Below are 53,107 nucleotides of genomic sequence, written 5' to 3' on the forward strand. Positions count from 1 at the left end.
AGTGGTAGTCTTAGGTGAAGGATAGCCAACTTTTTCCACTCGTGAGAAGTGTCAGAAGAGAAATGAGGTTTCAAGGGAAATATTAGGATAAACTATGTACACTAAAATTAGCCAAAACCCTTTTAATATCACACTTTGGTGCTGTCAGCTTTGTTTTTTGTCATCATCATCACTACCATCCTTACCAAAGGCAGGTATTAAGTGTTTAAACAATCATTAGTACTTACTGAGTGCTTACTTTGTGCTTGCCCTTAAAATCCTGCCCTAAGGCCCTGCTTTTGTTCACCCTCTTTTAAAAAAGGCATCCAGAGCTAGAGAGAGATGCTTGATTTTTTACCTGTTTGGTTTAATCATTTAATGCTCTTTCTGGTTTTATAAACTTGCAGCATTGTCTCTTTTTTAAAAAGTTGCATTCTGTAACATTTACCAAAATACAGTCTGTTTCCATCCTTGAGGACAGGGATCATTATCTACCAACTTTATTGTGTTTGGTTTGGGGTGCTGCACGGAAAAACACTCAGTACTGTTGATTGAACTATAATGTCTTGTTCTTAAAGAATATACATAAATTGTAAGAAATAGTACCGTGTCAAATCTCTAATTAGGGAATGGAGCTGCTTTGATTACACCCCCCCTTCAAAATAATATTAAAATGCAAGCTTGGACTGTCAACATGAAAGATGTTGAAACTTCAAAAGTGATCTACTAAAAATAGCTTTTATCTAATTTTTTTTTAAATCTGTTAATGGCAATCCTTTAAAGTATCTGATCAGTTCATTAGTTCAGTAGACCTGTATTCACAACTGCAAGTTTCAAATTGCTGAGGGCAAAAAAAGGGGTGTCATTGTTTGTTTTCAAAAATGACTTATTCTATACAAGGTCTAGTCAGTTTATCAAGTTTTCATAGACCCTTACCAAGTTTATCAGTGCCTTTCTTCCCTTCTCCGTGTCCTCCTACCATTCTCTATTACTAGGCTGACAAAATACCAGTTACTGTTTGCAGCAAATACTCAGTTCCTCCCTCCTCCCCTAATAGAGTCCCATGGCAACTAAGAAAACAGAAGCATGTCCTTTAAAAACTCACTTCCTATGATTTATTTGTGCCCCAGTTGGATTTCCATTAGCTTGCCCTGATTTCAGTTAGTCCATGGGCATTGTACAGAAACGCTCTGGGCATGTCACTCCCCTCCTCAAAAATCTCCGGTGGTTGCCCATCAACCTATGAATCGAGCAAAAACTCCTCACTCTTGGCTTCAAGGCTGTTCATCACCTCGGCCCCTCCTACCTCACCTCCCTTTTTTCTCCTTCTCCAGCCAAGCCCGCACCCTCCGCTCCTCTGCCGCTGACTTCCTCACTGGGCCTCGTTCTCGCCTGTCCCACCGTCGACCCCCGGCCCACCTCCTTCGCCTGGTCCATACTGCTCTCCCTCCACACATCCACCAAACTGGCTCTCTTCCTCCCTTCAAAGCCCTACTGAGAGCTCACCTCCTCCAGGAGGCCTTCCCAGACTGAGCCCCCTTTTTCCTCTCCTCCTCCCCATCTCCCCCGCTCTGCCCTACCTCCTTCCCCTCCCCAAAGCACTTGTATATATTTGTACAGGTTTATTACTCTATTTTACTTGCACATATGCACATGCACCAAACTAGCTCTCTTCCTCCCTTCAAGGCCCTGCTGAGAGCTCACCTCCTCCAGGAGGCCTTCCCAGACTGAACCCCTTCCTTCCTCTCCACCTCGTCCCCCTCTCCATCCCCCCATCTTACCTCCTTCCCTTCCCCACAGCACCTGTATATATGTATATATGTTTGTACATATTTTTTTTACTCTATTTATTTAATTATTTTATTTGTACATATCTATTCTATTTATTTTATTTTGTCTTTTAGACTGTGAGCCCACTGTTGGGTAGGGACTGTCTCTATGTGATGCCAATTTGTACTTCCCAAGCGCTTAATACAGTGCTCTGCACATAGTAAGCGCTCAATAAATACGATTGATTGATTGATTGATTGATTTTGTTAGTATGTTTGGTTTTGTTCTCTGTCTCCCCCTTTTCGACTGTGAGCCCACTGTTGGGTAGGGACTGTCTCTCTATGTTGCCAATTTGTACTTCCCAAGCGCTTAGTACAGTGCTCTGCACATAGTAAGCGCTCAATAAATACGATTGATGATGATAATGATGATGATGATTTACTACTCTATTTTGTTAATGTTGTGCATATAGCTCTAATTCTATTCTCACGGTTTTGACACCCATCTACATGTTTTGTTTTGTTGTCTGTCTCCCCCTTCTAGACTGTGAGCCCGTTGTCGGGTAGGGACCGTCTCTGTATGTTGCCGACTTGTACTTCCCAAGCACTTAGTCCAGTGCTCTGCACACAGTAAGCGTTCAATAAATGCGATTGAATGAATGAATGAAATGTGGGCTATAATGTTCATTTTTGGTGTCTCCATCATTGTTTACACCATATTTCATATTTAAATAATCGGCTAATGGTCATCCTCTATCCTAGACACCCGCTCCACAGCCAGTATCCATGTTCTGCCTAATCCATGTTTCTTCACAGCCAAAAGACAGAATAGAAAAAGAGTCTTTATTGCTATTCAGCTCTTGCTCCCCGCATTTGTTTTGTGGGAATTAGCTATCGAAGGGAGAAAAGCACACGCCAAGCTGTGGCACTATTAGAGTGACCCAAGCCACAGCTCTCGATGCAGCGTTTATGGTCCCTATTCATCATCATCATCATCAATCGTATTTATTGAGCGCTTACTATGTGCAGAGCACTGTACTAAGCGCTTGGGCAGTACAAATTGGCAACATATAGAGACAGCCCCTACCCAACAGTGGGCTCACAGTCTAAAAGTCCATTCAGTCGTATTTATTGAGCGTTTAAGATGCGCAGAGCACTGTACTAAGCGCTTAGGAAACTACAGTATGACAATAAACAGTGACATTCCCTGCCCACAATGAGCTCTAGAGCTGGGGAGACAGATATCAATACTCTGGAAGGCATTTCTAGCCCATTGAACGGATGGTAAAGTCGAGACAAAGTAGAGTTAAGTAAGCATTAGGAGCATTGTGGATAGAACAAGGGCCTGGGTTCTAATCCCAACTCTGCGACATGTCTGCTGTGTGACTTTGGACAAGTCACTTTACTTCTGTATCTGTTACCTCAGCTGAAAATGGGGATCAGTACTGTGAGCCCCAGATGGTGCGTGGTCTGTGTCCAACTTGATTAGCTTGTATCTGCCCTAGCGCTTAGTACAGTGTCTGGAACATAGTAAGCACTGAACAAATACCATTAAAAAAAAAAGTAACTTGCCCACTGTCGTGAAAAGCGAGCAAAATCCAAGAAGTTCTTGGAAAGCCTATGTATATCTTTTCACAGGTGGAATGAGGTATCATCTACTTTCTCCTGAAGACCGGGAAGAGTTGGTAGAAGGCACCCGACCGCGAAGAAAAAAGCACGATTATCGCATTGCCCTGTTCGGAGGATCCCAGCCTCAGTCCTGTAGATACTTTAATCCAAAGGTAAACCCCATTCCCGGAACGTGCTCGTTATATCTTTGCAACTGTTTCGCATATTAGCATTTTTTTGGAACCAGATTTGATTGTAATTGTGTAGGGGGTTTTTCCTCACTTCTTTAATTGATATAACCAAACTTGTGTGCAATAATAATAATAATAATAATAATGGCATTTATTAAGCGCTTGCTATGCGTAAAGCGCTGTTCTAAGCGCTGGGGAGGCTACAAGGTGATCAGGTTGTCACACGGGGGCTCACAATCTTAATCCCCATTTTACAGATGAGGTAACTGAGGCACAGAGAAGTGGACTTGCCCAAAGTCACACAGCTGACAATTGGAGGAGCTGGGATTCGAACCCATGAACTCTGACTCCAAAACGTGTGCTCTTTCCACTGAGCCATGCTACTTCCCACTGGTGTAGTATTCACCAGTGCTCTTATCTGTATTTAAGAAAATGAAGGTGTGAAAATTTTATTGAAGCAATGATGAGTGAGGAGAGTTGTAGCGATGGCTACCTACTGAAGAAGACTTTATATGACAGTGCTCCGCACACAGTAAGCGGTCAATAAATACGATTGAATGAATGAATGAATATATGTTACCAACTTGTACCTCCCAAGGGCTTAGTACAGTGTTCTGCACACAGTAAGCACTCAATAAATACTATTGAATGAATGAATAAACCTAAGACCAGTGTCTTTGAAGGGCTTTTTTTCATGTCTGTAGCAAATCATGCCTCATTCCCAGCCAATAAATTGACCATCGATTGTGAAATTTCTCCATGCATGAAACCAATTTTTAATTCAGACCACTTCGTGGATTAATAAACAAATAATAAACAACTATTCCCAAAATATACCCTTTCTGTTAGATACCACTCTCCTTGATTTTTGGAATAAAGACTTATCATCTGTATTTCAGCAGAATTCCAGCAGCCCTTTTTAAGGCTAGCAGAAATTCATTTTAAAGCAGATTCGTTTGGTTAGCAGTCCCCAGTTAGGCACTACCAAATTATTCTAATATTTGAATATAAACATCACCTTCTACAAATGTCAGATTGACTTTTTTCAATTTTCTTGTAACCAAGTTTTTTTGTTATTTTTCATGATATTTATTAAATACTAAGCGCTGTGTTCATTTTGGATGCTACAAATGGGAGCGGTGAGATATATATGTCAGTCCACAACATTTATGAAGAGCTTATTATTTATAGGACATTTTATTTTGGGAAGTTGTAAAAAAAAATAGTCCCCATTCTCAAAGAATTTAAAATCTCTTAGGGGATATGGGAAAAATAAATATTGGTTTGTAAGCATGTCACAGAAATACATAACAGCTGAACAACAAATATTGGGGATGTGGAAGAATGAGAAATGAATTAGGGCCAACTGGAGAAACTGGAAATAAAAAGAAACTGAATTGTCTTTGTCAGCATTCCAGAATACTCCTTCAATCCATAATAAACAATAGTTTTGATTCTCCAGCATCTTTTTCTAGTCCTTCCAAATAAATTGTTGAAATTTGTTGTTGATTCTGAGTTAAATTATGTGACTTCCAGAGTATGACGGTGAAGTCTTTTACTCTTTTTATGAAATCCATCCAGAGTTCCAAAGGGAGCAAAGTTTTTTTTTTTATTCAATGTTGAAACTCATAGTGCCATATTTACTTGCGTAATTGTGCCACTTTTGGCATAATTTTTGCAACCTAAAAACAGAGAGGGGCTACCGCCAGGGGAATTAAATATAACAGTAAAGGAGTTTAGTAATGAGGGAAGCAGATGGAAAAAGGGAAGGGAGAATGAAGCAAAAATTGAGCGAGTATTTGAAAATCCACTGCGGCACTCAGTTAATTCACTTCTCTTCCTTCCCCAAGTGGGCATGTCTTAATAAAGAAACTCCCCATCTGGAGCACCGTTCATGTGTTCTGACCCTTCGCTTCCTCACACATTATGTGGTGGAGACATTTGTGTGAGTAAATCTGGTATTTTAATGTACTTTGGCGTAACCGGGGTGGGAAAAGGCAGGTGAAGCCTAGAAAAATGGCAGTTAAAGAGTCTGGGGAAACATTTCCTTTTCCCTCCTTCCAACTTTGCTTAAAGACTGACACATTCCTGCCCACAACGAGCTCAGTCACTTGTCTACTGTGTGACCTTCGGCCGGGAATGTTTCTGCTAATTTTCTTGTACTCTCCCAAGAGGTAAGAACAGTACCCAGTGAATACCATTGATTAAGGAAAGCTCACATTATGGTACTTCTGCTTCGATGCCCCATCCCACTCAAGGTTTTCTCTAAACAGAATTTTGTTCTTCCCACACAGATAAGCCACTGTTGGAAGAACAATCCATAATCCTTTCAGTTGCCCAATCAGTCATTTCCCTTGTACCCCTACTGTGTGCAAAGTCCTGTGTTAAATGCTTCAGTAAGTACAAAAGTTAGAAGACAAGGCTTCTGCCAACAAGAAGCTTTCAGTCTAGCAAGAGACAGACCCAAAAGTAAGTCGCATTTTATCCCAAACTCAGAATGAAATCTTGTTTTGGAAGAACCGACTGTACTTGCTTTGTACCTTTGGACATTTGGTAATCTCCCCAGCCCCACAGGACTTTTTTTTTAATTTTATGGCATTTGTTAAGCGCTTACTATGTGCAGAGCACTGTCCTAAGCGCTGGGGGGGATACATGGTGATCAAATTGTCCCACGTGGGGCTCACAGTCTTAATCCCCATTTTACGGATGAGGTAACTGAGGCTCGGAGAAGTTAAGTGACTTGCCCGAGGTCACCCAGCAGACTTGTGGCGGAGTCGGGATTCGAACCCATGACCTCTGACTCCAAAGCCCGTGCTCTTTCCACTGAGCCACGCTGCTTCTCTAAGCAGCTTAGGACTTACGTACATATCTTTAAATTATATATTATAAATTATATCAGTGTCTCTTCACGCCCCCCGACTGTAGGCTCGTTGTGGTCAGGGGATGTGGCTGTAAATTCTGCTGTATTGTGCTCTCCCAGGCTCTTAGTAATAATAATAATAATAATAATAATAATGGCATTTGTTAAGCGCTTACTATGTGCAAAGCACTGTTCTAAGCGCTGGGGGGGTTACAGTGTGATCAAGTTGTCCCACATGGGGTTCACAGTCTTAACCCCCATTTTTACAGATGAGGTAACTGAGGCTCAGAGAAGTTAAGTGACTTGCCCAAGGTCACACAGCAGACTTGTGGTGGAGCCGGGATTCGAACCCATGACCTCCGACTCCAAAGCCCGTGCTCTTTCCACTGAGCCACGCTGCTTCTCTAGTACAGTGCTCTGCACGCATTAAGCGCTCAATATGTACCCGTGACTGACGAGGCGCTCAATAAGTACCGCTGATTGATGGATTGAAAGCATTCCAGCTACGAGACAATTTCATCAACACCTCCTCCTTAATTGGACGCCCCTCGTTGTGTTTTCTAGGATTACAGCTGGACAGACATCCGCTGCCCTTTTGAAAAACGTAGAGATGCTGCTTGTGTCTTTTGGGACAACGTCGTCTACATATTGGGTGGTTCTCAGCTGTTCCCTATAAAGCGAATGGACTGCTACAATGTAGTGAAGGATAGCTGGTATTCCAAACTCGGACCCCCAACGCCTCGAGACAGTCTCGCGGCCTGTGCCGCGGAAGGCAAAATTTATACATCTGGAGGTTCGGAAGTGGGTAAGTGATGGATTTGCAGGCTCGGTCTTCATGGTGTGGGGAACGTTTTCCAGTGAGGTGCAAAACCTTGCAGGAGAAACTTGGCTGATGACATTGGCACGGAAAACAATTCCCAAGTTTAGAATAAACGTTTCCACGGAAGTAAACGTTTTGACGCGACTGCCGCTTAAATGAGCTTCATTCGTTGTCGTATTTATTGAGCGCTTCCTGTGCACAGAGCACTGTACTCAGCGCTGGGAAAAAACAGTTTGGCAACAAATAGAGACGATCCCTATCCAACAATGGGCTCACTTCACCATCCTTACCAGGAAGCTTTCATTAGCCAAGTGTTACTAGGAAGCAGTGTAGACTCGGTCTTTGTAGAGAAGCAGTGTGGCTCGGTGGAAAGAACACGAGCTTGGGAGTCAGAGGTCATGGGTTGTAATCCCGACCCCCCTACATGTCTGCTGTGTGACCCTGGGCAAGTCACTTAACTTCTCTGAGCCTGTTACCTCATCTGTAAAATGGGGATTGAGACTTTGAGCCCCACATGGGCTCACCTTGTAACCCCCCCGAACGCTTAGAACAGTGCTTTGCACCTAGTAAGCGCTTAACATTGCCTCACTGTTTAATTTTTGGAAGATAATGTCGTTTGTACTACTTCTGAAAGGAAATGATTTTTGCGTTCCTAAAGAAAACCATCCCCCAATTAGAACACTTGTTTTTCCTCTAAACTGCAAGTTCGTTACGAGCAGGCCACGTGTCTGCTAATCCTGTTGTACTAATGGCATTTATTAAGCGCTTACTATGTGCAAAGCACTGTTCTAAGCACTGGGGAGGTTACAAGGTGATCAGGTCGTCCCATGTGGGGCTCACAGTCTTCATCCCCATTTTACAGATGAGGTAACTGAGGCCCAGAGAAGTGAAGCGACTTGCCCAAAGTCACCAGCTAAGTGGCGGAGCCGGGATTTGAACCCATAACCTCTGACTCCAAAACCCGGGCTCCTTCCACTGAGCCCCGCTGCTTCCGAGAGTCTCCCAAGCACTAATTACAGTGCTCTGCACATAATCAGCGCTCGGTAAATACCTTTGATTGAAAGGAATTTGTGTTCAGAAGCAGCTAAAAGCAACCAGAGTTACAGTTACATTCTAAGATTTACACAGGCAACCTTTTTCTCTTAGTGCTTTTGCAGTTGTGATACAGATCCAAAAAAAAAAAAAAAGCACAATATATTTGGCCAGAATGGCTTCCTGGGAATAGGACAGGTTTAAGTGGGTCACTTAGTCCTGCCAGCAGCAAGTAGAAGCAAACAGAAGAACAGATCAAAATTGCTATTATCCGAAGAATTCCTTCTTTGATAGGTTGTTGTGACCTGCAAGTGCCTGTTTTACTAGGCACTTTATTAAAGCAGGCTTTCCGTGGCCGATACTAAGTAGATGGCAGATACTGTCACCCGGTGTTACAGATATAAAAATTGATTCCACCGTTGCCTAATAAATCACAAATTAACTTCCATGTCTAATTTAAATGCTGGCTTTTAATTTTTTTTTCTTCAAATTAATAGTAATAATAATAATGTTGGTATTTAAGCGCTTACTATGTGCCAAGCACTGTTCTAGGCGCTGGGGTAGATACAAGGTAATCAAATTGTCCCACGTGGGGCTTACAGTCTTCATCCCCATTTTCCAGATGAGGTAACTGAGGCCCAGAGAAGTGAAGTGACTTGCCCAAGGTCACACAGCGGGCATGTGGTGGAGCCGGGATTCGAACCCATGACCTCTGACTCCAAAGCTCTTTCCACTGAGCCACACTGCCACCCTATAGTCAACATTCATTCATTCATTCATATTTATTGAGCACTTACTGTGCGCAGGGCACTACTAATCAATCAATCGTATTTATTGAGCGCTTACTGTGTGCAGAGCACTGTACTAAGCACTCGGGAAGTAAAATCGGCAACATATAGAGACGGTGCCTACCCAACAACGGGCTCAACCTCTCCTTTAGTTTCAGTCAAGTGAATTTACCCCCTTAAAATGCTTTTGACAGATAAGGAGAGGATAAACACACCCTTCCATGGGGGTGTTTAAGAGCTTCCTTCTTTAAGGAAGAAAACAGCAAGATTTTTTTAGGTATTTTCCTCCATATAATAATAATAATAATAATGGCATTTATTAAGTGCTTACTATGTGCAAAGCACTGTTCTAAGCGCTGAGGGGGATACAGGGTGATCAGGTTGTACCATGTGGGGCTCACAGTCTTCATCCCCATTTTACAGATGAGGGAACTGAGGCCCAGAGAGGTGAGTGAAGTGACTTGCCCAAGGTCACACAGCAGACAAGTGGCGGAGCCGGGATTTGAACCCACGACCTCGGACTCCCAAGCCCGGGCTCTCTTCCACTGAGTCACACTGCTCCTCTTTGAGTCCCTACCCAACAGTGGGCTCAGATAATCGGGTTGTCCCACGTGGGGCTCACAGTCGTCATCCCCATTTTCCAGATGAGGGAGCTGAGGCCCAGAGAAGTGAAGTGACTTGCCCAAGGTCACACAGCAGACAAGTGGCGGAGCCGGGATTTGACCCCACGACCTCTGACTCCAAAGCCTGGGCTCTTTTCCACTGAGTCACACTGCTTCTCTTTGAGTCCCTACCCAACAGTGGGCTCAGATAATCAGGTTGTCCCACGTGGGGCTCACAGTCTTCATCCCCATTTTCCAGATGAGGGAACTGAGGCCCAGAGAAGTGAAGTGACTTGTCCAAGGTCACACAGCTGACAAGTGGCGGAGCCGGGATTTGAACCCACGACCTCTGACTCCAAAGCCCGGGCTCTTTTCCACTGAGTCACACTGCTCCGCTTTGAGTCCCTACCCAACAGTGGGCTCAAATAATCGGGTTGTCCCACGTGGGGCTCACAGTCTTCATCCCCATTTTCCAGATGAGGGAACTGAGGCCCAGAGAAGTGAAGTGACTTGCCCAAGGTCACACAGCAGACAAGTGGCGGAGCTGGGATTTGAACCCACAACCTCTGACTCCCAAGCCCGGGCTCTTTTCCACTGAGTCACACTGCTTCTCTTTGAGTCCCTACCCAACAATGGGCTCAAATAATCAGGTTGTCCCACGTGGGGCTCACAGTCTTCATCCCCATTTTCCAGATGAGGGAACTGAGGCCCAGAGAAGTGAAGTGACTTGCCCAAGGTCACACAGCAGACAAGTGGCGGAGCCGGGATTTGAACCCACAACCTCTGACTCCAAAGCCCGGGCTCTTTTCCACTGAGTCACACTGCTTCTCTTTGAGTCCCTACCCAACAGTGGGCTCAGATAATCAGGTTGTCCCACGTGGGGCTCACAGTCTTCATCCCCATTTTCCAGATGAGGGAACTGAGGCCCAGAGAAGTGAAGTGACTTGCCCAAGGTCACTCAGCTGACAAGTGGCGGAGCCGGGATTTGACCCCACGACCTCGGACTCCCAAGCCCGGGCTCCTTTCCACTGAGTCGCACTGCTCCTCTTTGAGTCCCTACCCAACTGTGGGCTCAGATAATCAGGTTGTCCCATGTGGGGCTCACAGTCTTCATCCCCATTTTCCAGATGAGGGAACTGAGGCCCAGAGAAGTGAAGTGACTTGCCCAAGGTCACTCAGCTGACAAGTGGCGGAGCCGGGATTTGAACCCACAACCTCTGACTCCCAAGCCCGGGCTCTTTTCCACTGAGTCACACTGCTCCTCTTTGAGTCCCTACCCAACAGTGGGCTCAGATAATCGGGTTGTCCCACGTGGGGCTCACAGTCTTCATCCCCATTTTCCAGATGAGGGAACTGAGGCCCAGAGAAGTGAAGTGACTTGCCCAAGGTCACACAGCAGACAAGTGGCGGAGCCGGGATTTGACCCCACGACCTCTGACTCCAAAGCTCGGGCTCTTTTCCACTGAGTCACGCTGCTTCTCTTTGAGTCCCTACCCAACAGTGGGCTCAAATAATCAGGTTGTCCCACGTGGGGCTCACAGTCTTCATCCCCATTTTCCAGATGAGGGAACTGAGGCCCAGAGAAGTGAAGTGACTTGCCCAAGGTCACTCAGCTGACAAGTGGCGGAGCCAGGATTTGAACCCACGACCTCGGACTCCAAAGCCCGGGCTCTTTTCCACTGAGTCACGCTGCTCCTCTTTGAGTCCCTACCCAACAGTGGGCTCAGATAATCAGGTTGTCCCACGTGGGGCTCACAGTCTTCATCCCCGTATTCCAGATGAGGGAACTGAGGCCAAGAGAAGTGAAGTGACTTGCTCAGGGTCACACAGCTGACAAGTGGCGGAGCCGGGATTTGAACCCACGACCTCGGACTCCAAAGCCGGGGCTCTTTCCACTGAGCCATGCTGCTCCATATATTATCTTGTTTCCTTCCACTCTTCCTAGACATTCAACAGGTAGATTTAGTGAGGAGAGAGAAATAGGGTGAAGCTGCAGCCCTTTTTTTTTTGGCCAGGAAGAATCCAGCAACAGTTTGAGGCCATCTCAACTTTGACAACTTTCAGGAGGCTGCAGCTGTTGCTGTAACTGTTGTGACCCTTCCATCAATCAGTGGTTTCTATTGAGGACCTACTGTGTGCAGAGCACTGTACTAAGCGCTTGAGAGAATTCAGTAAAAGATGATGAATCCCTGCCCAAGTGGAGCCTGAATCAGTCAATCACTCAATCGTATTTATTGAGCGCTTACTGTGTGCAGAGCACTGGACTAAGCGCTTGGGAAGTACAAGTCGGGAACACATAGAGACAGTCCCTACCCAACAGCGGGCTCACAGTCTAGAAGGGGGAGACAGAGAACCAAACCAAACATACTAACAAAATAAAATAAATAGAATAGATAGGTACAAGTAAGATAAATAAATAGAGTAATAAATATGTACATACATATATACAGGTGCTGTGGGGAAGGGAAGGAGGTAAGATGGGGCGGATGGAGAGGGGGACGAGGGGGAGAGGAAGGAAGGGGAATCTAAAGCAGCATGGCATAGTGAATAGAAAATGGGCTTGGGAGTCGGGAGGTCATGAGTTCTAATCCCGGGGTCGCCCCTTGTTTGCTGTGTGACCTTGGGCAAGTCACTTCACTTCTCTGGGGCTCAGTTCCTTCATCTGTGAAATGGGGATTAGAGACCGTGAGCCCCACATGGGACGGGGACTGTGTCCAACCCTATTTACTTGTATCCACCTCAGCTCTTGGTTCAGTGCCTGGCACGTAGTTAAGCACTTAACAAATACCACTGTTATTATTAAAGAGAAGGAAGAAATACTCATGTAGATTGTGAAACTGCATACAGAAAGGCAGTGTAGGGAGGGAAAAATTGCTGAGATAGTAATAATTCATTCAATTGTTTACTTGTATCCACCTCAGCTCTTAGTTCAGTGCCTGGCACACAGTTAAGCACTTAACAAATACCACTGTTATTATTCAAGAGAAGGAAGAAATACTCATGTAGATTGTGAAACTGTGTGTACAGAAAGGCAGTGTAGGGGGTGAAAAATTGCTGAGATAGTAATAATTCATTCAATTGTTTACTTGTATCCACCTCAGCTCTTAGTTCAGTGCCTGGCACATAGTTAAGCACTTAACAAATACCACTGTTATTATTAAAGAGAAGGAAGAAATACTCATGTAGATTGTGAAACAGTGCGTACAGAAAGGCAGTGTAGGGGGTGAAAAATTGCTGAGATTGTAATAATTCATTCAATTGTTTACTTGTATCCACCTCAGCTCTTAGTTCAGTGCCTGGCACATAGTTAAGCACTTAACAAATACCACTGTTATTATTAAAGAGAAGGAAGAAATACTCATGCAGATTGTGAAACAGTGCATACAGAAAGGCAGTGTAGGGAGTGAAAAATTGCTGAGAGTAATAATTAATTCACTTGTGTACTTGTATCCACCTCAGCTCTTAGTTCAGTGCCTGGCACATAGTTAAGCACTTAACAAATACCACTGTTATTATTAAAGAGAAGGAAGAAATACTCATGTAGATTGTGAAACAGTGCATACAAAAAGGCAGTGTAGGGAGTGAAAAATTGTTGAGATAGTAATAATTCATTCACTTATTTACTTGTATCCACCTCAGCTCTTAGTTCAGTGCCTGGCACATAGTTAAGCACTTAACAAATGCCACTGTTATTATTCAAGAGAAGGAAGAAATACTCATGTAGATTGTGAAACAGTGCGTACAGAAAGGCAGTGTAGGGAGTGAAAAATTGCTGAGATAGTAATAATTCCTTCAATTGTTTACTTGTATCCACCTCAGCTCTTAGTTCAGTGCCTGGCACATAGTTAAGCACTTAACAAATACCACTGTTATTATTAAATAGAAGGAATAAATTCTCATGTAGATTGTGAAACAGTGCGTACAGAAAGGCAGTGTAGGGAGTGAAAAATTGCTGAGATAGTAATAATTCAGTCAATTGTATTTATTTAGCGCTTACTGTGTGCAGAGCACTGTACTAAGCGCTTGATGATAATAGCATTTGTTGAATGCTTACCACATGTCAGGCACTGTATTAAAGGGCTTGGATGGATACAAGCAAATTGGGTTGGACACAGTCCCTGTCCCACGTGAGGCTCACAGCCTCAATCCCCATTTTACAGATGAGGTAGCTAAGGCACAGAGAAATAAAGTGACTTGCCCAAGGGCACACAGCAAATGGTGTGACCTAAGGATCAATCCATCAATCAATCGTATTTATTGAGCGCTTACTGTGTGCAGAGCACTGTACTAAGCTCTTGGGAAGTACAAGTCGGCAGCACATAGAGACAGTCACTACCCAACAGCGGGCTCACAGTCTAGAAGGGGGAGACAGAGAACAAAACCAAACATACTAACAAAATAAAATAGACTAGATATGTATAATCAAGATAAATAAATAAATAGAGTAATAAATATGTACAAACATATATACAGGTGCTGTGGGGAAGGGAAGGAGGAAAGACGGGGGAGATGGAGAGGGGGACGATCATGAAAGCTTAGTGGGGAAAGACCTTAAGAGGTGGGATTTTAGAAGGGTTTTGAGGATGTGGTGAATTGTGGCCTGACAGAGTTGAAGTGGGGGTGAGTTCCCAACAGAAGGAAGATCATCTGTCCGGAATTATAGGTACAGTGAGAAAATGAGCTTGGGAAGAACCCAGAGTGAAAACGGCTTTTAAAAGCCCATCATCCGTCTCCAGGAGGTTTGTATTTATATATAGCCTTAGCATTTTTGTATATGTGTTCCGTGTGAATTGAACCGACCAATCTCTCCATTAAACTGGAAGTTCATTTTTTTTGTTCCATACCTGATGATGATTATGGTGTTTAAACATTAACTATGTGTCAAGCCCTGATCTAAGCACTGGGGTAAGTGCTTAGATAAGAAAATCAGTTAATAAGTAAGAAGTTAAATTGGGTCAGATGCAGTTCCTCTCCCAAGCTCTTAATACATTCATTGCATTACACCCAGTGGTTGCTCAACAAGTACTGATTGTGACTTTCAAGTCCTTTAAAACTGATAGTGTCTTTAGAGATGTTTGATGTAAAGATGAGTGGGTAAACAGTGGAAGTTTTTGAGGAGTGGAAAGACATGTACTCCTCACAGGATTTCATGACTCTGAGGCAGGCAGAAGAGTAGGCCTTATTGCCTCTTACAGGTGGAGACACTGCCAGCAATATGTGGTCATACAATTAATGACAGATCTAAAACTCAAACATACATCTCCTGCTCAAAAAATATCCCCTTAGTGATTTTTCTGCTGCATCCTTGGGTAGATTAATGGATCTGCAGCCTCCATAGAAAGGCCATGGGATGTGTAAGCCAACCTCAGATTCATCCAAAAGAGAGAAATCCATAGGTTTTCCAAAAGTCCAAAGGACTGTTTTGCCCATAGATGCCCATTCATTCATTCATTCGTTATTGAGCACTTACGGTGTGCAGAGCACTGTACTAAGCGCTTGGGAAGTACAAGTTGGCAACATATAGAGACGGTCCCTACCCAACAGCGGGCCCACTCGACAGGAGCTTTGGGGGCAGTCACCCCAACGGTTTTTTGAACTGAATAATAATGGTAACTGTTGAGCGCTTACTATATACCAAACATTTTTCTAAGCACTGGGATAGACACAAGGTAATCAGGTTGTCCCACATGGAGCTCACAGTCTTAATCCCCAGTTTACAGATGAGGTAACTGTCAGGTTGTCCCACATGGAGCTCACAGTCTTAATCCCCATTTTACAGATGAGGTAACTGAGGCACAGAGAAGTTAAGTGACTTGCCCAAGATCACACAGCAAAGTGGTGCAGCCGGGATTAGAACCCACGACCGCTGACTCGCAAGCCCGGGCTGTCGCCACAAAGCCACACTGAATCCCGTGGACTTCCTTCCCCCAAGTCTCTGACAAAACTTGAGCATTTCGGTCAAAACAAAAACATTTCGGTCAAGGCGCAATAGACCCCCCAAATGGGTGACTTTCTGACCATTTGTGCATTTTGAAGCCTGTCCCCTCCCAGTTCTCATTCCCCCACCACCCTCGCAATCCCTACCCTGCTTTTTGACCCATGATCAGAATGAAAAATAGGTACTTCTGCTGTAGCCACAGTTAGAATATTAAAATGAAGTGCCTGCAACAGGTACATTCTGCTATAACAAGTGCCTTCAGAGTGTGTTTGGGCCAGAATTTCATTTGAAAACATTTGTTAAACAACATGAACCTGTTTGGATACAGTGCACCGTGGTGTCAGAAAAAAGTATGTAGGTACACAAGCATTCAGCATTAGAGTAGGTAAATGCTACCACACAAGTATTCCTTAATGGGGTTTTTGTTTTGTTTTCAAGAATGCAACCTCCACTTCAGAGGAGAACTGGGTGTCAGAATTTTTTATTTCCACCGAAATAAAATTTCCCAAATTTTTCTTATATTTTTGATTGAGAGGGTGCTCTGCACACAGTAAGTGCTCAATAAATATGATTGATTGATTGATTGATGGGAAGATAACTAAAAAAATCCTTCCCCCTACAAATATTAAATCGGTGGCATTTAAAACCCACTGCAAACACACAGATAATTGCATGAGATCAATCCGATGGGCTCTTTCTTTTAAAGGAAACTCAGCTTTGTATTTGTTCGAATGTTACGATACAAGAACAGAAAGTTGGCACACGAAACCCTGCATGCTGACTCAGCGGTGCAGTCACGGGATGGTAGAAGCCAACGGCCTCATCTACGTCTGTGGTGGAAGTTTGGGCAACAACGTTTCCGGACGAGTCTTGAATTCCTGTGAAGTATATGATCCGGCAACGGAGACGTATGTATATATATATAGAAAAAAAAATTATGCGGTTAGCATTATTAAAGCCCACTGACAAAGTGAGCTCTTCCTCTTTCTCCCCTAGCTCATTTTAAATTGCTCCAAGAGGGATTGAAACAGGCTTGGAGTCCGTCATGAAGTTAGGGGAGCAAACATTTCTCAGGTGGCAAATGATTGAAAAACCAAATGACTATGGGTGAGTTGACAGATCAAGCAGTAGTTAGTAGAGAAGCAGTGTGGCCTAGTGGCAAGAGCCCGGGCTTGGTAATCAGAGGATGTGGGTTCTAATCCCGACTCCACCACTTGTCTGCTGTGTGACCTTGGGCAAGTTGCGTAACTTCTCTGTGCCTGTTACCTTATCCGTAAAGTGGGGATTAAGAACTGTCAGCCCCATGTGGGACAACCTGATTACCTTGTATTCACCCCAGAACAGTGCTTGGCACATAGTAAGTGCTCAACAAATACCATCACTACTGTTATTATTATTAGTCCAGTTATTGACAAATCAGCATTCATTCATTCAATATTTGAGTGCTTACTGTGTGCAGAGCACTGTACTAAGCGCTTGGGAAGTACAAACATCTAACTGTAGCCTTGGCCTGTCTATCTTTACCCTTAAACTCTACCTCAAACCTATTGCACTAATGATAATGGCATTTCTTGTTTGTTTCTTTATGGTATTTATTCAGCGCTATGTGCCAGGCATTGTACTAAGCGCTGGGGTAGATACAGGGTAATCCGGTTGGACACAGATGATATCCCACATGGGACTCACAGTCATAATCCCCATTTTACAGATGAGGTCACTGAGGGACGGGTTCAGAAGTCGGCATGGTGAGAGTGAGTTATTGGGGTCAGAAAGGCAAGAGAAGTTAAGTGACTTGTCCAAGATCACCCAGCAGACAAGTGGTAGAGTCAGGATTAGAACCCAGGTCCTTTGACTCCCAAGTCCTGTTCTTTCCATTTGGGCATTCTAGTTTAGATACATGGTAACCAGATCAGACACTGTCCCCGTCCCACACAGAACTCACAATGGAAATTCCTATCTCTATGCCCTAATAATGATGTTTTTCCACAATTGAGATTTTGATGGGAATATACCCAATCTGAATTTGTTGGTAATTGAATTTAAGTTATTTTGCATTGGCCACTTGGCAGCTCTTCAGTTAGCAGCTTGGCAGGTAGAGCAGAGGGTTTTTTATTAGTTATTAGATTTATTTATTATTTATTAGGTTGATTGATAGTTATAAACTAATTATAAGCACATAATATGGTATTATAACGAATTAAATACTTATTATGACACCTTTATATGCCAGAAAGGGACTTCCTTTTTTTCCCCTCCTGTATCCCTGTACGTAAAAAAAAGCATTCCAAATGAACTCTGAAGCGTTTGTTTTTTCGTATCAGGTGGACTGAGCTGTGTCCAATGATTGAAGCCAGGAAAAACCATGGACTCGTGTTTGTAAAGGACAAGATATTTGCTGTGGGTGGCCAGAATGGTTTAGGTATATGACTTTTATTACTTTTTTAGCTTGCCGAGGAATTTTGTTCCTACCAGTGTCTTTCTCTGTCTTCCAATTACTGAAATGTCGTGTTTGTTCAAGTGAATGAAACACATATGACATTAACTACTTCAGCTGCTATTGCCATTTCTGGGAACTGCAAGTACAAATATTAGTAGTTCTGCCCTACTCACCTCACTAAAGCAATTGCACTCCATTTTAGAGATCAAAGCGTCAGGGAGGGCTCAAGTCCTATTCAGCTGTATACAATTGGCTCTGGGTTTTATAGCTAAACTGAAAGCAGCAAAGGAGGTGCAAGAGTGGAAAAACTTGGAAAAGAGCTATATTTTAATCCCTTGTTCTGCACTTTTATACAATTTAATAAAAATTGAATGATTGGCATTGTACCGACCAGAAAATCCTAAAGCCCACTGTCTCTGAAAGCCTCCAAACTTCAGCAAACTGGGACGATTGATCCTCTAGACTGGGAGCTTCTTGTGGGCAGGAAGGGTGTCTTTCAGCTCTGTATTGTACTCTCTCAAGTGCTCAGTACAGTTTTCTGCCCCCAGAAGGTGCTCAATAAGTACCACTGAGTGATTGATACCTTGTGCAGAAAGAGTTTACAATGCTCAAATCCTCCCCAGCGAGTATGTGGCCTCCGCGGGGCATTCGAAGCAGCGTGGCTCAGCGGAAAGAGCCCGGGCTTTGGAGTCAGAGGCCATGGGTTCAAATCCTGGCTCTGCCACTTGTCAGCTGTGTGACTTTGGGCAAGTCACTTCACTTCTCTGGGCCTCGGTTACCTCCTCTGTAAAATGGGGATGAAGACTGTGAGCCCCACGTGGGACAACCTGGTCACCTTGTAAATTCCCCAGCGCTTAGAACAGTGCTTTGCACATAGTAAGCGCTTAATAAATGCCATCATTATTATTATTCACAAAAAATTCTGTTTACCTGATTAGATTCAGATCACCTTGAGCTCCTTCTACCTTCTTGTGTCCCTCCATCTTCAAGATATTTGCACATCTGTCAAGAGCTTAACAAGCAGCACTTTCTTCCCATGCAGCCTGTTTTGTAAACAAATCAATCAGCCGGCCTACTCTAATTCCCGAATGTCCGCGTGGATGTGGGTCAGTTTGGCTGCTCCTTGCAGACTTCCGTGGGTCTTCAGAGGGGATTTTCTTGGGCCCGTGTGGGAAATATGCAAAATATCCTAGCATTTTGCTCTTCTGTTTACCTGATTAGCAAACTGTCCTTTCCCTCTCCGCAGACTGTCCTGGTCTCTGCTTGGAGCCGTATGTATAATTATGCACATTCCCTTGCTGACTCCCGGATGACCAGCACATTTGTCTAACTGGAACTTCCCATTCCCCAAGCCTGCCAAATAACAAAGTTTTTCTGTAGACTCTGGGCTAAAAAATTGGATGAAAAATTCCCGAAGCTTAATCTGGTGTTCAAGGTCTAGCATCAGAGTGGATGTGATGCTTTTTTTTTTATTTATTCGTTCCTCTAAATCTAGAAACCCTGTTGGGATCATCATTTTTTTTTCATCCATGATGGGATTGAGACCATATTTGGCTGGCTACCTTCCCCACTCAGGCCCTAACCACCACTGTGCCATCCGAGATAACCTCTGCCTGATCATTGTCCATCTCCAGTCTAGGACAGAAGACCCTAAATACTGAGGCCAAAGTGGTCCGGGACATTTGTGAATGGAATTTCACCCCATCTTGATGATTCTCAATAAAGATCTCCAGTTGTAGGTCAATTTGGGTAATCGCATCTATGCTGGTAAATTCTGCTGTGGACTCATTCATTCAGTCAGTCGTACTTATAGGGCGCTTACTGTTCGCAAAGCACCGTACTTAGCGCTTGGGAGAGAGTTCAATATAACAATGAACAGACACATCCCCTGCCCACAACGAGCTTACAGTCCAACTCCACTTAATTCTCTTCCTTTCCCCAGCCCAGGTCCGATCCACTGATGGGCAGATTGGCCACTTATACTTCCCTACACATTGCTTCTCCCTTGAAGACCAAATCCTCTTTGAAATCCCCTGGTAGAAAGACCTGCATTTTCACAATTTGCCCTCCGATCCATAGGATCCCCTGGCAGGTTGGGTCAGGTTATTACTGTTTCTGTATGGATGTGGGTCAGATGCAAAAATACAGTACCCCTGCAGCTCTTAAGTGAGTCCTGTTAAAAATCTGGGGGGTTCCAGCTTGTTGATTGTGTTGACTGTCAACTCATGATTGGTTTCCTTCCTTTAAAGGTGGACTGGACAATGTGGAATATTACGATATTAAACTGAACGAATGGAAGATGGTGTCCCCAATGCCGTGGAAGGGGGTCACGGTGAAATGCGCAGCCGTTGGATCCACGGTCTACGTCCTGGCTGGTTTTCAGGGTGTGGGCCGCTTAGGGCACATCCTTGAGTACAATACTGAAACGGACAAGTGGGTGGCCAACTCCAAAGTTCGGGCCTTCCCAGTCACAAGCTGTTTGATTTGTGTCGTCGATACTTGCGGAGCAAACGAAGAGACCCTAGAAACATGAGAAGATGGAGGAAACCCCGAGATCCTCTCCAGAGACTCAGAAAAATATGCCCACCAGTGCTCTGCTCCAACAGTTTTGTTACGAAGTCTTTTCGCACACAATTTTTAAAATGATGCGGAATCCCTATAAAATATGTGTATTTAATGTGGGTTTTCTTATGTCTGCTTGATAGTTTTAAAAGACAGTATTTCATCAGACCACTAGTATCCAGAAACATAGGCGTCATTTACCCAAAAGAAACACACAAAACAAGAATCTTCCAAAATTGTAAATATTGGGTCAAAGCATGAACAAAATGCTGAAAAATTCTGTATTCACTTTCAACAGTACAGCTGTAGAACAGTAAAAGAGGTGGAATATTGGGTTACTGGCAAAGTTGTGTTAACTCTAGTTCCCATCTTTAAATGTCATGGAACCACTGCAAATATTGATCAGATTTTTCAGTTCTGCTCCTGTAAGATCTGAGATGGAAAGAGCCCAAGTTTTTCAGGTTAGTGTTTAAGGTGCATTTGAATTTTTCCATTATTCTAGTTCTGTGATTAGTACACTTCGTAGCACTGCAAAATTTGCTTCATCTTCAAATTTATTGAATTACATAAAGCCCAAACCTGGACACAAAAAAAGTCTTACAAACAAAATTCTGGAACAGTGTGTTTACACTTAGTACATTCAGAGCCACTTAATTCCTTTCTACTCTCCTTTTATCCATTATCAATTTCCACTATAATGAATATGCCTCATGTAACAAAGAACAGTGCTCCTCCCATTCTTTTCATTTTTCAGACTAGTCTCGTCTTTCCTTTTTACTTTTTTTTTTAACCAAATCCTTCTACATAATCTTTAAATATCTTTCTTGGCCATCCTCTGGGCCTCCGTCTTTTGTATGCTTATTTACTTTTCCTTTCTAATCCCTTCTACCTGCTCTATTCAGCATTGAGAATTTTCAACCTTTCTCTCCTATTACTGTGAAAACACAATGCGCTTAAACTCAGTGCTTAACTCATTGATTTAAGTGGACTTCTGCATCTCTGATATTTTGATCCAGTGAAAACATTTCATGAAGACTAAAATATTGATATTATAAAATATTATAATCTAAAGAGTATAAAATTAGCCCTAATTTTTGAAACATTGTCAGTGTCGAGCGTCAAAAGCAGTTAAACTAAATTTTCTTCAGATGGAAAACATCTGAGATTTACCCTATCCAAAGGTCAACTTCGAAGAGTTTCTACCTTCTTATGGATGTTATTTTTATTGTCCCCTGGGTGACAAAACTAAAAATTTTAACTGCCTTGTTAATTTTTCTCTCAATATTTTTTTCCAGGAAGAATTAGTGGGAAAAGTGTTCTACCTGCTTCACCCTTTACACTTTACTACTAAATGGGACACAAAACCTTTTGCTTATCCATATTCTAATCTGATATAGGAATATCTCCCATAGGAGTATTGGAGATCTGAAATATTTTAATGTGAAAAGCCCGGGTTCAACTTTGCCTTTTCTGGGATGGCAATATTGAATTGGTTTTATAGTTCCACTGTTGTTTTTACATTTGTGAAGCAATATTTTTCTGTTTTGTTCATGGTATTTGCTAATCTGAAATCTTTTAGAAATAAAAAAGCAGAATATTATCATCAAGTTAGTATACCAATACTTAGGGTTTTGAATTGTACATCACTGAGATGTTTTTTCAACTGCTTGATTTTTCTTAACCAGAATATCAGTTAATTTATATTGAATGTATTCGTATGACTATCACCCAATTTAGAACAATGTTCTATGTAAAATTATTCAACTGCTAGGGCTCTTGACATTCTCTCTATACTTGTTTTGCAGACGGATGAAATATGCTATCTCATATTTGCCTGGTTTTTTTTATAGCAAGTGTTCTATGGAGGCTGTTTTGCTGTAATTTGCAGTGCGCTTTCTCCTCCCTTCATTTTACGCGGTCAATAAGTGTATGGTGGCAAATCTTAAATGTATACAAACTTGTGTTTATATTCAGTATCTGAACTATTCTGAGTTGTTAATGGCAAGTGGTCAAAATACCTCAGTGGGGCTTGGGGCCAGTTTTTGTTTTTGTTAGAACAACTTGATTTTGCAGGACAGCAAAATGTCATTGATCTGTAACCTCTCTAATCCGGAATTTTGGATCATTTTGACAGTGTGCTTAGCCGCTGCTTCCTCCTTTTATCTGCTCTACTGCTGCCAGAGAAGGAAGGTTTTGGGGAAAAGTGTAACCTTTTGATGTTTTCTGATTAAGAAACCCCAACTAACCAACCGCAAGATGATCCGCAGGGGGTAGGGGGAAGTGGGAGAGGAAGAGACCGAAGATCCTTATCCACCCAGCTGCCCTGTAAACATTCAAAGAGCCAGAACAGTAGAGACAGAGGTACCCACACAATACTGAAATAAAATTGCGTCGTGAAACTTCCAAAATTTGGACCCTCCGCTACTTTGTACGGGCCTCGGTCTCCGTTAGACTGAAGTGGTGAGGTTTTTCCTGCAGTACCAAACCGTTATCATTTGTCTTACACATGAACGGATCACCAGAGTTGGACTAACTGAAAATGGTATGGGAAAATCCCCAGTGGGAGGGGATTTGTGCCTTGGGTGAGGAGGGGAGTCAGGAAAGGGGATAGAGGAGTGGAAGCTCTTCTTTCTAGCTGTTCTAGCTAGAACATTCTAGCTGTTCCGTGGCTCAGTGGAAAGAGCCCGGGCTTTGGAGTCAGAGGTCATGGGTTCGAATCCCGCCTCTGCCACATGTCTGCTGTGCGATCTTGGGCAAGTCACTTAACTTCTCTGGGCCTCAGTGACCTCATCTGTAAAATGGGGATGAAGAGTGTGAGCCCCATGTGGGACAACCTGATCAGCCTGTATCCTCCCCAGCGCTTAGAACAGTGCTTTGCACATAGTAAGCGCTTAACAAATGCCAATTATTATTATTATTATTATTCTACCCCTTAGAGGCTCTAGAGTGGTCCAGAGCCTGAACGACCAGGCTCTGGAGAATCAGTGTGGCTTAGTGGATAGAGCGCAGGCCTGGGAGAAAGCTGTGGGTTCTAATTCCGGCTCCGCCACATCTGCCGTGTGGCCTTGGGCAGATAACTTCACTTCTCTGGGCCTCAGTTACCTCATCTGTAAGAGTGTGAGCCCTAAGTGGGACAGGGACTGTGTCCAAACCTGCCCAACATTTATCTACTGGGCCTCAGTTACCTCACCTGTAAGAGTGTGAGCCCTAAGTGGGACAGGGACTGTGTCCAACCTGCCCAACATTTATCTCCCCCAGCACCTGGAACCCTGCCTGGCACATAGGAAGCGCTTAAAAAGTACCATGATTAAATTACCAGCTCTGTTTCTCAAGGCCAGCGATGTAGCCATTTTGGCCCACATGGGCACAGCTCACCAAGTTAATAATAATAATAATGATGGCATTTGTTAAGCGCTTACTATGTGCAAAGCACTGGGGGGATACAAGGTGATCAGGTTGTCCCACGTGGGGCTCACAGTCTTAATCCCCATTTTACAGATGAGGTAACTGAGGCTCAGAGAAGTTAAGTGACTTGCCCAAGGTCACTAAGGTTATCTCTGTTTCCCAGCAGGACAGTCCAGATGTATTGGTCATATTGTTTTTAAGTGCCCGGGGACTCTCCACTCAAAATCGGGGACGAAATTGCCTTCAGGAACACTTGAGAGCCCGGTTCCCTGTAGACTCCACTGAGTTCTTCCTTCCTAGGTTGGGCCAAATTGGGTCTCCCTGCTTAGCAAACCCCATTCCTGAACCCCGTCTGCCATTGCCACCATGTCTTTTCTCTCAGTCTAGCACGCTGAACAGGGAGGAGATCATTTGGGCACTACCATCCTTCCCGTCTCACAAGCCCGCGACCTTGGTGTCGTCCTCGACTCCGCTCGCTCATTCACCCCTCACATCCAAGCCGTCACCAAAACCCGCCGGTCTCAGCTCCGCAGCGTTGCCAAGATGCGCCCTTTCCTCTCCATCCAAACCACTACCCTGCTCGTTCAAGCTCTCATCCTATCCCGTCTGGACTACTGCATCAGCCTTCTCTCTGATCTCCCATCCTCGTGTCTCTCCCCACTTCAATCCATACTTCATGCTGCTGCCCGGATCGTCTTTGTCCAGACATGCTCTGGGCATGTTACTCCCCGCTCAAAAATCTCCCGTGGCTACCAATCAATCTGCGCATCAGGCAGAAACTCCTCACCCTGGGCTTCAAGGCTGTCCGTCCATCCCCTCGCCCCCTCCTACCTCACCTCCCTTCTCTCCTTCTCCAGCCCAGCCCGCACCCTCCGCTCCTCCGCCGCTAATCTCCTCACCGTACCTCGTTCTCGCCTGTCCCGCCATCGACCCCCGGCCCACGTCCTCCCCCGGGCCTGGAATGCCCCCAATCCCTCTGCCCATCCGCCGCGCTCGCTCTCTTCCTCCCTTCAAGGCCCTGCTGAGAGCTCACCTCCTCCAGGAGGCCTTCCCAGACTGAGCCCCTTCCTTCCTCTCCCCCTCGTCCCCCTCTCCATCCCCCCCATCTTACCTCCTTCCCTTCCCCACAGCACCTGTATATATGTATATATGGTTGTACATATTTATTACTCTTTATTCATTTTATTTGTACATATCTATTCTATTTATTTTATTTTGTTAGTATGTTTGGTTTTGTTCTCTGTCTCCCCCTTTTACACTGTGAGCCCACTGTCGGGTAGGGACTGTCTCTATTTGTTGCCAATTCGTGCTTCCCAAGCGCTTAGTCCAGTGCTCTGCACAGAGTAAGCGCTCAATAAATACGATTGATGATGACGATGATGTCAGCTGTGTGACTTTGGGCGAATCAATCCACTTCTCTGTGCCTCAGTTCCCTCATCTGTAAAACGGGGATGAAGGCTGTGAGCCCCCCGTGGGACCACCTGATCACCTTGTCACCTCCCCAGCGCTTAGAACAGTGCTTTGCACATAGTAAGCGCTTAATAAATACCATCGTTATTATTAGTATTATGAATGAATGATGACGTCAGGAGCGGCCCCGCCTCCTCTCTCCTTATTGGACGAGGCTGGGCGTCGCTACGGCGAGGGGGGCGCGGGGAGATGACGTACACGGGGAGGGGTCCTGCGGCGCGAGGTGATGACGTACAAGGCGTGGGGGGTGGCGTGACGGCGTCCGGCGGCGCGAGGTGATGACGCACGCGGCGTGAGGGATGACGTAGAGGGGGTCCCGCGGCGCGGGGTGGTGACGTAGGCGGGTGCCGTTGTCGTCGTCGTCGTCGTCGTCCCTGAGGCGGTTGGAGGCCCCGGCGCCGCCATGACGGCCTGCCGGTTTTTCCTGCAGGGCCGCTGCCGTTACGGGGAACGCTGTTGGAATGAGCATCCCCGAGGAGGAGGAGGAGGAGGAGGAGGAGGAGGAGGAAGAGGGCGGGCCCTGCCCCCAGCCTATCCGCAGCCGCCGCCCCACAAGCAGCAGCCCATCTCCTCAGGTAGCTTCATTCATTCAGTCATTCAGTCATTCATTCAGTCAGTCAGTCAATAATAATAATAACAATAATTGTCATTTGTTAAGCGCCTACTATGTGCCAAGCACTGTTCTAAGCGCTGGGGAGGTGACAGGGTGATCAGGTTGTCCCCCGTGGGGCTCCCAGTCTTCATCCCCATTTTCCAGATGAGGGAACTGAGGCCCAGAGAAGTTAAATAATAATAATAATTGGCATTTGTTAAGCGCTTACGATGTGCAAAGCATTGTTCTAAGCGCTGGGGAGCACACAGGGTGATCAGGTGGTCCCCCGTGGGGCTCCCAGTCTTCATCCCCATTTTCCAGAGGAGGTCACTGAGGCCCAGAGAAGTTAAATAATAATAATTGGCATTTGTTAAGCGCTTACGATGTGCAAAGCACTGGTCTGAGCGCTGGGGAGCATACAGGGTGATCAGGTTGTCCCACGGGGGGCTCCCAGTCTTCATCCCCATTTTCCGGATGAGGTAACTGAGGCCCAGAGAAGTTAAAGAATAATAATAATTGGCATTTGTTAAGCGCTTACTATGTGCAAAGCACTGTTCTAAGCGCTGGGGAGCATGCAGGGTGATCAGGTGGTCCCACGGGGGGCTCCCAGTCTTCATCCCCATTTTCCGGATGAGGTAACTGAGGCCCAGAGAAGTTAAATAATAATAATAATTGGCATTTGTTAAGCGCTTACTATGTGCAAAGCACTGTTCTAAGCGCTGGGGAGCATACAGGGTGATCAGGTTGTCCCACGTGGGGCTCACAGTCTTCATCCCCATTTTCCGGATGAGGTAACTGAGGCCCAGAGAAGTTAAATAATAATAATAAATGGCATTTTTTAAGCGCTTACGATGTGCAAAGCACTGTTCTGAGCGCTGGGGAGCTTACAGTGTGATCAGGTTGTCCCACGGGGGGCTCCCAGTCTTCATCCCCATTTTCCGGATGAGGTAACTGAGGCCCAGAGAAGTTAAATAATAATAATAATAATAATAATTGGCATTTGGTAAGTGCTTACGATGTGCAAAGCACTGTTCTAAGCGCTGGGGAGCATACAGGGTGATCAGGTTGTCCCACGGGGGGCTCACAGCCTTCATCCCCATTTTACAGATGAGGGAACTGAGGCCCAGAGACGTTAAATAATAATAATAATAATAATTGGCATTTGTTAAGCGCCTACTATGTGCCAAGCACTGTTCTAAGCGCTGGGGAGCATACAGGGTGGTCAGGTGGTCCCACGTGGGGCTCCCAGTCTTCATCCCCATTTTCCGGATGAGGTAACTGAGGCCCAGAGAAGTTAAATAATAATAATAATAATAGTAATAATAATAATAATGGCATTTGTTAAGCGCTTACTATGTGCCAAGCACTGTTCTGAGCGCTGGGGAGCATACAGGGTGATCAGGTTGTCCCACGTGGGGCTCCCAGTCTTCATCCCCATTTTCCGGATGAGGTAACTGAGGCCCAGAGAAGTTAAATAATAATAATAATAATAATGGCATTTGTTAAGCGCTTACTATGTGCCAAGCACTGTTCTGAGCGCTGGGGAGCATACAGGGTGATCAGGTTGTCCCACGGGGGGCTCCCAGTCTTCATCCCCGTTTTCCAGATGAGGGAACTGAGGCCCAGAGAAGTTAAATAATAATAATAATAATAATAATGATGGCATTTGTTAAGCGCTTACTATGTGCAAAGCACCGTTCTAAGCGCTGGGGAGGTGACAGGGTGATCAGGTTGTCCCCCGTGGGGCTCCCAGTCTTCATCCCCGTTTTCCAGATGAGGTAACTGAGGCCTAGAGAAGTTAAATAGTAATAATAATAATAATAATGATTGGCATTTGTTAAGCGCTTACTATGTGCAAAGCACCGTTCTAAGCGCTGGGGAGGTGACAGGGTGATCAGGTTGTCCCACGGGGGGCTCCCAGTCTTCATCCCCATTTTCCAGATGAGGGAACTGAGGCCCAGAGAAGTTAAATAATAATAATAATTGGTATTTGTTAAGTGCTTACTATGTGCAAAGCACTGTTCTAAGCGCTGGGGAGCATACAGGGTGATCAGGTGGTCCCCCGTGGGGCTCCCAGTCTTCATCCCCATTTTCCAGAGGAGGGAACTGAGGCCCAGAGAAGTTAAATAATAATAGTAATAATAATAATTGGCATTTGTTAAGCGCTTACGATGTGCAAAGCACTATTCTAAGCGCTGGGGAGCATACAGGGTGATCAGGTGGTCCCCCGTGGGGCTCCCAGTCTTCATCCCCATTTTCCAGAGGAGGGAACTGAGGCCCAGAGAAGTTAAATAATAATAGTAATAATAATAATTGGCATTTGTTAAGCGCTTACGATGTGCAAAGCACTGTTCTAAGCGCTGGGGAGCATACAGGGTGATCAGGTTGTCCCACGGGGGGCTCACAGTCTTCATCCCCGTCTTCCAGATGAGGGAACTGAGGCCCAGAGAAGTTAAATAATAATAATAATAATTTGCATTTGTTAAGCGCCTACTATGTGCAAAACACTGTTCTAAGCGCTGGGGAGCATACAGGGTGATCAGGTTGTCCCCCGTGGGGCTCACAGTCTTCATCCCCGTTTTCCAGATGAGGGAACTGAGGCCCAGAGAAGTTAAGTGACTTGCCAAAGATCACACAGCACACAGCAGACATGTGGTGGAGTCGCGATTCGAACCCATGACCTCTGACTCCAAAGCCCGGGCTCTTTCAATCAATCGTATTCATTCATTCAGTCGTATTTAGTCATTCATTCATTCATTCAATCGTATTTATTGAGCGCTTACTGTGTGGAGAGCACTGGACTAAGCGCTTGGGAAGGACGAGTGGGCATCATAGATAATAATAATAATGGTATTTATTAAGCGCTTACTGTGTGCAAAGCACTGTTCTAAGCGCTGAGGGGGAAACAAGGTAATCAAGTTTTTTGTGTTTGTTTTTTTATGGCATTTATTAAGCGCTTACTATGTGCAAAGCACTCTTCTAAGCGCTGAGGGGGAAACAAGGTAATCAAGTTTTTTGTGTTTGTTTTTTTATGGCATTTATTAAGCGCTTTCTATGTGCAAAGCACTGTTCTAAGCGCTGAGGGGGAAACAAGGTAATCAAGTTTTTTGTGTTTTTTTTATGACATTTATTAAGCGCTTACTATGTGCAAAGCACTGTTCTAAGCGCTGAGGGGGAAACAAGGTTATCAAGTTTTTTGTGTTTGTTTTTTTATGGCATTTATTAAGCGCTTACTATGTGCAAAGCACTGTTCTAAGCGCTGGGGTAGATACAAGGTAATCAAGTTTTTTTATGGCATTCGTTTAGAACAGTGCTTTGCACATAGTAAGCGCTTAACAAATGCCATCATGATGATGATTTGTTAAGCGCTTACTATGTGCAAAGCATGTGGGGCTCACAGACTTCACCCCCATTTTCCAGATGAGGGAACTGAGGCCCGGAGAAGGGAAGTGACTCGCCCAAAGCCACCCAGCTGACAAGTGGCGGAGGCGGTATTCGAACCCAGGACCTCTGACTCCAAATCAATCGGTCGTATTTATTGAGCGCTTACTGTGTGCAGAGCACTGGACTAAGCGCTTGGGAAGTCCAAGTAGGCATCATAGATAATGATAATAATAATAATGGCATTTATTAAGCGCTTACTATGTGCAAAGCACTGTTCTAAGCGCTGAGGGGGAAACAAGGTAATCAGGGTTTTTTTGTTTGTTTTTTTATGTCATTTATTAAGCGTTTACTATGTGCAAAGCACTGTTCTAAGCACTGGGGTAGATACAAGGTAATCAAGTTTTTTTATGGCATTTGTTAAGCGCTTACTATGTGCAAAGCACGTGGGGCTCACAGACTTAATCCCCATTTTCCAGATGAGGGAACTGAGGCCCGGAGAAGTGAAGTGACTCGCCCAAAGTCACCCAGCTGACAAGTGGCGGAGTCGGGATTCGAACCCCTGACCTCTGACTCCGAAGCCCGGGCTCTTTCCACTGAGCCACGCTGCTTCGTGACTTGCCCAAAGTCACACAGCTGACAGTTGGCAGAGCCGGGATTTGAACCCATGACCTAAGGGTTCAATAAGCAGAGAAGCAGCGTGGCTCAGTGGAAAGGGCACGGGCTTTGGAGTCAGAGGTCATGGGTTCAAATCCCGGCTCCGCCCCTTGTCAGCTGTGTGACTTCAGGCAAGTCACTTAACTTCTCTGTGCCTCAGTTACCTCATCTGTAAAATGGGGATGAAGACTGTGAGCCCCCCGTGGGACAACCTGATCACCCTAGTAACCTCCCCAGCGCTTAAAACAGTGCTTTGCACATAGTGAGTGCTTAGTAAATGCCGTTATTGTTGTTATTATCAATCCCAGCCCCGCCGCTTGTCAGCTGGGTGACTTTGGGCAAGTCACTTCACTTCTCTGGGCCTCAGTGACCTCATATGTAAAACGGGGATGAAGACTGTGAGCCCCATGTGGGACAACCTGATCACCTGTGGCTCAGTGGGAAAGAGCATGGGCTTTGGAGTCAGAGGTCATGGGTTCAAATCCTGCCTCTGCCAAGTGTCAGCTGTGTGACTTTGGGTCAGTCACTTAACTTCTCTGTGCCTCAGTTCCCTCATCTGTAAAATAGGGATTGAGCCTGTGAGCCCCCCGTGGGACAACCTGATCACCTTGTAACCTCCCCAGAGCTTAGAACAGTGCTTTGCACATAGTAAGCGCTTAATAAATGCCATTATTATTTCCCAGACTGAGCTCTCTCAATCAATCAGTCGTATTTATTGAGCGCTCACTGTGTGCAGAGCACTGTTCTAAGCGCTTGGGAAGTACAAGTTGGCAACATATAGAGACAGTCCCTACCCAACAGCGGGCTCACAGTCTAAAAGGGGGAGACAGAGAACAAAACCAAACATACTAACAAAATAAAATAAATAGAATAGATATGTACAAGTAAAATAAATAAATAAATAGAGTAACAAATATGTACAAACATATATACAGGTGCAGTGGGGAAGGGAAGGAGGTAAGATGGGGGGGATGGAGAGGGGGACGAGGGGGAGAGGAAGGAGGGGGCTCAGTCTGGGAGTCATAAGCTCTATTCCCAGTTTCTGCCACTTCTTTGCTGTGTGACCTGGGACAAGTAACTTAACTTCTCTGCCTCAGTTTCATCATCCGTAAAATGGAGATTAAACACCTAATTTTCCCTCCTCTTTAGACTGTGAGTCCGACTTGAGTACCTTGTATCTACCCCAGCACTTAGGACATTGCTTGCTACACAATAAGCACTCAACAAATCCCTTAACAGAGTTCCTTAACTTTCCCTCCCAAACCCTGTCCTCCCTCCGACTTTCCCGTCGCCGTAGGTAGCGCTACCATCCTCCCTGCCTCACAAGCCCGTTAACCTTGACATTATCCTCAACTCATCTCACTCATTCAACCCGTATATTCAATCTGTCACCAAATTCTGTCGGTTCAGGCTTCACAACATCACTAAAATCCGCCTTTTCCTCTCTATCCAAACTGCTGCCACGTTAATGCAGTCACTCATCTTATCCCACCTGGATTACTGCAGCAGCCTCTTTGCTGACCTCCTAGCCTCCAGCTTCTCCCCACTCCAGTCCGTATTTCACTCTGCTGCCCGGATCGTTTTTCTACAAAAACGTTCAGGATGTGTCATCCCACTCCTCAAAAAACTCCAGTGGTTGCCCATCCACCTCAGCATCAAATAAAAACTCCTCACCATTGGCTTTCAAGCTCTCCATCACCTTACTCCCTCCTGCCACACCTCACTACTCTCCTTTAGTGCTAACCTTCTCACTGTGCCTCGATGTCACCTGTCTTGCCATTGACCCCTGGCCCACGTCCTACCTCTGGCCTGGAACGCCCTCCCTCCTCAAATCCCCCCTTCAAAACCTTATTGAAGGACATCTCCTTCAAGAGGCCTTCTTTTCCTCTTTCTCCCACTCCCTTCTGCGTCATCCTGACTTGCTCCCTTTGTTCTTCCCCTGTCCCAGCCCCACAGCATGTGCCTATCAGTAATTTATTTATAATAATGTCTGTCTCCCCCCTCAAGACCGTAAGCTTTATTGTGGGCAGGGAATGTTTCAGTTTATTGTTGTATTATACTCTCCCAAGCACTCAGTACAGCGCTCTGCACACGGTAAGCGCTCAATAAATACCGCTGATGGACTGATTTCAGTGTTAAAGTGTGAGCGAAAGATAAGTGAAAAGAGATTTGGGTTGCTTTTTCCGTGTCAGGTGGTAACAGAGGAGGGTGGAATGCCCCAAACCAGAGGTACACGAGCGTCATCCAGCCATCCAACTTCTCCAGATCCTCAACATGGTGGGGCGGCAGAGGCCAAGAGAAGCCCTCCTTTGGCTCTTACCAAGATTCTGGATCATCACATAGCGGAAACAGGAATTTTGGATTCTCTCAGAACAGATTCTCTGCCCTTAGCGGTAATCAGAGTGGTGCCCAAAATGATGAAGACGACAAACTTCTGTAAGTGAATTCCTTTAGAAACGAACAGCTTGCTAATCGTATGCATATTTTGGGATGCGTTTCTCTTATTTAGCTGGGAACATCGGTTTCTGATGTGCTCCAGATGTCTTGGAGCGGGCATCTACTCAAGTTACACCTTGCTTGGTAAAAATGTTACTATCCGTGGTGTTTTGTCATCCTTAGGTAACAGTTGATAACATTTCCCTCCCCTCAATGCTGTAAACTCGTTATCAGCAGGGAACGTATCTACTAAGTCCTATCGGTCCCACGTTCAGAACATGGCTAAAATCCTCCCTTTCCTTCCATCCAAACTGCTACCACCATAATGCAGTCACTTATCCTATCCCGGCTGGATTACTGCATCAGCCTGCTTGCTGACCTCCAGTCTCCTGTCTCTCCCCACTCCAGTCCATACTTCACTCTGCTGCCCAGATTATTTTTCTTTAAAAACGTTCAGGACCTGTCACTCCATTCCTCAGGAAACTCCAGTGGTTGCCCATCCACCTCGGCATCAAACAAAAACTCCTCACCATTGGCTTTAAAGCAGTCCACCACCTCGCCCCCTCCAACTACCTTCCTGCTCTCCTTCTACAACCGAGCCTTCACACTTGGCTCCTCTAATGCTAACCTTTTCACTGTGCCTCCATCTCGCCTGTCTAGCCACCAACCTCCGGCCCTCCCTCCTCAAATCTGCCAGTTACTCTCCCCGCCCTTCAAAGCCTTACTGAAGGCACACCTCCTCCAAGAGGCCCTCCCAGATTAGGTCCCCCCTGCCTTTCCCCTTCTCCATCTCCTTTCTGCATTGCCCTGACTTGCTCCCTTTGTTTTTCCCCCGCTCCCAGCCCACGGCACTTGTGAACATACCTGTAATTTATTTACTTGTATTGATGTCTGTCTCCCTCCTCTAGACTGTAAGATCATTGTGGGCAGGGAATGTGTCTGTTTATTGTATTTTCCCAAGCACTTAGTACAGTATTCTGCACACAGTAAGCGCTCAATACTTATGATTGAAGGCATACTAATTCTGCTGTACTGTACTCATCCAAGCGCTTAATACGGTGCCCGGCACATAGTAGCGCTCAACAAATACCATCGATTCATTGACAAAAGGAGACTCTGAAAACCAAAAACTACTTCTTCACCGTAAAACCAGGGCTAGCCGGAACCCCCAGCCCAAGCTGCACCGTGCCTCACTTGGGGCTCTGCCAGGGTGAACCGGCCTGACGGCGGTCACGCTTTCCTCCAAGGTTGGTGATTCCCAGCCCGATCCGGCCGACGGTCCAGTCGCGACCTTGGCTCCGAGCCGGGAGGGACAGGGACAAGACCCCCGATGGGAAAGTGTGGAGGAGAAACAGCGTGTCTGGAGGTGGTTCAAGATGTAACTCCAGCAGGATTAGTAGCCGGCTTTGCCCCCTGCCACCTCCCACCCGGTCCCGCCCGCCTACCCATTGCATTCACTCCCTGGGGTGCAGCAGGGACGGTCGCGATGCCCCGGGCATGGAGTCGGAGCCTTCCCAGCAAAGCCCAGCTCCTCCAGCCTCACCCCTGGTGCAGCCCACCCGTTGCTGATCTTGTAGAATTGGGTGGGGAGGAGGGAGCAGCCACCACGCTCCAAGAACCCCCGGGCCGCTCTTCCTCCTTCCTCTCCTGCACCCAGCCAGGAGGCAACCCAAGACCCTCCTCTGATCCCCACCAGGAAATGCTGCTTGGCCATGGCCGAGGGGTCGGGGCAGTGCCCAAGTCTTTTTCATTTTCAGCATGAAGGGATCCTCCTCTGGGGTCTGCTTCCCTCATAAAATAATAATGCTCACACACCGCGAGTTGATGTCATCACACTGCACCTTGCGCAGCCTGACGTAACAGCGCCAGACGTCACGTGGAAGTCCCACAGCCCCACAGAATCGCGTGGTTTGGCCTTCAATCAATCAATCAATCGTATTTATTGAGCGCTTACTATGTGCAGAGCACTGTACTAAGCGCTTGGGAAGTACAAATTGGCAACACATAGAGACAGTCCCTACCCAACAGTGGGCTCACAGTCTAAAAGGGGGAGACAGAGAACAGAACCAAACATACCAACAAAATAAAATAAATAGGATAGAAATGTATAAGTAAAATAAATAAATAAATAGAGTAATAAATATGTCCTTCACAGGACACTTAGTCAGGTCCTGCCCCTTCTACCGCCCAAGCCTGCGCCATGCCCATGGGAACGTCGCCCCTCGTATTGGTGAACTCGATCCTCAACTTTGTTTTCTCTTTTTTTCCAGTGAAGGAATAGTGAGGGACATGGACATTTGGGAATCTTCAGGGCAGTGGATGTTCTCCGTTTATTCACCGGTGAAAGACAATCCTAACGTCTCAGGTAACATATAGGACCCTTCTTAAAAAGTCATTCAAGTGTAACAGTTACTGAAGCTCTGTAGGACCGGACAGTTCACCCTCAATAAAGAAGGACACTGCTACCAGGGCTCCCGTAGGAGACGTCTCCGCTGACTCCGTTGCATCGTACGCTCCCAAATGCTTCGTCAGGTGCTCTGCATATAGTAAGTGCTCAATCCGTACCATTGGAAATTTGGGAATCTGACCACCCACAAGTTCCCACATTTTTCACTTTTGCCACCGGCCAACCTACCAAATGTTTCCAGCCCATCATCATCATCATCAGTCGTATTTATTGAGCGCTTACTATGTGCAGAGCACTGTACTAAGCGCTTGGGAAGTACAAATCGGCAACATATATAGCCCATCTATGCCGGCAGAAGGTCGGGCCGCTGGGGATTCGAAAGGCTTCACCAGGAGGCTGAGACTTCTTCTTCCAGCTCTGCTGGAATCAGAAGTAAGGAGGTGGATTGGCTTGGTTTGGCAGTATGACACGTTAGAGCCCGGGAGGAAGATTCAGTCAGTCAATCGATTGTATTTATTGAGCACTTACTGTGTTCAGAGCACTGTACTAAGCACCCGGGAGAGTACAGTGTTGCAGAGTTGGGAGATACGTTTCCTGCCCACAACGCCATCGTAGATATTGAGCACTTACCCTGTGCAGAGCCCTGAACTAAATGCTTGGGGGAGTACAATATAACAGAGTTGGTAGACGTGTTCCCTGCCCACATTGTGATCGTATTTATGGAGCACTTACTGCGTGCAGAGCACTGAACTAAGTGCTGGGGAGAGTACAGTATAACAGACTTGGTAGACGTGCTTCCAGCTCACAACGAGCTTACAGTCTAGAAAGAGCAAGAGGTTTATTTTTCAGCAAGCCTTTCCCCTCCCTTCCTCTCCCACTTCCACAATTCCCTCCTCTCTCAGCTCTCTCAGAGTGATTACAGTAGTGATTACAACACAATTACATGTAAACTGTTGTGTAGGAAGAAAGGCAAATGAATTATAAAATTATGGTGAAATGCAAGCCTTAGTTAAGGTAAAAGGAAAACAGATAAATGAAAAAAAGCAGCCTCACAGGAAGCCTGGAAAAGGTTCAGAAGCATTTGATTAGAAGTTCAAGTAAAGTGTATACCACGGCACAAAGAACAGCTTCCCAGATAGAAAAATTGCAGGGGTAACTGCCCAAGTATCACACTCGCAAATCGTGGAGTGATCATCTCAGGGAGTTGTAGTAATAGCGTTTATTGATTGTAATAATAATAGTAATCGCATGTATCGAGCACCCACCGAGTACAGTATACCGAGTGCTTTAGAAGTACCGACCGAGCAAGTGACACATTTTCTACCCACAAAGGGTTTACGTTCTTAACATGGGAGATGGACCAAAAAGTATTTAAAAAGTTGTTGAAGACAACTTCATGGCCTCTGCACTGTGTTTAAGTGGGTATGTCAGAGACAAGTTTATTTCTACCATCGCTAGAAGGGAGCGGTGGTTGACAGACAGAGTTTCCTCTGCCAGCCAGATCCAGCTCAACTTCAAGCAATGCAGAGTTTCTTTATATCCAGTAGAACAGTGCTTGGCACATAGTAAGCGCTTAGCAGGTTCCATCATCATCATACAGCATTCTAGCCTGCATGTAACTGAAGAGCACACTTCATGATCTCTACCTGAAAGTGAACAGCAGTAAGTTTCTAATTGATTAATTGTCCCGCCCTGCCTGGATCTCATCATAGTGGGCAAATACTACTGATAAGCCAGCCAGCCAGGGGTCTTGACCTCGCCGGGAGAGGAGCGGCTCCGTCCTGTCTCAAGACTTTGGCATACCGAACTCCCCGATAAGGCCAACATCTGGACAGGACAAATGGAGGAGGAGATACTTGATACGCCCGATTTGAGTAGATGGCGGCTTGGCCAGACGAAATGGAGCCCAGGCCTAAAGGCCCATCGACTTTCATCCCTCGGCATTGTACCGCTCCTAGAGACTCTAGTCAGCGGAGTTACTCTTGTTCACTTTATACAAGATGGTTAGGAGACAAGGAAGCAGGCGTAGAGACAAAACAGCTCAGAGGGAACAGCTGGATGAAAAGGGGCTGATAGAAGGCCCAAACTACTGTATTTCCACGTGGTAATCAAAATAAATAATTGATGTACAATTAAATAAACCAGATATACATAGGTAAATTCACAGACAAACAGTTGAAAGTGAGTTGGTGATCATAATCATAATATGAATTGTGGTACTTGTTAAGCACTTACTATATTCCAGGCACCCGACTAAACGCCAGGGTAGATACAAACTAAATATGAATTGTGGTGCTTGTTAAGCACTTACTATTTTCCAGGCACCCGACTAAACGCCGGGGTAGATACAAACTAATCAGGTTGGACACCGTCCCTGTCCCACCTGGGGCTCACAGTCTTCATCCCCATTTTACAGATGAGATCGCTGAGGCACAGAGAAGTGACTTGCCCAAAGTCACCCAGTAGACAAGGGGCAGAGCTAGGATAAGAACCCAGGTCCTTCTGACTCCCAGCCCACGCTCTCTCCAGTAGGCCACCCTGCTTCTCTTAGAAGAAGATGATGTTAGAAGGCAAAGGGTAACTCTTCAGGGCTCCCAGGAGATCTGATTGCTAAGGAAAAGCTCCTACCTCCGTTCCCAGATTAAAAGCCACCTCTGGGAGGTGGGGAGAGAGAAAAGCCGTTTATTCCCGTAGCGTGGCCTGGACTTGTGGCAGCACACCTGGAAGTGCTGGATTCGAGGAGAAGAGCCAGCCCTCGGGGCCCGAATGGCACATCCCGTCAAGGCCAGGTCTCTCTGCTCCGGCTTCTGCTGCTGTTGGCATCCGTGCCCTCACCTCTGAGGACGCGAGTGTTGATAGGAGCAGAGGAGGTGCACAGCCTAGCGGAAAGAGCATGGGAGTCGGAGGACCTGGGTTCTAATTCCGGCTCCACCACGTGCCTGCGACGTGACCGTGGGCAAGTCACTTCACTGCTCGAAGCCTCAGTTTCCTCTATAAAAAGGGGATTCAATCCCTGTTCTCCCTCCTACTTATTCATTCATTCAATCGTATTTATTGAGCGCTTACTGTGTGCAGAGCACTGGACTAAGCACTTGGGAAGTACAAGTTGGCAACATATAGAGACGGTCCCTACCCAACATCGGGCTCACAGTCTAGTGTAAAAACTTAACAATTAGTAGTAGTAGTACCAACAGTACTACTTCTACTACTACTTCTACTACTACTACTACTACTACTAATAATAATAATAATAATAACGAAGAGCACGTTTTTGGCAGTTAGGGAGCCGGAAGGGTCCAGGCCTTAGCCACAACCATGCTATTGGCTGGGGATGCCGAGTGGATGTACCTTTGCCCCCATCTTCTAGACTGTGAGCCCACCGTTGGGTAGGGACCGTCTCTATATGTTGCCAACTTGGACTTCCCAAGCGCTTAGTACAGTGCTCTGCACACAGTAAGCGCTCAATAAATACGATTGAGTGAATCTCAGGGTAAGGCAGGCGTGACGACAGTCCGCTCATCCCTTCTTCTCTCTCCCTGTCAGCATCTGGGCAGATGGCCTGAACTGAGGGGCAGGCCACCTGACAATTGAATAGAGCCTAGTAGAGCCACCCCCGCTCACCAGCCAAAAAGGGCCATCAAGGCTAGTTTAAATGCCCAGTTAACAGCTTTAATTCCACATTTATTAGACGCAGTTACTGCTGTCTGATTCTTTTTTATAAAGGGGAAAATTGGCTAATCGGCCCCATCCGGTTCCTGGATAGTTCCTTGCCGTAGGCAGCTTCCGCTGTAGTAATGTCAAAAAGAAATGCCCTCTAAAAATTCTGATTGATACCTTCCTTCAGGTTTTGCAGATATTTCACCAGAAGAGCTGAGGCTTGAATATTATAACTTCAGAGCAAACAATGATTTGCAGAGTTTTGTAAGTGGCTTGTTTTTTTTTTTTGTATTGCGTTCGTGTATCATAGTAGCTCTTTATGGGCAGGGAACTTATCTGCTGATTCTTTTGTATTAGTACAGTGCTTTCCGCAGAGTAAGAGCTCAATAAATTCGATTGAGGTTCTCACAGTTCCACTTCTGATGGTTTATTAGATTTTCAGGTGATTTTTCTCTTCTTGAAAGACACTTTACATTGAAATAATTATTTTTCGTCCGTCGAATCAACGGAAGATGGTCGTGTGCTTGACTTAAAGACACATCGCAGTTTCATAGAAACCCAAAGCAGCTGTGATGTGTCACTTGTTAAATCATTTACCATGTGCCAAGCACTGCACTAAACCCTGGGGTAGATAGGAGATAACCAGGGGCTCACAGTCTGAGTAGGAGAGCGAACAGGTGTTGAACCCCATTTTGCGGATGAGGGAACTGAGGCCCAGAGAGTTTGAGAGCTGCCCAAGGCCACGCAGCAGCAAGTGGCGGAGCTGGGATTAGAAACTAGGTCTTCCAACTCCCAGGCCTGAGCTCTTTCCAGCAGACTGTGCTGCTTCCCAAGATCTTGGGCCCCTCTCCAGGGACTCAATTCAAAACTTAATTTTACCTACATTGTCAGAAAAAGATGCATTAAGCCTAAAAAGGGATTTTAAGTGCTGTAGCATCTATCTGGGATTGAATGGTTTTTGCCGTCAATTTTATACGATTCTCTTAAATTATCTTTTCTTCATACGATCTGGGTTCTGCTGGAATGTGAGATGTAATAGATAAAGTAATTTATCTTTGACTATCTTCAGATGTTATCTTCTCAGGTTCTGTTTTTTGATCTATTCCCCCCAGTCTATCACATAGATCTATCACATAGATTTGTACATATCTATTCTATTTATTTTATTTTGTTAGTATGTTTGGTTTTGTTCTCTGTCTCCCCCTTTTAGACTGTGAGCCCAATGTTGGGTAGGGACTGTCTCTATATGTTGCCGATTTGTACTTCCCAAGCACTTAGTACAGTGCTCTGCACATAGTAAGCGCTCAATAAATACGATTGATGATTGATGATGATGACTCTCTCCTCCTCCTCCTGGATGTCCCCTACACACCCTAGCACCACAGGTAGAGCTTGAAATGTTGAGCTTGAAGTGCGCAGCTATCCATACTAGTTTGGCTTATAAGCACAGACTCCTGAGGTGTGGATCTAAAGATAAATAAGGCTAGCCTAGAATGAATTAGCCAAGACGCAGGAAATAAACTTTACCTCTCCCATTACCCTTAGAACTTTTCACCATGCCTTGTGCATTTTCAATTTAATGAAGTGCCCTTGTCAGCAGAGCACTGTTTTCCTAAGGTAGCATTATAAGGAGGAGACAAATGGGGTCAGGACTAGTGCAGTTTTTATAGACTGATGTGTGAGCTCAATGACACTTTTTTTTTAGCAAAACTGCCTCATATAATCGTGCGCATAGAAGGAAATGCATCATCTGAACTACTTAGATGCAGACAGGGATATTCTGAACACAGTACTCGCAAAATAAAGACTATTAATTGATGGAAACGTTCCCTTAGACAAGCCCAATTTTGTTATCTGAGACAGGTGCTTGATCAGTTTCATTTGATTATCCGGGCTTTTTTTTTTTTAACTCAGCAAACAGTGTGGATAATTGGTAAATTAGGAAAACATGTTCAGCTAATCAACTCTCTTCTGAATAATAATAATGATGGCATTTGTTAAGCGCTTACTATGTGCAAAGCACTGTTCTAAGTGCGGGGGGGGGGGGGGCGGATACAATGTTTGTCCCACGTGGGGCTCCAAGTCTTAATCCCCCTTTTTACAGATGAGGTAACTGAGGCTCAGAGAAGTTAAGTGACTTGCCCAAGGTCACACAGCAGACTTGTGGTGGAGCTGGGATTCGAACCCATGACCTCTGACTCCAAAGCCCGTGCTCTTTCCACTGAGCCACGCTGCTTCTCTGAATGTACCACATACATACCAATGCTCATTAAGCACATGTTTTCTTTTAATGAAGTGCCCTTGTCAGTAGAGCACTGTTTTCCTAAGGTAGCATTATAAGGAGGAGACAAATGGGGTCAGGACTAGTGCAGTTTTTATAGACTGATGTGTGAGCTCAGTGACACCTTTTTTTTTTTTGGCAAAACTGCCTTATATAATCGTGCGCATAGAAGAAAATGCATCATCTGAACTACTTAGATGCAGACAGGAATATTCTGAACACAGTACTCGTGAAATAAAGACTATTAATTGATGGAAACGTTCCCTTAGATAAACCCAATTTTGTTATCTGAGACAGGTGCTTGATCAGTTTCATTTGATTATAACTCAGCGAACAGTGTGGATAATTGGTAAATTGGGAAAACATGTTCAGCTAATCAACTCTCTTCTGAATGTACCACATACATACCAATGCTCATTAAGCACATGTTTTCTTTGGTTGTGTGATTGGAGGACGTTAAACTGAATGAGCCTTTAACAAAGGAGAACGCTTTCCACTGATTAAACGTTCAACATCCGTGGATTCGTACAGTAATGATATTTTTTCATTTCTTTCAGCTCAATTCAGTCCAGCAATTCATACACCAGTGGAGGAACAGGTTACGTGAGCTGAAGAGTATAAATGCATCCAACAAAGGAACGCTGGTGAGTTGTAAAGATTGTCATATTTTCCCGAGGATATCTGTGAGGTGTTTGTTGGTTTGGGTTTTTTTCCTGAGTGACACTTCACCCAGTTCTGTTTAAATACAAGGATTGCATTTTTGCCAAACTCTGCTTTAAGGAAAACGTGTGCTATGGTACCCATCTGTCTGTGCCGTGTCCATGCACACAAATGGTTTCTCCCAGCACCACGGTGCTCCGTATCCAGACGGGCTTGTGTTGGCAGACGAATGTTCCCTGATTTTCTCACAGTGTAATAGCCAAAATGGTAGTGGAAACATGGTTTGGCAAAACTGAGCGGATTTTCCCTACATTCAGCACGTATTGAGAACACTTGAACGATCAAAAGTTAATGCTCATTCTCTAGATAAGGTGTAAGCCCATTTCTTGGCAAAGAAATTCAGCCTTATAAACTTGAAATAAACGGAAACTTGTCTTGGTTAGTGTGAAGAAAATGGTTGATGGAAACCTTAAATATTATTTTAATATTTAAAATAATAATAATAATAATGGCATTTGTTAAGCGCTTACCATGTGCAAAGCACTGTTCTAAGCGCTGGGGGGGGATACAATGTGATCAAGTTGTCCCACGTGGGGCTCACAGTCTTAATCCCCATTTTTACAGATGAGGTAACTGAGGCTCAGAGAAGTTAAGTGACTTGCCCAAGGTCACACGGCAGACTTGGGGTGGAGCCGGGATTCGAACCCATGACCTCTGACTCCAAAGCCCGTGGCTCTTTCCACTGAGCCACGCTGCTTAGAAACTGGCTTTGGAGCTATCAAGGTTCAAGGAAGCATTTCTATAAGTTCTGCGATTTTAAAATGTATTACTGAGATTTGGTAATTTTGTCACAGTTTCTTTTTTTACCATTGTGGACATTGTCCCCTAAGATTTTCCCTTTCTTATCTAGCTTTCCTCTTATTGGTCAAACAAGCTATGTGAGGAAAAGTGAATAGTAACCTGCTTCTTTGGCTCATTTCACCCATTTTTCTGTTGTCTATGTTCAGTTTAATGGAGGAACTCTTCATGCTATGTCCAGGGGTCAACAAAATATCAGCATCTACCTCGTTATAAGTAAGAGAAGTATCAAAAGGTGCCAGGGGACTGCCCCCTTAGTCCTCTGGGCAACTAGAGGCTCCAGTAGCAAGCAGAGCAGTATCAAGGCAAGGCAACCCAAACATTGGGGAGAGGCTGAGAATAATTATTTAATTATTAATAATAATAATTGTGGTATTAAGTGCTTTCTGTGTGCCAGGGTAGGCACAAGGCGATTGGGTTGGACACAGTCCCTATCCCACGTAGCGCTCACAGTCTTGATCCCCATTTTCCACATAAAGGGAATTGAGGCACAAAAAAATGAAGTGATTTACCCAAGGTCACACAGTAGACACGTGGCAGAGCCAGGATTAGAATCCAGGTCCTTAGAATCCCAGACCCGTACTCTGGCCACTAAGCCATGCTGCTTCTCAAAAATGACTGGTGACCTTCGCCAACATTTAATAAGCCCTGATTAGGTCCATTTAGGACTGAGGAGCTCTGACCTCGTTCACCAGGAGCAGAGGTAATTCTCTGAGCCGGGGTTTTCTTCCCCGCTCAAAATCCGTATTTGAGTCCAAAACGAAAATAGAAAAGGTGGAGTTACTGAATGCTAAGATGATGCGAGGAAAATCAAAAGGCAAGGAAGAAACGGGGTCACGGATAAAGAGTGAAAAAATAGATGGCTTCAATTTGCAGGTTATCAAGATAATGAGGTTAGGGAATGGCTGAACTCAATTGTCTTGTTCTTGAAAATGTTAAGAATGTTGTTGCAGGGATGTCTTTTTAAAGGTTTATGAACTAAGCCACAACAGGTAGCCAAAACAGGATTGAAACATTTTCATCAGGATGCAGCGCTTTCAGGATATAAGGTGACTATAGTGCTTCTTCTCTTCTAGTCGGGGTCTGTCGTCATCTTGCCTGGTAAAAGCTTTGGGTTTTGTTGGTTGATTAGCAGTGTTTATGGAGGGCTACGTGCAGAGCCCTTTCAGGGCTCTGGGTTTCTACAGTAGTGTCCCAGGAAACAAGACCATTTTCACTGGGCTTGATGGTAAACTTTACTGTTGTTCTGCAGCTGACTCTTTTGGGAAAGAAAAATTCTCAGTCTATTTATTTGCATTTTTAAGCTCTCGGAGACGAACACCACGGTGAGTCACTCGGCCCCTGCATTTGGATTTGGCAGTCCGCAGCAAACGTCAACTTTTGGGTCATCAGGCAAGTAGTGCAGTAGCGCAGGGTTTGGTTTTTGGTTGGTTGTGGGTTTTTTACGAATAGCATTTGCATGTGGTTCAGATATTTGTAAAAGAACTTGGTTAACCATCTTGACTAGTTGCATCTGTCATAGGTGCAACCCCCTCCCGAGGATGGGGATCATAAATAGGGGAAGCGGCGTGGCCTGGTGGGTAGAGCACAGGCCCGGGAGCCAGAAGGACCTTGGTTCTAATCCCGGCTCTGCCACTTGTCTGCTGTGTGACCTTGGGCAAGTCGCTTCACTCCTCCGGGCCTCAGTTTCCTCACCTGGAAAAATGGGGATTAAGACGGTGAGCCCCACGTGGAACATGGTCTGTATCCAACCTCATTAGCTTGTTTCTACCGCAGTACAGTTCCTGGCACGTAGTAGGTGCTTACCAAATACCATTAAAAAGGAAAAGCATGCTGGCTTACAAGGAACCTTACTGTCTAAATAAGGGGGTAACAGGCACCCAAGCGAAGCAGTATCACGATGAATTTGGTAGAAAGAATAAGAGCTGCAGGAGGTTCCCATTAGAGGCGGGATGTTGTGGCTTCCCTCCGTGCGGGCGGTGCCATCGGGAGTCCAAAGGTCCCAAGCTCCCCAACATCCTTCCAGCCGGGCAGGTGGGCTGCAGCCCTCAGGGGACAGGGGTGGCCCGTGACACACCCCAAGGCGCCAGTGGAGGAGAAGGAAACCGGTGTCCCGTGGCTTCATCCCCACCTTCTGCCAGGTGAGCATCCCCAGAGGAACCCGCCTTGCAGTGGAACCACTCCCCCGCCATCCTAGGACACTCGAAACTTTAGCCACCGTGAGCATTTAGGAGGGTGGAGCCAGAAAGGGCATTCTCTTTGAAAGACTCTTTTCCAGGATTTTGCAAAGATCCGGCTCTGGGAAAGCAGGGGTTGGTATGTGAGAGGGGGAGCCACTGGTCCCCTTGGTTTCCTAAGTATTACAGCACCTTGGAAGGTTTCGGAAGGCGGCTGGGGGCGGGGTCAGATCAGATTTGTCCCCAGGGAAATATTAGCCAAGAAATTTGTTCCTGCTGGGAGGAGGAAACACCCAAATTCTCCCCATCCTCAAATCATGGCCCAAGGTAGAAAGAAGAAAAAAAAATTACATCTATTTATACAAACACATATACACTTATAAACGCACGTACATATATTATGTGTGTGTGTCTATATATATGTATATTATGCTGGATTTTTTCTCTAAATTGGTCTTTGATATGATGATGATGGCATTTGTTAAGCGCTTACTATGTGCAAAGCACTGTTCTAAGCACAGTGGTTACAGAGGTTACAAGGTGATCAAGTTGTCCCACGGGGGCTCACAGTTTTAATCCCCATTTCACAGGTGAGGTAACTGAGGCCCAGAGAAGTGAAGTGACTTGCCCAAAGTCACACAGCTGACAGTTGGCAGAGCCGGGATTTGAACCCATGATCTCTGACTCCAGAGCCCGTGCTCTTCCCACTGAGCCACACTGCTTCTCTTTGATATGCCATTACAGGTTTATATTATATATATATATATATATATATATATATATATATATATATATATATATATATAAAATATATAATTATATTTATGCACACATATCCACTTTGTGTATATGTGCATATTATACTAAATATATATGTTTTATGATGGATTTTTCTCTCTGAATTGTCTATGTCATTGCAGGTTTATATTATATTTATATATATGCTTATATTTATACACACACATATCCACTTTGTATATGTACACACACACACACACACACACACACACATACATATATATATATATGTTTTATGATGGTGGATTTTCTCTCTAAATTGGTCTTTGATATGTCATTACAGGTTTTCCATTGAGCAGCAACAGTCAGGCTGACCAGTTCAGCTTTAAACCGAGTTCAGTAATAGTCCCAGCCTCTTCGGATGGAACGGCGGTATTTGGGTCTTCTCCCAATCCTACCACGACGACCCCGCCGGTTTTATTTGGGAAACCAGTAATCTCCTCCGCAGCTGCCTTTTCATTTAAGAGCCCCGACACCTCTGGTTTCGGATCAGCCGGCTTCCCGGGATTTCAAGCTCCTGCCCCTGCGGGAATCACCGCCGTCACGGGTGTGGGAAGCGGCACCGCGGCAACGGGCTTTGGGGTGGCGGGTTCCAGTTTGGGCCCCACTTTTCCCGGACAGTCCGGAGGCGGCTTTGGGATTCACAGCGCTCCGGCTCCTCCTTCCGCCCCGAGCAGCGGTAAAACCGCAGGAGACTTGTTTACACCCAGACCAGACCTCTCTGTGGAAGAACTGAAACAGTTTGAAGCAAAGAAATTTGTCCTAGGAAAGATTCCTCTAAAACCACCACCTGTGGAGCTTTTAAATGTTTAAATATTTAAGCACGCTTGATTATTTTAAATAAAGGAAAGGCTGATTTTTTCCATTTTGAACGCACAACGATATCTACAGAATCGATCCTCTGCCAGCGAAACGTTTTGAAGCGGAGTAGAGAGGCAGTTTTTACTCATTCACGTCCCGCCCAAATCCGTTTGAGGAAAGAGGCATCGCTATCATGAGTATTTTTTTTAAAACCAAAGCAGGCATGGCAATGTACTTAGGACTGGAACAATTGACATAAATTCCTGGCTTTTGGTGTTCACGTAGTGACTCAAGTGTACCCTGAGGAAAACTATCCCACAGGCTCTTGCCCTGTTTTTATTTTCCACCCTTTTAAAGTACTCTCCCAATACCAGTTAAGGGGCCCGCCGTCTTCCACAGTCACAAAAATGCTAAGGTGTGAAAAGAATAAAATTCAGAAAAGCTATGGAGTGGTCAAATAAGACACAAAATCTAGCATTTATCCTAGGCCTGAAATATGTCAAAGCGGTATGTATGCCGAGTGAGCCGGCCTGTGAGCGGGTAAGACACTTCTGCCTCCTTGCCCCATATTTAAAATTCTCAAATCTGTTCCTCAGCCCTTGGATTCTCACATCGCCTGTAGATAAATGCTACCAAAGAGAAAATGGTATTGCTTCTGAATGAAATCGGTACATAAAAGAGGGAAGCAGGCAGGTTTGTGTTCCTATCCACTTGTGTAACGGTGTAGAACTCGCTTTGAACCTACCTCGCCTGCTACATTTTGGTCTCTTGATGCCTTGTCTCCTCCTTACTTGAAAAAAGATGACCTAGGGTCAGTCGATGTCTGTTTTAATTTCAGCCCCACTCAAGAACTTTTATTTCCAGGTGGGAAATGCATCTGTCATCGAAATTACAATTAATTTGCAGTCAATTTAACGGGAACCAAATACTTTCCAACTGTTGTCAGTTCTAAGCACACATGAGTGGAATCATGCCTACATTCCTCAGTGAAGTTGAGCAGGCAAGTCTTTCTCTAGATGTTATGAGGATGAATAAAGCAATTTTTACATAAACCAGGGTCTGTCACTTCTGCCTTTGAACTGTTTTTCCAAAAGACTGAAACCGAAAGATAGATCGCGTCTCAGAAATGGTTTCTGTCTAGCCATTGCTTGAGCAGGCTATGTCCCAGACCCTTACTTTGTTCAGGAAGCCCTATGAAAATGAACGGGCACAAGTAATATTGATTGCACTCTTTCCTCCAAATTGGAGCTTAGTCAGTGTCTTACTATTGCCTGTAACCTGTCTTGAGATGAGCCATAAAATGGAAGTTCTCCACGCTAGAGTAATTAAGATATGATTTTTTCAGAAGTTAAAAGGGTGCAGTCCAATTGCCTGACTAAATTTGTGTTGGCAGAAACAACGAAGCCTGAGGGCAAATACCAGCAGATGATTTATGGGATGAAAGGAAAGACTCTTCCCCCATCTGGTCTTGTCCTTTATTTTTCTAATGGAAAATTGGATTAATTTGGGAGAAAAATTCGTTTTACAAAAATATTATTTTAGAATGAATGCTTTTCAAGATAGGCAAGGTTTTCAAATCTTACAGCTGTCTACTCGAAATGATTGCTTCGGCAAGTAGGATAGGTTTTTTTAATCTACACCCGGGCATAAACCCACACAACAACCTGGTGGTGATCCCTGAAAATATGGTTATATTATGAATGCGACCGTATTTGGGGACGTTTTCCCATAGGTTTATATGTTACAAAATAGGATCCGTTACAGAATCTCCAGGAAAAAAAGGCAGATGGAGTTCCTTACCTGTTATATACTGTATTCAAAAATGTCACCAAAATGTTGTTTACCCTTCATTAAAGTAATTAGTATCGATTTTAAATACATGAGTATAATTAAATGCTTGTAGGAGGCTGCAGAGTCGAAGCTTATTCTGATTGTGATGGTGGTTTTCAATCTAAATGGTAGAAATTCTTCACCGAAGCTGAACAGCAGCCTCTCTGCTTCTTAAAAAAAACACTTTGCAGCTTGTGAAATTCACCTCTCAGCACCTTTAAACTCTCTCAATGAAGGACCTCTTAAAATCATTCATAAATTCATCTACAGAAAGTAGATCATATTTATTTGTAACATTCAAATAAAGCTTAGAGTAGTTGTACTTTTCCAAAATGTTAATTTTGTGGGCTTATATGTTCTTAAAAGTGGTACATAAGAGAAATTGAGATCTGATTAGAAAAGTATTGCGTATTTCCATTTTCCGCAAATATTGGAGATCTTTGAAGTGTTGGGGGTGGAGACAGCGGATTTAGAATGAAAATGGATGAAAAGCTTTTTAATCCCGAGATTTTAGCTGGTGGAAGCAAAACAATAACTTCTTCTTCACTCGCTTTGGCGTGATGCATCGGACTGTTGAAGCGCGATGAGGTCCTCGGACAATTCTTTGAAAATACATCTGACTGACTCGAGGTCTGCATCCTCCATTTCCAAATTACTGTGCCTCTGCACTTCGGCAACTTCTTTGGCTATCTGCTCAGGGGTCACTTTATCAGCTAGGAGATCCTGAAACAAACTGGGCAATGCTTTCTCCAAAACCCATTTATTGTCAATTGCTTAATCTCAGTGCCGTTGGAGAGAAATTGGGAGCGGGGGACTACACAGCTGAAGTGTTTGGCCAGAACTCCAGCTCGTCGGCTTTTGTACAGGGTAAGGCATCAAACCGTACTTGTTGGTTGTAACCTGGGCATGCCTTGTACTGAATTAGAAACAATATTTGTTGATTTTTTCTATATGAAAGACTGGTTTTTACAAGAAACTTCTGGTGCTCTTTTCAGGGATGAATTTGTTTACATGACGGGGTGATTGTTGCATTACCCCCCCACCCACAAGGTTGGGTTTTATTCCTGAGCTTGTTTTATAAAAGCGAGCTTTCTGTTGTTGGTATCTATTTATAGCTAGTTTTTCCCTCATTCACTTAACCTGGGAAAAACTGAAAAGAGGCTGAAATTGCTTAAAGTGCAGGCAGTAACTCTTAATTTTGTGTAATAGTAATTGCAAATCACTACATCGTATTTATTTGTAACTGATTCAAATAAAGCTTTTGGAGTATTTGTACTTTTCCGAAATGTTAATTTTGTGGGCTTATATGTTCTCTTAAAAGTGGTATGTAAGAGAAATTGAGATCTGATTAGAAAATTAAGTACTGCGCATTTCCATTTTCCGCAAATATTGGAGACGTTTGAGGTGTTGGGGGTGGAGACAGCGGATTTAGAATGAAAAGCAGCTAGTTTAGCTTGGGAGGAGCAAGAGAGTTGGCAAATAGTTGATGAAAATCAATCAGTCGTATTTATTGAGCGCTTACTGTGTGCACAGCACTGTACTAAGCGCTTGGGAAGTACAAGTTGGCAACATATAGAGACAGTCCCTACCCAACAGTGGGCTCACACTCTAAAAGAATAGAATGAAAAGAATAGATAGGTAAGGTGGAGGGAGCTGGTGAAGAGTGTTGAAGTTGATTATGGGGAATTTCTGTTTGATTCAGAGAGACTCAGTGGTATTTATTGAGCACTTTGTGCACAGCACTGGGAGAGTACCGTACAGCAGAGGTGGTAGACACGTTCCCTGCCCAAAAAGAATTTGCAGTCTAGATGGGGAGACAGACGTTAATATAAATAAATTATAGATATGTACATAAGTGCTGTGGGGTGAATAGCAAGGGCTTAAAGGGTACAGCTCCAAGTACACAGATGATGCAAAAGGGAGAAGGAGATGGGGGGGAAAAAGGGCTTAATCAGGGAAGACCTCTGGGAGGAGATGTGACTTTAATAAGGCTTTGAGGGTGGTATGTAGGGTGGGAGAAAGTTCCAGGTCAGAGGGAAGACGTGGGAGAGGGTCGGCGGCAGAATAAAGGCGATGGACACACTAGGAGCAAGCTGGTGTTAGAGGAGCCAAGTGCGAGGGCTGGCCTGGAGTAGATCTGTGATGTCAAGTAGGAGGGGGCAAACTGATTGAGTGCTTTAAAGCCAATGGTAAGGGGTTGCTGTTAGAAGCCATCGGAGGGTTTGGAGAGGAGAGATGAGGGCTGAGCAACACTTCAGGATGATTCAAACAGCAGCACATAGTCTAAATTGGAAGGGGGAGGTAGTTCCCTAGGAAGGAGGCTGAGCTGGGAGATATTGTGTTGGAAGAACTGGAAGGATTTGCAGTAAAGTGCGAGTGTTAAAAGACAGCGAAGAGTCAGGGAAGACACCAGGGTCGGGCCTTCTGCGACAGGGAGGATGATGGCGTTATCGGCTGAGGTGGGAAAGTTAGGAGGCTTTAGAAATAGCAATGTGAGACACTGCTTTTTTTAAATCGGTGTCGGTTGAGCTCTTGCCGGGTGCTTGGGAAAGTAGACGTGCAGAAGATGTGTACCAGGATCACTATTTAAGTCGCTTTTAATGACTCAACCCCATATGCAAAATTAAAAAACTCCCATGCAAACTCTACAGTTGAAATCTCAACTCAATGTGGGGCGCACACTCTTTCCAAGCCCTGGCCCGCACCAGGTTGATGGCAGTGTGGTCTAGCGGATAGAGCCCAGGCCTCGGAGTCAGAAGGACCAGGATTGTAATCAGTTCAGTTCTGAAAAGAATTGAACTCTCGACTGAACTCGCTGTGGGTAGGGGATAGGTCTGTTATATTGTACTCTCCCCAGTGCTCAGTACAGTGTGCTGCGCTCAGTAAATATGATTGACTGACTGATGGGTGCATAACTATGGTGCAGGCAGGCTTTGGGGCCATCCCTAAGGCAGGGTAGACTGAGGCAATTACTCTGGGCCCCTTTTTTGTCATATAACAAACATCCTGTATATATGTATATATGTTTGTACATATTTATTACTCTATTTTACTTGTACATATCTATTCTATTTTATTTTGTTAGTATGTTTGGTTTTGTTCTCTGTCTCCCCCTTTTAGACTGTGAGCCCACTGTTGGGTAGGGACTGTCTCTATATGTTGCCAATTTGTACTTCCCAAGCGCTTAGTACAGCGCTCTGCACATAGTAAGCGCTCAGTAAATACGATTGATGATTCTTAGTGGATGACATGTGCCAATCCTCAATTTTAAATAATCTTAGAATTAAAAATTTTCATTCATTCAGTTGTATTTGAGCACTTATTGTGTGCAGAGCACTGAATTAAAGTCTTGGGAGAGTACTACAATAGACACATTCCCTGCCCACAACAATCTTACAGGCTAGAGGAGGGGGGGGTATGGGAAGACCAGTATTGATTCTGTAAGAGGAAAAGTGTTTTCCCTAGTGGGATTTCACCCTCGAAGTACAAAAACATTTCTTTCTAATACCCCTCACTTGATTAACATATGAAAAGCTTATCTCAGTTGATCAATCAGTGGTACTGAGCGCTTAGTGTGCAAAGAATACTGTACTGAGGGCTTGTAGAGTACAATTCAACCAAGATAATAATAATAATAATAATGGCATTTATTAAGCGCTTATTATGTGCAAAGCACTGTTCTAAGCGCTGGATGGTAGACACATTCCCTGCCCACAAGGAGCTTAGTTCCTCAATATTTGTATATTTGAAAGGTGGACATATTTGAAGGCCACATACCTTACTTTCTGAAAGACCAACAAATTACTTGAAGATCAGAAGACTCCACAAATGAGTTTTATGACGGATCGTAATCTACAGTGGGATCACTGAAAGCCATAATCCTAAAGGGAAGACTTTTCCATTGAGCCAAATCGGAAAAATGGGTATTAAGTAAGATTCTTTTACTCTAACTCGCTATGGCCGCAAGTGGAAGAAGAGCCTCAGAGCTCTATATTGCATTGTTTTATATTATCCTTTGGAGTCCCCCGTGGCGGATCACATGAAATCTGGTTACAACCCATGCTCTGTCATGTGCTTTTTACCTAAGTAATTTGCTTCTGCTTGTTAGGAAACACATAACAGCCTCATGAACAAGTTGGGAAATCAAATCTTAAAAAAAAAAACAAGATGAGTGAGTCAAATAAAAACACTAGTCTCTCACAGCCCTCTCACCCCACAGCAAACTACAATTTCAGGAAGTGTCCCTTAGAGGAAGTGTTTAAACTCTGTTCATCTATGATTCGTGTCTCTAGATGTTGCCAATTTGTACTTCCCAAGCGCTTAGTACAGTGCTCTGCACACAGTAAGCGCTCAATAAATACAATTGATGATGATGATGATGATATCTTTGGAAACACGTTACTAGATTCATTCTCTTAATAATAATAATAATAATGATGATGGCATTTATTAAGTGCTTACTATGTACAAAGCACTGTTCTAAGCGCTGGGGAGGTTACAAGGTGATCAGGTTGTCCCTCGTGGGGCTCACAGATTTAATCCCCATTTTACAGATGAGGGAACTGAGGCCCGGAGAAGTTAAGTGACTTGCCCAAAGTCACACAGCTGACAATTGGTGGAGCCGGGATTTGAACCCATGACCTCTGACTCCAAAGCCCGTGCTCTTTCCTACTGAGCCACGCTGCTTCTCAATCAATCTTAATCAATCTCAATCTTAATCAATCAATCGTATTTATTGAGCATTTACTGTGTGCAGAGCACTGTACTAAGCGCTTGGGAAGTACAAGTTGTGACCCGTTGGAGATCAGAGGGAAAGTTGGGGTTGGGTCCAGCGTGCAAGCTGACAAAAAAGAAATATTTCTCCTTCATTTTAAACAACATCCACAATTTCACCACTGTAGTTTGGTTCACACTTCCTACCAAATTACAAATGAAGCACTTAACAACAAAAAAAAACCCAAAATCAAGCCCACCGGTAAAGGAAATTCTCCGGTAGCTCAAGTGATGGGTGACCATATCTTCTAAAGTGTAAAGTGAGAAAGCAGGGGAAGGAAGAGGTGAAAGATTCCCTGGGGTGCGGTCAGCATCCAAAATTCAGAAAGGGAGAAAAA

General features: G+C 44.7%; 2 protein-coding genes across 2 annotated transcripts in view; both read left to right on the forward strand.

The window, feature by feature from the left end:
• The window catches only part of KLHL7 (kelch like family member 7), a 50,351-nt gene extending 29,045 nt beyond the window's left edge, over positions 1-21,306 (forward strand). The window contains exons 7-11 of the mRNA XM_038768146.1: positions 3,387-3,529; positions 6,972-7,212; positions 16,294-16,495; positions 17,909-18,006; positions 20,274-21,306. Coding sequence (XP_038624074.1) covers positions 3,387-3,529; positions 6,972-7,212; positions 16,294-16,495; positions 17,909-18,006; positions 20,274-20,557 — 968 coding nt within the window. The 3' untranslated portion in view covers positions 20,558-21,306. The remainder of the gene's footprint in view (positions 1-3,386; positions 3,530-6,971; positions 7,213-16,293; positions 16,496-17,908; positions 18,007-20,273) is intronic.
• A 4,542-nt stretch (positions 21,307-25,848) lies between these two features.
• On the forward strand, positions 25,849-46,233 carry NUP42 (nucleoporin 42). The gene is made up of 7 exons (XM_038770143.1): positions 25,849-26,036; positions 32,284-32,527; positions 34,798-34,892; positions 38,779-38,855; positions 41,430-41,516; positions 43,695-43,782; positions 45,649-46,233. Exons 1-7 carry the CDS (start codon positions 25,865-25,867, stop codon positions 46,176-46,178), a joined length of 1,293 nt encoding a protein of 430 aa, XP_038626071.1. The 5' UTR covers positions 25,849-25,864; the 3' UTR covers positions 46,179-46,233.
• Positions 46,234-53,107: the final 6,874 nt, after the last annotated feature.

The sequence above is a fragment of the Tachyglossus aculeatus genome, chromosome 2 (assembly GCF_015852505.1).
Source record: "Tachyglossus aculeatus isolate mTacAcu1 chromosome 2, mTacAcu1.pri, whole genome shotgun sequence".
Taxonomy (NCBI): domain Eukaryota; kingdom Metazoa; phylum Chordata; class Mammalia; order Monotremata; family Tachyglossidae; genus Tachyglossus; species Tachyglossus aculeatus.

What these genes read in the sequence shown, in the direction of transcription:
- NUP42 (XM_038770143.1), top strand. Translation starts at nt 25,865, where the DNA reads ATGACGGCCTGCCGGTTTTTCCTGCAGGGCCGCTGCCGTTACGGGGAA. An exon ending in GCAGCAGCCCATCTCCTCAG is followed by an intron (nt 26,037 to 32,283) that starts GTAGCTTCATTC and finishes TTTCCGTGTCAG; the next exon opens with GTGGTAACAGAGGAGGGTGG. An exon ending in GTCAACTTTTGGGTCATCAG is followed by an intron (nt 43,783 to 45,648) that starts GCAAGTAGTGCA and finishes ATGTCATTACAG; the next exon opens with GTTTTCCATTGAGCAGCAAC.